This window comes from Papio anubis, chromosome X (assembly GCF_008728515.1).
Source record: "Papio anubis isolate 15944 chromosome X, Panubis1.0, whole genome shotgun sequence".
In the NCBI taxonomy this organism is placed as follows: Eukaryota; Metazoa; Chordata; class Mammalia; order Primates; family Cercopithecidae; genus Papio; species Papio anubis.
Window position 1 is genome coordinate 92,190,854 of NC_044996.1, and position 71,888 is coordinate 92,262,741.

The following is a 71,888-nucleotide window of genomic DNA, read 5'->3' on the forward strand; positions in this document are numbered from 1 at the left end:
TTATTATGCATTGCATGCCTGTGTCAAAACATCTCATGTATCCTATAAATGTATACACCTACTATGTACCCACAAAAATTAGAAATTAAAAAATTTTAAAAAGAAAAACAATTTAATAAAAGAAGATAAATTAACCATAAATGCATGAGTTTATTTCTATGTTTTCTATCCTGTTCTATTGGTCTATGTGTCTGTTTTTATGCCAGTAAGAACCCCATGCTGTTTTGATTACTATGGATTTATTATGTATTGATATTTTAGAGTCAGGTAGTGTGATGCTTCTAGCTTTGTTCTATTCGCTCAAGATTTCTATGGATGTTTGGTGTCACAAATTTGTGATTAGTTTTTCTTTTACTGTGAGAATTGTCCTTCAAATTTTGATAGGGACTGTGCTGAATCTGACATTTTAGATTTTGTTTTGAGACAGAGTCTGGAATTTTGATAGTGACTGTGTTGAATCTGACACACACACACACACACACACATATATATGTATGTATATACACACATATATTATTATTATTATTATTATTTTCTGAGACAAAGTCTCATGCTGTCGCCCAGGCTGGAATGCAGTGGCGTGATCTCTGCTCACTGCAACTTCCACCTCACAGGTTCAAGTGATTCTCCTGCATCAGCCTCCCAAGTAGGTGGAACTACAGGTGTGTGCCACCACACCTGGCTAATTTTTTGTATTTTTAGTAGAGACGGGGTTTCACCATGTTAGCCAGGATGGTCTCGATCTTCTGACCTCGTGATCGGCCCACCTCGGGCTCCCAAAGTGCTAGGATTACAGGTGTGAGCTTCTGCGCCTGGCCTGACATTTTAATATTTTTAATTCTTCCAATCCATGAACATGAAATATCTTTCAATTTATTTGTGCCTTCTTCTATTTGTTTCATCATTGTTTTATAGTTTTCAGGGTATAGATATTTCACCTACTTGGTTAAATTTATTCCTAAGTAATTTTGTTTTACAGCTATTGTAAATGAGATTGTTCTCTTGATTTCTCATTTTGGATAGTTTACTGTTAGCATATAGAGGAACTACTGATTTTTGTATGGTATTCCCGTCACTTTCAATCTATGTGTGTCCTTAAAATTGAAGTATCTGGTAGACAGCATATAGTTGAGCCTTCCTTTTTATCCATTATGCCCCTATTTCTTTTGATTTGAGAATACAGTCTATTCACAAAGTAATCATAGACATGTAACTTACTACTGCCATTTTGTTGATTGTTTTCTGATTGTTTTGTAGGTTCTTTTTTCCTTTCTTCCTCTCTTGCTACCTTCCTTTGTGGTTTGATGATTTTTTTGTTGTTGTAGTAGTATTCTTTGATTCCTTTCTCTGTTTTTTATATCTGCTACAGGCTTCTGATTTTTGGTTAACATGAGGCTTACATAAAACATCTGTTAGGTTGGTGCAAAAGTGATTGCTGTTTTTGCCATTACATTTTGCCATTAAGGCTTTTGTTTGCCATGAAATGGCAAAAAAAGCAATTGCTTTTGCACCAACCTAATACTTAAAAAAGACTGTTTTAAGCTGATAACAACTTAATCTTGATGGCATTAAAAAACTCTACACTTTTACTCATCCCTCCATTTTGTGTGTGTGTGTGTGTTGTTTGTTTGTTTGAGACAGGGTCTCTCTCTGTCACCCAGGCTGGAGCACTGGTGTGATCTCAGCTCACTGCAACCTCTGCCTCCCAAGTTCAGGTGATTCTCATGCCTCAACCTCCTGAGTAGCTGAGACTACAGGGGTGTGCCACCACACCCAGCTAATTTTTGTATTTATAGTAGAGACAGGGTTTCGTCATACTGGCCAGGCTGCTCTTGACCTCCTGTTCTCAAGTGATCCACCTGCCTTGGCCTCCCATAGTGCTGTGTTTACAGGCATGAGCCACTGTGCCTAGCCCATTTTGTGTCTTTCATGCCACAAGTTACTTCTTTTTATGTGTATCTTTTAACAAATTATTGTGATTATAGTTGTTTTTAATAGTTTTGATGTTAACCTCCATACTAGAGACATAATTGATTTACACACCACCATTACATTATTAGAGTATTCTGAATTTGACTGTGTACTTATTTTTACCAGTAAGTTTTATATATTTTCATGTTTCTAGTTAGCACCATTTTCTTTCTGCTTGAAGAACTCCCTTTAGCATTTCCTGTAAGGCGGGTCTAATGGTGATGGACTCCTTCAGCTTTTGTTTACCTGGGAAATTCTATATTTCTCCCTCATTTCTGAAGAACAACTTTTCTAGATAAAGTATTATTGGTTTACGTGTGGAGAGGGGGAGTTAACACTTTGAATATATTATCCCACTCTCACCTGGCCTGCAAGATTTCTACTGAGAAATCCACTGATAGTCACTGATGTGAAACCACAAAAGACCCCAAATAACCAAAGCACTCTTGAGAAAAAGAACAAAGCTCAAGGCATTATACTTCCCAATTTCAAACTGCAGTACAATGCTATGTTAGTAAAGACAGTATGGTACTTGCATAAAAACACACGTGGAACAATAAAACAGAATAGAGAACCCAGAAATAAATCTAGGCATATATATTAAACTAATTTTTGTTGTGGAAACCGAGAATACATGATAAGGAAAGGATTTTATCTTTAATAAATGGGGTTGAGAAAACTGGATATCCAAATTCCAAAGAATGATATTGGACCCTTATCTTATACCATACATAAAAATCAAATAAAAATGGATTAAAGACTTAATCATTAAGGCATGAAACAATACAACACCTTGAAGAAAACAAAGATAATAAACTCCTTGACATTGGCCTTTTCAGTAATTTTTGTATGTGCTATGAAAAACATAGGCAACAAAAGAAAACAATTTTAAAATGGGACTACACCAAACTAAAAAGCTTCTGTACAGTAATGGAAACAGTCAACAAAGTGAAAAAGCAGCCTACAGAATGAGATAAAATGCTGTAAACCATATGTCTGATAAGAAGTTAATATTCAAAATAGACAAGAAAATTACACAACTCAATAGCAAGAAAACAAGTAACCCTCTTTTTAAAAAGGGGCAATGGACCTGAATAGACATTTTCCCAAAGAAGACATACAAATGGCCAACAGTTATAGGAAAAACTGCCCAGTGGCACTAATCAGGGAAATGCAAATCAAAACCACAATGTGATATTCCCTCACATATGTTAGGATGGCTATAATCAAAAAGGCAAGAGATAGCAAGTGTTGTTGAGGATGTGGAGAAAAGCGGACCCATGTACACTGTTACTGGCAGTGTAAATTGGTAAAGCCATTATGGAAAATAATATAAAAGATCTTTAAACAATTAAATATAGAATTACCAAATATGGTCCAGATTATATGACTCTCCCAGTTATATATTCAAAGTTAATGAAATCAGTACCTTGAAGGGATATCTGCACTCACATGTTCATTACAGCATTATTCACAATATCCAAGATATGGAATAGACTGAAGTATCCATTGAGTGGATAAATAAATTGTGGAATGCATATACAATGAGATGTTATTCAGACTTAGAGAAGAAGGATATCCTTCCATTTGTGAAAATATGGATAAATCTAAAGGGTATTATGTAAAGTGAAACAAGCCCAACACAGAAAGAAAAATACTGCATCTTATATGTGTAATCCAAATAAGTTGAATGCATGGAAGCAGAGTAGAACAGTGATTACCTGCGGCTGGGAGGTGGGAGGAATATGGAGATGTTGGTCAAATGGTATGAAGTCACAGCTATATGGGATGAATAAGCCTAGAGCTATAATATATTGCATGAATACTGTTATGTACACTGAAAATTTGCTGACACTAGAAACACCCAAAAAGGTAACTACATGAGAAGATAGATGTGGCTGTTCACTTCACTATAGTAATCATTTCACTATGTATATCAAAACATCTAGTGCACATTAAATATATACAATTTTTATTTGAAAAATGAAAATAGGAAAAACAATAGAACAAGAATAACTAAAATGATCCTGAAGAATAATGTTGAAGAACTCATGCTACCTAATTTAAAGACTCAGCGTAAAACTACAGTAATCAAAATAGTGTAGTATTGGTTAAAAAAAAAAGGACCAGAAGAGAGTTCAGAAATAGACTCATACATATATGATCAACTGACTTTCAACAAAGATGCAAAAACAATTCAATGGAGAGAGATAATCTTTTTAACAAATAGCGTTTGGATAATTGGAGTCTAGAAGCAAAAACAATAAAACAAAAAATACAAAATGAACAAACAAAAAAAACCTTATTCTGGCTGGGGGAGGTGGCTCATGCCTGCAATCCCGGCACTTTGGGAGGATGAGGTGGGCAGATCACGAGGTCAGGAGATCGAGACCATCCTGGCTAACACGGTGAAATCCAGTCTCTACTAAACAAAATGCAAAAAATTAGCCGGGCATTGTGGCGGGCACCTGTAGTCCCAGCTACTCCAAAGGTTGAGGCAGGAGAACAGTGTGAACTCGGGAGGCAGAGCTTGCAGTGAGCCCAGATGCCGCCACTGCACTCCAGCCTGGGCCACAGAGGGAGACTCCATCTAAAAAACATGCCCAAGGTAATTTATAGATTCAATGCCATCCCCATTAAGCTACCAGTCACTTTCTTCACAGAATTGAAAAAAACTACTTTAAAGTTCATATGGAACCAAAAAAGAGCCTGCATTGCCAAGACAATCCTAAGTCAAAAGAACAAAGCTGGAGGCATCAGGCCACCTGACGTCAAACTATACTACAAGGCTGCAGTAACCAAAACAGCATGGTACTGGTACCAAAACAGAGATATAGACCAATGGAACAGGACAGAGCTCTCAGAAGTAATACCACACATCTACAGCCATCTGATCTTTGACAAACCTGACAAAAACAAGAAATGGGGAAAGGATTCCTTATTTAATAAATGGTGCTGGGAAAACTGGCTAGCCATAAGTAGATAGCTGAAACTGGATCCCTTCCTTACTCCTTGTACAAAAATTAATTCAAGATGGATTAGAGACTTAAATATTAGACCTAAAACCATAAAAACCCTAGAAGAAAACCTAGGTAATACCATTAGGACATAGGCATGGGCAAGGTCTTCATGTCTAAAACACCAAAAGCAATGGCAACAAAAGCCAAAATTGACAAACATTCTAACAACTAAAGGTTTCTGCACAGCAAAAGAAACTACCATCAGAGGAACAGGCAACCTACAGAAATGGGAGAAAAATTTTTGCAATCTACTCATCCTAATAAAGGGCTAGCTATCCAGAACCTGCAAAGAACTCAAACCAAATTTACAGAAAAACAAACAACCCCCATCAAAAAGTGGGACAAAGGATATGAACACACTTTCAAAAAGAAGACATTTATGCAGCCAACAGACACAAAATGCTCATCATCGCTGGCCATCAGAGAATGCAATCAAAACCACAACAATGAGATACCATTCACACCAATTAGAATGGCAATCATTAAAAAGTCAGGAAACAACAGGTGCTGGAGAAGATGTGGAGAAATAGGAACACTTTACGCTGTTGGTGGGACTGTAAACTAGTTCAAAATATCAGGAAGACAGTGTGTTGATTCTCAAGGATCTGAACTAGAAATACCATTTGACCCAGTCATCCCATTACTGGGTATATATCCAAAGGATTATAAATCATGCTGCTATAAAGACACATGCATATGTATGCTTATTGCACTATTCACAATAGTAAAGACTTGAATCCTCAACCCAAATGTCCATCAATGACAGACTGGATTAAGAAAATGTGGCACATATACACCATGGAATACTATGCAGCCATAAAAAAGGATGAGTTTGTGTCCTTTGTAGGGACATGGATGCAGCTGGAAGCCATCGTTCTCGGCAAACTATCACAAGAACACAAAACCAAACACTGCATGTTCTCACTCATAGGTGGGAATTGAACAATGAGATCACTTGGACACAGGAAGGGGAACATCACACACCAGGGCCTATTGTGGAGTGGGGGAGGGGGAAGGGGGAAGAGATAACATTAGTAGATATACCTAATGTAAATGATGAGTTAATGGGTGCAGCACACCAACATGGCACATGTATACATATGTAACAAACATGCACGTTGTGCACATGTACCCTAGAACATAAAGTATAATAATAAAAAAAAATAAAATAAAGGAGAAATGAAGGTTTTCTTAGAAAAAAAACCTTATTCCACATGCAATAGTTAACCCAGTGTATGTCATAGAGTTAATTATAACACCTAAAACTGGAAAACTTCTAGGGAAAAAAATAAATAGGAGAAGATATTTTTACCTTCTGTGAAGCAAAGATTTCTTGGATTAAAAAAGTCCATTAGAGAAAAACTGGGTACATTGTACTTCAAAACTAAAAACATCTTCTGCTCTTCAAAATACATGGTTAGGAGAAAGAAAAGATGAGGTACACATGGGGAGAAGATGTTTGCAAAACATCACATATGGGGAGAAAAATTTTGAAAAACACATCTCTAATGAAGTACTCATTTCCAGAATGTATAAAGTACCCTCAAATCTCATAAAGAAATGAAAATAACTCAGTTAAAAAATTGGCTAAAGATTTGAACAAGACACCACAAAGGAAGATATGGATGACTAATAGGTATATAAAAAGGTGCTCAGCATCATAAATTATTACGGAAATGCAAATCAATGCAATATTTTACTACTATGTACCTATGCCGGTAGCTGAAATGAAAAGAAATACTTTTTAAAACGAAAATAACACTGCCCATCTGGCAAATTTTAGTTTATAATTGCCATTCAGCCTTACATTAGTAGAAGCAAGTATATGAACCCAGTGATCGGTGGATATGGGAAGTCCAGTGTATCTCTTTCACTCTTAACAATGAGTCTTCTTTTTGTGCTTTTCTCCTGCTTTTAAGGAACCTCAGTCTCTTTTTTTTTTTTAAATTATACTTTAAGTTCTAGGTTACATGTGCACAACGTGCAGGTTTGTTACATATGTATACATGTGCCATATTGGTGTGCTGCACCCATTAATTCATCATTTACATTAGGTATATCTCCTAATGCTATCCATCCCCCCTACCCCCTCTCCACAATAGGACCCGGTGTGTGATGCTCCCCTTCCTGTGTCCAACTGATCTCATTGTTCAATTCCCACCTACGAGTGAGAACATGTGGTATTTGGTTTTCTGTTCTTGTGACAGTTTGCTGAGAATGATGGTTTCCAGCTGCATCCATGTCCCTACAAAGACATGAACTCATCCTTTTTTATGGCTGCATAGAATTCCATGGTGTATATGTGCCACATTTTCTTAATCCAGTCTCTCATTGATGGACATTTGGGTTGGTTCCAAGTCTTTGTATTGTGAATAGTGCCACAATGAACATACGTGTGCATGTGTCTTTATAGCAGCATGACTTATAATCCTTTGGGTATATCCCAAGTAATGGGATGGCTGGGTCATATGGTATTTCTAGTTCTAGATCCTTGAGGAATCGCCATACTGTTTTCCACAATGGTTGAAGTAGTTTACAGTTCCACCAATAGTGTAGAAGTGTTCCTATTTCTCCACATCCTCTCCAGCACCTGTTGTTTCCTGACTTTTTAATGATTGCCATTCTAATTGGTGTGAGATGGTATCTCATTGTGGTTTTGATTTGCATTTCTCTGATGGCAAGTGGTGGTGAGCATTTTTTCATCTGTCTGTTGGCTGTACGAATGTATTCTTTTGAGAAGTGTCTGTTCATATACTTTGCCCACTTTTTGATGGGGTTGTTTGTTTTATTCTTGTAAATTTGATTGAGTTATTTATAGGTTCTGGATATTAGCCCTTTGTCAGATGAGTAGATTGCAAAAATTTTTTCCCATTCTGTAGGTTGCCTGTTCACTCTGATGGTAGTTTCTTTTGCTGTGCAGAAGCTCTTTAGTTTAATTAGATCCCATTTGTCAATTTTGGCTTTTGTTGCCATTGCTTTTGGTGTTTTAGACATGAAGTCCTTACTCATGCCTATGTCCTGAATGGTATTGCCTACGTTTTCTTCTAGGGTTTTTATGGTTTTAGGTCTAATATTTAGGTCTATAATCCATCTTGAATTAATTTTTGTATAAGGCGTAAGGAAAGGATCCAGTTTCAGCTTTCTACTTATGGCTAGCCAATTTTTCCAGCACCATTTATTACATAGGGAATCCTTTCCCCATTTCTTGTTTTTCTGAGGTTTGTCAAAGATCAGATGGCTGTAGATGTGTGGTGTTATTTCTGAGGACTCTGTTCGGTTCCTTTGGTCTATATCTCTGTTTTGATACCAGTACCATGCTGTTTTGGTTACTGCAGCCTTGTAGTATAGTTTGAAGTCAGGTAGCCTGATGCCTCCAGCTTTGTTCTTTTGGCTTAGGATGGTCTTGGCAATGCGGGCTCTTTTTTGGTTCCATATGAACTTTAAAGCAGTTTTTTCCAATTCTGTGAAGAAAGTGACTGGTAGCTTAATGGGGATGGCATTGAATCTATAAATTACCTTGGGCAGTATGGCCATTTTCACCATATTAATTCTTCCTATCCAGGAACATGGTATGTTCTTCCATTTGTTTGCGTCCTCTTTTATTTCACTGAGCAGTGGTTTGTAGTTCTCCTTGAAGAGGTCCTTGGCATCCCTTGTAAGTTGGATTCCTAGGTATTTTATTCTCTTTGAAGCTATTGTGAATGGGAGTTCATTCATGATTTGGCTCTCTGTTTGTCTGTTACTGGTGTATAAGAATGCTTGTGATTTTTGCACATTAATTTTGTATCCTGAGACTTTGCTGAAGTTGCTTATCAGCTTAAGGAGATTTTGGGCTGAGACAATGGGGTTTTCTAAATAAACAATCATGTCATCTGCAATCAGGGACAATTTGACTTCTTCTTTTCCTAACTGAATACCCTTGATTTCTTACTCTTTCCTGATTGCCCTGGTCAGAACTTCCAACACTATGTTGAATAGGAGTGGTGAGAGACGGCATCCCTGTCTTGTGCCAGTTTTCAAAAGGAATGCCTCCAGTTTTTGCCCATTCAGTATGATATTGACTGTGGGTTTGTCATAAATAGCTCTTATCATTTTGAGATATGTTCCATCCATACCGAATTTATTGAGAGTTTTTAGCATGAAGGACTGTTGAATTTTGCCAAAGGCCTTTTCTGCATCTATTGAGATAATCATGTGGTTTTTGTCTTTGGTTCTGTTTATATGCTGGATTATGTTTATTGATTTGCGTATGTTGAACCAGCCTTGCATCTCTGGGATGAAGTCCACTTGATCATGGTGGATAAGCTTTTTGATGTGCTGCTGGATTCGGTTTGCCAGTATTTTAATGAGGATTTTGGCATCGATGTTCATCAGGGATATTGGTCTAAAATTCTGTTTCTTTCTTGTGTCTCTGTCAGGCTTTGGTATCAGGATGATGTTGGCCTCATAAAATAAGTTAGGGAGGATTCCCTCTTTCTCTATTGATTGGAATAGTTTCAGAAGGAATGGTACCAACTCCTCCTTCTACCTCTGGTAGAATTCAGCTGTGAATCCATCTGGTCCTGGACTTTTTTTGGTTGGTAGGCTATTAATTATTGCCTCAATTTCAGAGCCTGCTATTGGTCTATTCAGGGATTCAACTTCCTCCTGGTTTAGTCTTGGGAGAGTGTAAGTATCCAGGAAATTATCCGTTTCTTGTAGGTTTTCTAGTTTATTTGTGTAGAGGTGTTTATAGTATTCTCTGATGATAGTTTGTATTTCTGTGGGGTTAGTGGTGATATCCCCTTTATCATTTTTTATTGCATCTATTTGATTCTTCTCTCTTTTCTTCTTTATTAGTCTTGCTAGTAGTCTATCAATTTTGTTAATCTTTTCAAAAAACCAGCTCCTGGATTCATTGATTTTTTGGAGAGTTTTTTGTGTCTCTGTCTCCTTCAGTTCTGCTCGGATCTTAGTTATTTCTTGCCTTCTGCTAGCTTTTGAATGTGTTTGCTCTTGCTTCCATAGTTCTTATAATTGTGATGTTAGGGAGTCAATTTTAGATCTTTCCTGCTTTCTCTTGTGGGCATTTAGTGCTCTAAATTTCCCTCTACACACTGCTTTAAATGTGTCCCAGAGATTCTGGTATGTTGTATCTTGGTTCTCATTGGTTTCAAAGAACATCTTTATTTCTGCCTTCATTTCGTTATGTACCCAGTAGTCATTCAGGAGCAGGTTGTTCAGTTTCCATGTAGTTGAGTGGTTTTGATTGAGTTTCTTAGTCCTGAGTTCTATTTTAATTGCACTGTGGTCTGAGAGACAGTTTGTTATAATTTCTGTTCTTTTACATTTGCTGAGGAGTGCTTTACTTTCAATGTTGTGGCCAATTTTGGAATAAGTGTGATGTGGTGCTGAGAAGAATGTATATTCTATTGATTTAGGGTGGAGAGTTCTGTAGATGTCTATTAGGTCCGCTTGGTGCAGAGTTGAGTTCAATTCCTGGATATCCTTATTAACTTTCTGTCTCGTTGATCTGTCTAATGTTGACAGTGGGGTGTTGAAGTCTCCCATTATTATTGTATGGGAGTCTAAGTCTCTTTGTACATCTCTAATGACTTGCTTTATGAATCTGGGTGCTCCTTTATTGGGTGCATGTATATTTAGGACAGTTAGCTCTTACTGATGAATTGATCCCTTTACCATTATGTAATGGCCTTCTTTGTCTCTTTTTATCTTTGATGGTTTAAAGTCTGTTTTATCAGAGACTAGTATTGCAACCCCTGCTTTTTTTGTTTTCCATTTGCTTGGTAGATCATCCTCCATCACTTTATTTTGAGCCTATGTGTGTCTCTGCATGTGAGATGGGTCTCCTGAATACAGCAGACTGATGGGTCCTGACTCTTTATCCAATTTGCCAGTCTGTGTCTTTTAATTGGAGCATTTAGTCCATTTACATTTAAGGTTAATATTGTTATGTGTGAACTTGATCCTGTCATTATGATATTAGCTGGTTATTTTGCTCACTAGTTGATGCAGTTGCTTCCTAGCATTGATGGACTTTACATTTTGACATGTTTCTGCAATGGCTGGTACCTGTTCTTCCTTTCCATGTTTAGTGCTTCCTTCAGGATCTCTTGTAAGGCAGGCCTGGTGGTGACAAAATCTCTCAGCATTTGTTTGTCTGTGAAGGATTTTATTTCTCCTTCACTGATGAAACATAGTTTTGCTGGATATGAAATTCTGGGTTTAAAATTCTTTTGTTTAAGAATGTTAAATATTGGCCACCACTCTTTTCTGACTTGGAGTGTTTCTGCCGAGAGATCTGCTGTTAGTCTGATGGGCTTCCCTTTGTGTGTCACCCAACCTTTCTCTCTGGCTGCCCTTAACATTTATTCCTTCATTTCAACTTTGGTGAATCTGACAATTATGTGTCTTGGAGTTGCTCTTCTTGAGGAGTATCTTGGTTGCGTTCTCTGTATTTCCTGAATTTGGATGTTGGCTTGCCTTACTAGGTTGGGGAAGTTCTCCTGGATGATATCCTGTAGAGTGTTTTATAACTTGGTTCCGTTTTCCCCATCACTTTCACGCACACCAGTCAGACGTAGATTTGGTCTTTTCACATAATCCCATACTTGTTGGAGGCTTTGTTCATTTCTTTTTACTCTTTTTTCTCCACACTTCTCTTCTTGCTTCATTTCATTCATTTGATCGTCAATCGCTGATACTCTTTCTTCCAGTTGATCGAGTTGGTTACTGAAGCTTGTGCATTTGTCACGTATTTCTCATGTTATGGTTTTCATCTCTATCAATTCTTTTAAGGTCTTCTCTTCATTGATTATTCTAGTTATCCATTCGTCTATTATTTTTTCAAGGTTTTAGTTTCTTTGCGCTGGTTACATAGTTCCTCATTTAGCTCTGAGAAGTTTGATCGATTGAAGTCTTCTTCTCTCAGCTCGTCAAAGTCATTCTCTGTCCAGCTTTGTTCCTTTGCTGGCGATGAGCTGTGTTCCTTTGGAGGGGAGATGCACTCTGATTTTTTGAATTTCCAGCCATTCTGCACTGCTTTTTCCCCATCTTTGTGGTTTTATCTGTCTTTGGTCTTTGATGATGGTTATGTACTGATAGGGTTTTGGTGTGGGTGTCCTTTCTGTTTGTTAGTTTTCCTTCTAACAGTCAGGACCCTCAGCTGTAGGTCTGTTGGAGTTTGCTTGAGGTCCACTCCAGACCCTGTTTGCCTGAGTATCAGCAGTGGAGGCTGCAGAAGAAGATAGGATATTGCTGAACAGTGAGTGTTGCTGTCTGATTTTTGCTCTGGAAGCTTCGTCTCAGGGGTGTACCCCACAGTGTGAAGTGTGAGGTGTGAGGTGTCAGTCTGCACCTAGTGGGGGATGTCTTCCAGTTAGGTTACTGAGGGGTCAGGGACCCACTTGAGCAGGCAGTGTATCCGTTCTCAGATGTCAACCTCCGTGCTGGGAGATCCACTGCTCTCTTCAAAGCTTTCAGACAGGGGCATTTACCTCTGCAGAGGTTTCTGCTACTTTTTGTTTAGCTATGCCCTGCCCCCAGAGGAGGAGTCTACAGAGGCAGGCCATCCTCCTTGAGCTGCAGTGGGCGCCACCCAATTCGAGCTTTGTTTACCCACTTAAGCCTCAGCAATGGCGGGTGCCCCTCCCCCATCCTCGCTGCCACCTTGCAGTTAGAACTCAGACTGCTGTGCTAGCAATGAGGGAGGCTCCGTGGGCGTGGGACCCTCTGGGCGAGGTGTGGGATATAATCTCCTGGTATGCCATTTGCTTAGACCCTTGGTAAAGCACAGTATTAGGGTGGGAGTTACCCGATTTTCCAGGTGTTGTGAGTCTCAGTTTCCCTTGGCTAGGAAAATGGATTCCCTTCCCCCTTGAGCTTCCCAGGTGAGGCAATGCCTCGCCCTGCTTCAGCTCTCACTGGTCAGGCTGCACCAGCTCACCAGCACTGATTGTCCAGCACTCCCCAGTGAGGTGAACCCGGTACCTCAGTTGAAAATGCAGAAATCACCTGTCTTCTCTGTCACTCGCGCTGGGAGGTGGAAGCTGGAGCTGTTCCTATTCGGCCACCTTGGGTGTGCCACCCCCAGTCTCTTTTAAAATATTTATTTTTATTTTTGGCTGGATCTCTTGCCCCTGTTCATTCTTTGTGTTTCAACTGCTTTTGTGTTTATTTATGTCTGTCCCACGAGAATGTGATATCACCCATGGCAAGCACCACATTTTGTTGGTCTCTTCATTTCCAGCATTCCAGAAATTTCCTGAAGCATAGCCAGCGGCAAGCCATATTTATTGAATTAATCTTTTGTAATGACCCAGACAGGGAAAGCATCCCCTCCATTGTGGAACTAGTATTGGAAATGTTATGTTTGTAAACACTATACGTATAGTGTTTTGTTTTATGCCAGACACCAGGGGAATGGCTCAGCCTTGGTGCCTTGGTGACCCTGCCACAGGGAATTTTCTCACTTGCCTCCTATCTTGCTGGAGGCTGACATGAGATCATTACTCATCCATCTTCATAGTAGTTGAGCACAAGATGTTCCTTGTTGCCCCACGTTAGGGTACAGTTTTGGGTATAAAATTGTTTGCTGACTTTAAGTATGATTATGGACTTCTCAATGGCAGAGGACCCACCACCTGCACTGTTACCGAGCGCCTCTGATTCAATGTCAAACTGTGGGACTAGGGAAACAGAAAGCTGATACAATGCTTATCTTGCTTGTGCTGTCTGTAAGTAGTAAACTATTTGGATCTATTTGAACTCATTGTCTTCTTACTAGCTGACTCTATGAATGTGCAGCAAGCCAATCTAACAATTGCAGTGGTGATCCTTATGGCACTAGTTAGCCACCACAGGGCTGCTTAGGGACTGCTTGACCACTTGACAGACAGACTCTGATATTGAGTTGTGTGGTGTTGCATGACCAGAACATTGACTTCTTTTCAATGGCATCACATACAGCAAGGAGCAGTTTTCAGCACATAGGGTGACCTAAGGTGGCCTTTGTCAGGCCTCTGTCATTTACAAACCAACTTTAGATACAATGCCATGTCTGATACCAACTACACTGCTATTTAGTTAGTGTTTACTTAAATCAAATTAGTTTCTGAGCTCAGATTCATTCGGTTATATAACGTAATTACTTGAAATTCAAAATCAGTATCTCTTACTAGAGATATAATTATAAAAGTAAATGAAATAAAAAATCAATTTAAAAATGGGCTATAACTAGTGAACCAAATCCATTTATACTGTAATGCCTACTTCATATGTGCTATCTCACTCATTTATTTTTATTATTTTATTTTTAGTAGTGATGAGGTCTTGCTATGTTGCCCAGGCTAGTCTCAAACTCCTGGGCTCAAGCAATCCTTGGCCTTCCAAAGTGCTGAGGTTATAGGCATGAGCCACCATGCCTGGCTTTATCTCACTTATTAATCATAGTAATACTTTAATGTAAATATTGTAATTTATATTTTAGTAATGCAAAACAGTTCCAAAGGATGTAAGTATCTTTCTCACTATCACACAGCCAGTTTGTGTCACAGACAGGATGAAAACCCATGGCTATTTCATGCTACAGCCTATAAAAAGACAGTGTAGGTAGGACCCAAGACATTTTGCCTCAGCAACTACCCCTTTCATTCCTACCTAACTTTTAATCTTTGCAGTTAGCTCCTGCATCTAGGAACCTCTCACATATTTTGTGAAAATTGATATACCCTGCATTTTTCTCATTTTTAAATTTTAACCATAGATTATTAGTCTTTTTGGATCAAGAAAATATTTTTAACTTGCAAGTAGAAGAAATAGTTGCTATTTATAATCCTGTGTCTTTCCCTAAGCAAGGTGGATTTTAGGTAGGGTCTTTTCTTGTATAACTGTAAATGTGTGTGGATATGAATGGGGCTCAGAGATGCAACCTGCTGTCATTGTGTACAGTAATAAGGGTGTAAGGCTGGAATTAGGCAGCTTTGGAAGCTTCTTAGCGAGATATGGAGAATATCAGGCCAATAAAGAATTTTATAGAGGAAAAAAGAGATTTGTCACTGCTCCTTCTCAATCTCTAAATTAACTTTGAGAAAGAACAGAAGGGCATACAAGAGAAACTTTCCTTCAAGGAAAGAACAAGGTCTTTTATTTTATTTATTAATTTAATTTTTTTTTTTAACGTGCAGGTTTGTTACATATGTATACTTGTGCCATGTTGCTGTGCTGCACCCATCAACTCATCAGCACCCATCAACTCGTCATTTACATCAGGTATAACTCCCAATGCAATCCCTCCCCCCTCCCCCCTCCACATGATAGGCCCCGGTGTGTGATGTTCCCCTTCCCGAGTCCAAGTGATCTCATTGTTCAGTTCCCACCTATGAGTGAGAACATGTGGCGTTTGGTTTTCTGTTCTTGTGATAGTTTGCTAAGAATGATGGTTTCCAGCTGCATCCATGTCCCTACAAAGGACACAAACTCATCCTTTTTTATGGCTGCAGAGTATTCCATGGTGTATATGTGCCACATTTTCTTAATCCAGTCTGTCACTGATGGACATTTGGGTTGATTCCAAGTCTTTGCTATTGTGAATAGTGCCGCAATAAACATACGTGTGCATGTGTCTTTATAGCAGCATGATTTATAATCCTTTGGGTATATACCCAGTAATGGGATGGCTGGGTCATATGGTACCTCTAGTTCTAGATCCTTGAGGAATTGCCATACTGTTTTCCATAATGGTTGAACTAGTTTCCAATCCCACCAACAGTGTAAAAGTGTTCCTATTTCTCCACATCCTCTCCAGCACCTGTTGTTTCCTGACTTTTGAATGATTGCCATTCTAACTGGTGTGAGATGGTATCTCATTGTGGTTTTGATTTGCATTTCTCTGATGGCCAGTGATGATGAGCATTTTTTCATGTGTCTGTTGGCTGTATGAATGTCTTCTTTTGAGAAATGTCTGTTCATATCCTTTGCCCACTTTTTGATGGGGTTGTTTGTTTTTTTCTTGTAAATTTGTTTGAGTTCTTTGTAGGTTCTGGATATTAGCCCTTTGTCAGATGAGTGGATTGCAAAAATTTTCTCCCATTCTGTAGGTTGCCTGTTCACTCTGATGGTAGTTTCTTTTGCTGTGCAGAAGCTCTTTAGTTTAATGAGATCCCATTTGTCAGTTTTGGCTTTTGCTGCCATTGCTTTTGGTGTTTTAGACATGAAGTCTTTGCCCATGCCTATGTCCTGAATGGTACTACCTAGGTTTTCCTCTAGGGTTTTTATGGTATTAGGTCTAACATTTAAGTCTCTAATCCATCTTGAATTAATTTTCGTATGAGGAGTAAGGAAAGGATCCAGTTTCAGCTTTCTACTTATGGCTAGCCAATTTTCCCAGCACCATTTATTAAATAGGGAATCCTTTCCCCATTTCTTGTTTCTCTCAGGTTTATCAAAGATCAGATGGCTGTAGATGTGTGGTATTATTTCTGAGGACTCAGAACAAGGTTGTTTAAGTCAAACAATTTTATATTCACATGTTGATTAAATTTTTATGAAAGTATCCTATTACTGGCTAAGGTCATCATGTACAGTGTTAGTTCCTTATACAACACTTTCAGAAGCATATACTTTGATAAAAGTATCAGCATAAAAACATGAGCAGGTGGCTTTCAGAGTGATAGCATCATTAAAGGCATCTAAGCATTCAGAGAAGATGTGCCTCATAAGGTTTGAAGGGATGGGAACCTGGAGCTGCCCCTTCTGTCACTGCCTTTGAAGTCCTAAAATGTAAAATTGTAAGAGACAGAAGCCATACAGAAACAGATGAGCGTAGGAAAGCCTAGCCCTTCATAACTCACAATTTGTGGAGACTTTATTTTTAGAGAATGGAAAAAGAAGTTTTACATCCCAATTCACATTAAAAAGCTAGCATAATCTTGATACCAAAGTCAAAGATTGTACAAGAAATCAGTGTGAGTTAATCTCACTCATAATATATATATACATATACCCTAAATAAAATATTAGGACATAGATTATTGAAAAAGGATAACATTTCAAGAACCAATTGTGTTTATCCTACCAATGCAAAGTTAGTTAAATGTACTTAGTGTATTCACCACAGTAATAAATTAATAGAGGAACAAATCCTATGATAATCACAGTCGATGAAGTACAACTCTTTGGGGAAAGTCAACATATATCCAAGAGGAATACTCTCAGGAAACTAGAAGTAGAAGGAACTTCTGATAAAGCACATCTACAGATAAAATCTACACCAAATCATGGTAAAATGTTGAATATTTTCCATTTCTTATCAGGAATAAGATGAGAGTGTCCACTATCACCAGTTGAATTCCACATTGTACTGGATGGGTCTGTCCAATGCCATAAAATGAATTAAGGAAATAAAGAGTAAAATACTTTAAAAGGCAGACTGAAAAGTATTATTACTCACAGATGGTATGATTGTATATGTTGACAATCAAAAAGACCTAGAGACAAACTTTTGGAATTAATAAGCATATTTAGCAAGGTTTCTGGAGAGAAAAATCAATACGTAAAATTATCTCTCTATACACCAGCTGAAACAGAATATAAATTTTCAAAAAACAAGCATGAAACACCTAATTATTCCTAGTTTAACATAAGCTGCACAAGACTTCTTTGCAGACAATTGTGAAACTTTATTGAGAGAATTTCAATGGTCAAGTTTCCAACGTAAAGACTGCATGTATGGTTTCAGCTTGTCTTCATTTAAACCGATGGTGGCCCTTCACCTACAAGATAAACATAACAGTTGAGAGTATTTTTTAGCAGAACTTTTTTTGATGACACTACGGGTTGAAAAAAGACATAGTTTTGGTTTTATGAAATGAACTATAACAAGGTAACCCTCTGGCTTATATCCAGTTAAACCTCTATAGAGACTTCGAAGGTAGGCTTTCAGGTGTATTAACAATATTTTAAAATCCCACTCATTTTTCTAGTGTATGAGAAAGAGTTGGAGTTCAAAATGATTTGATCAAATGAACCTATTTAAAGAAAGCTTTAACTAGAAACTAAAAACTGCGTGTAATTTTAGAAAAAAATCCAACTAGCCAAACATAAACATAAAACTTAGGAAACAAAAGAAATTTGAAATAATGTTTTGAATATAGGATAGCTCAAACAGTAACGCTACATTTGAAAGTGCTTAAGTGACATAAATAGAAAGGCTAGTATTATATTTGTTTTGTTTCTGTTGTGGGAAAACGCTAAAATGTTTTTGATGAGTTTACTCCTTATATGGTTGTTTTAAGTAGGTTAACCATTTGTCCCTATTTTCACCTGTGGTTCTAGTATAATTATCAATAATGCCTCTTTGCACATTTAAAAATATTCCAGTTTGTCCAATAAATTATATCGTCACACTGGTTGCAAACCATTATCATTATAGATGAAGTGTTGAAAAGAAATAGTAATGATTCTCACAATTTGGCAAAAGGGGGAGCAGAAGGAGAGGAAGAGGAGGAGAGAGAGAAAGAGAAGAGACTGAGGAATCTAGAAAAGCCAAATACAAATAAATAAACAATAGCTTATTTTTTTGTTGTTTTTAAATGATAAATAATTTTGATGGAAAATTCTGGCAAGTTTTAAAAGTTCATCCATGTTATCATGTTTAAATATTCAGTACTACTGTGGTATAGTAAATAATTTTATGTTTTGCTAGCATATCAAACATTGCATCAAATTGTGAAAATTGTTTAGAGCTCAAGAATGCATCCACTTTTAATTATATTACACATTCAATATCTGTCCTGTCTTGTTCCTATTTTTTATTGTGTATACTTGGGCTTTGTCCATTTTCTTCAAGATTATGCAAACTAGGGGATCCTCTATTCATAGATATGTTGAAAATCTCTTTTATTTACTAGCTGAATTATTTCCCTTAATGACTTATACCTATCTTTTATTAAGTATATATTTTTCCCTTATGTTTATTTTGTGCCTGTTTCTTATTTTTTTATATTGAATGCTCATATAATTTTATATTTTTATCTTTTAATAACATGTATTTAAGGCAATGATCTTCTTATGAGTATATGTTCAATAGGTTCCTGAACATAGCCCGAAAAATACTTTTAATCTAAATATTCTAATGGAATGGATCAGGAATGTAGAGCAAAAGCAGTAGACTAATGCAAGATAATTTCTTCCCTAAACCCTAAGTGTTTATATTAAATTCAGAAGCTCATATAATTAATGCCTAGAAGTTTGGAAAAAGAATGTATAAAACATACTTAAGTTGATTACTCAAATTTTAATATATTTGATTTTGACCCATTTTTGTAAGAGCAAATATGGGTTTAGAAGATAAGGAATTTGCCCAAAGTCAGTGAAATTTTGTTAGAGCTTGGACTAAAGCCTACTTAATTGCCTCAGCATGTTTCATACAATGAATATCTGTTACAAATTCATTAGGTATTTATTAAAAGCAGACCTTTATAAAAGTATCTGATATTATTAGCTGTTGGTTTAGGAACTTATACTAAAAAGTAAGAAAGTACCTTCACATTTTATAATTGAATGTGACTTTGACCCAATGTGGTAGAATCTATGATTCTGTTTGTTTATAAGTCAGGCTTTTGGGGACTGAACTATCTTTCAAAGAATCTTTATATACGAACTCTGTTAAATTATATTAGCAGTAGTGGTACCTCTGTATTATAAAATGTATAGTATTTTTGAAAACAGAAACCCCATAATTTGCATTTTTAATGAATAACTTACCTGCTTCTGGTATTTTAACAGGCTCGAGATTTGGCAGAAATTCTCCCTTGACATTAGGACCATCTCCACGTTCACCCCCAGTCTTTGACCGAGTCAGTTCCCAGAGATAGGCTGCCAGGTCTAGCATGTAAAAATAAAAAAGGTTACCAATTTAAGTTGTAAAACGTAAAATATAAATAAAAGAATGATAATATTCACTCCCTCAATGTTATGAAATAAAAGCCTATAGGCTAGTGTGGTAATACATGCAATGCATAAGAATTTCAAGAACATTATTTCAGGAGTCTTATCAGAAAAAGAAAACAAAGTTTTCCAAATGTTATCACCCTTTTCTTTTCCCACAACTGCCCCCAGACAGCTTAGTTGAACCCTCTGTAGGTATATGTTATTGTACTTATCATTTTAAGTTAGTGCTTCATTTGAGTCTGTCTAACTAGATTATGAGCTCAAGGCTGAAATCATCTCTCTCATTATATTTACATCCCTAAAACCTACATATTGCATGGCATGAGTCACTGTGAATAAATGTTGAGTGAAAAAAAAAGTATTTAAAAATACAGCCCATACTGGTGAACACTCTGCAAAGCAACTGGTCCATTCTCTTAAAAAATACCAGTGTCCTGAAAGACGAAGAAAGAGTGAAGAACTGGTCCAGATTAAAAGAGATTAAATAGGATTGACAACTATATGTAATGCATGATCTTGGAATCAGAAAAAAAAAATCTATAAGGGAAATTATTGGGACAACTGGGGAAATTTGAATATAAGCTATATATTAAACAACTGCATTTTTCATTGTTGAATTCCCCAAATGTAATAAAAATACAGGGGTTATCCAAGAGAATATGGCTATATAAGAGAATAGTGGGTATGAAATCAATGTGGCAAAGCTGTAAACATTAGTTAATCTCGGTGAAAAGCATATGAGCTGATTATAATAGTCTTGCAACTTTTCTGTAAATTTTATATTTTTTCAAAACATAAATTAAAAATAAAAAAGAATAAATGACAACTGTGTTGGAGTTCAGGAAGACAAGAGTTAGTTTTGACAACATTAACAACAACTAGGATTGGACTTCAGACAAGATTGAGTGGATTCAGGGTGGTATGGCTGTGGATGGATTGGATTTCATATATTTGTTTTCCTGCATTACAAAAACCTCCATTTTAAATGACATTGTAAGAACAAAGCACAAAATGTGCTGTCCTTATACTTTACCACAGCGCAATCAGGGAATAAACATCAATTATCCAGGAAATCAGAAATTTACACCATGGATAAGATTTAAATTACATTTAAATTATAATTTTATGAAGAATTAGCTGAATGGATTTGTAAGCATATGACATATTTTATAGTCATGACACCCATAACCCATAACCTGTGGAGGTAACAAGAAACTTACTTTGTTAAAATAAAGTTACTTTTCGGTCCAAAGGTCTTATATGTTACTTTCCATAAATGAATTCCATATACAACGAAGTTCTTAAAACAACAGCAAAATTATTTGTGAATACAGCAAAATCATTGACTTCCAGCAAGAATAATGGGAAGTGGAATGGAAAGAATTTAGTGGGTACTATTGTCATCATAATTCTAGGACTCTTTCAACAGTGAATTGCTAAAATAATCTACAGCTTGAGCTATGTAAACATTTTGCTCCAAAATGCCATACCTGGAAGAACTAATTGTTTCATGATAATTGTAGGTACTTAACCTTTTGATGTTTCTAGCCATAAGAGGATTTAACCACCTTTTAAAAGCCACTTAAAAATTATACTGAACCAGCTACCTATATGCCAATATCCTGAATTGTTCAGCTATTAACTAAACTTTCCATACACAAATTTCAATCAAAGTAAACAGTGGCTATCATTCATTGAGTCATTCTCTGGAATCACATTCTGTTCCACTGAATTGGGTCTATTCCTATGCCAGTACTAAGCTATCTCATAGTATAGACATTTTAGTATTAAACAGTTTGAGCAAAATCATTCACTTTTTCTTACAGCAACCTAGATGGTAAGAAGCATACATACTTTGGAATAAAATACAAATTATTTCTCCACCAGTGAAGTGCCCTTTGGTAAGATACAATCTCTGAGTTTCAGTTTTCTTACTTATCAAATGGGATTTATATTTCTATGCAAGCTAGTTTAACCCAAGGTGTTATATATGATATACATATGTGATGTGTATATCACATATCATGCATAGATTTATATCTCGATGCAAGCTAGTTTAATCCAAGGTGTGAATTAGTGTGGATATGAGATATATATATGATATATATATTCATATATGTGATCTATAGTATATATATATAATGCCTTAACACTCTACACATGCTATTACAAGTTGCTTAAACTTTTAATATAATCACTAAAAAGGACAGACAATATTCTAAGATCAAATTTAACTAGTGAAATAGTATACAATTCTGACTAAAATTAAACATAGTTTCCCTGGATTTGCTAATGAAGCGCTCTGGCAAGCATAACAAGTAAGTCTTGGAGGTCGAATGCATTATACTAAGGGACTGCCCCCGGCTGCAAACTATGCCTTCTTCACTTTTCCAGCCAATTTTCAGGCAATGTTTGAGATCTCTTTCTATTGCTTTTTTCCCTCCTTTTACTTCCATATCATAATACATGATATATACATACACCTCCTCCATTCATAGGCATTCTTTCTTTCCCACCCTTCACCTTGGAACTCCAGTGCTCCCTCGTCTCTCTCTTGACCAGGTGTATAATCCTGACTTTCAATTAGTGGTTCCTGTTGTTGAAGTTGGTCATCACTGGGTGGCTCCTGGGCCTAGGAATATGAGTGCATGTGCAAATAAAAACCTCTGTTATTAATAATGCATGTTAATAACATACATATACTCAATATACAAATACATCTTACTATAAATAAGCCTAAAGACATTTTTTTATCCTACACAATTCTATATACTTATTCTTAATAGTTACTACAAGAAAAGAGTTACCCTTAAAAACTTGGGAAGCTATTTTAATCCACGCTGGAATGGATGTATACAATGTGTTATGAATAAGCAGAAGGAAGCCATAGAGAATATTTCTGGGGAATATAAAAACATAACCATCCAGGCAACATTAGAATGCAAACATCCAAATCTATGTTTACTTCACGAGATTCAATTATTACCATTTATAAGCATGGAAAACCTTATTAATATATCAATATTAGTTCAACAACATTTTCACAAAAATAAGTTTCTAATAGAAAATATCAAATGTTAAAATACTCACAACCACAGCCCCTATTGGATGATTAGAGTCTTGATCATCTCTTCTTTCTCTAGATCTGGATCTTGTTCTTTGATGTCCACTCATGTTTCACTCTGAAAGTGGCATACTGTGATTCAGAAAATGTACGTAAGAGTGTATCATTTGACCACTTCCATGGCTAAACTGGAAAGCATGCAAGCTCACAATTACCCTGGGACTTAATTTTAAGATATTTTCAAAATTTTTCAGGTATCATCTAATTTAGCCAAATATGGCTGCTTGCGAAGTCATTAATGTTATGGCTCTGGTAGCAGGCAAGGCTCACGGCAAGACAGAGGACTTCTCTGTGAGTTTTGGTTTTACAATTAGACTCTCCATCATGAAGACATCTAGGAAAATACAGGTGGAGAATTGGAACCGGAGTGACTACCTTTTGCCCCACTCTCATTTACTAGGCCCATTTCCCCCCTAAAATCAAGTTAAGTTGGAACGCACAGCCTCTCCCATTCCTTCCCGAGATGTCATTGGCGGAGGTGTGAAGTTGCGAAGCAGAGTGAAGGGCGTGCTCCTCACTCTCTACCGCCGTGGGGCACTCTGCAGACCTCGGGGCCGCGGTTATCAGGCGGCAGTGTTCCTAGTTTCCAGGCCCCTTCCTTACCGCCCACCTCGCCAGGCCACTGCCCAGGTGAGAACTGGGGAATCTGCCCTCCCTCGGAGAGTTCCAGGCGTTTCAGCACTCAGATTCCTCCATCAGCACACCCAGCACTCGCCCCATCTTCACGTGATTCCTCCCCTCTTCGGCCCACGTTCCTCCCTCTTCCTAGCCCAGCCACGACGACAAAGGCCCATGCGGCGTAGCGACCTGGGAGGAGCCGGACGTCGACCGCGAGGCCCTTTTCCCTCAGAAGCCAGGGACTGTGGCTTCTGTGCCGCAGGACCTGTCCAAAGCCCGCTGGCGGCCCCTCACATTCACTCACAACTAAATTCCCAGGAGGACTGATCTGCGGACCTACCAGCTGAGTCCCAGTCAGTGAGAAAGAATGAAGAGGACAGGAGGACCACCTCCCAGGGCACAGCTCTGAGCGCAGACAGCAGACAGCAAGGCACTTGCGCAATAATGGACACACCCAGCAACGGACATGCATACGGATGCAGCTTGTGTTACGTAGACTGAGGCTTTCCTGCCTCTGTTGACTGGGAGCCACAAGATTTCTTGAGTATTGAAAGGGGCTTGCACAGCTCTTTTACTTTTCCTTCCTAAACTTTTTGACGTCTTAAGTAAGGGTCCTTGAGGCTCGAGGTCAAATTAACTATCATACCTAATACAACTCTCATACTTCCCTCATAAATAGAGGGAAGAGGGATCATAAATATATGATATTTAACTGCACCCCAGCCCCAGCCCAAGAACAGCCTTACACAGGATGGCAAATGACCAAGAGGGCACCTGTACCTGTTGATCCTTTTTCCTGAGGTCTAATTTGTATTAATTAACTCTTGCCTTTTGAAAAACAAACACTGTTATCTGAAGTTTAATGTGAACCTTTAAAGATGCATTGTTTTTTAGTCAAAAAGGACATATTTGATATGGGCCACTAGGGTTACCACAAAATACATAGTTGTTGATGAAATGTAATTTACATCTTTAATGTAATGAGCAAGAACAGCATTTTAAAGAAACACAATAAAATAAAATAGAAACTATCAGAACTGCATTTAGGATATACACATAGCATACACACACACGTACATACATGTTTACACACATATGTTTATGTTCAGTCCACATCTCCTGCCCTCAAACTGGGATTTACACCATCTGCTTCCCTAGTTCTCAGGCCTTTGGATCTGGATTGAAGTACATCACTGGTTTCTGGTCTCCTTCGTGCTTGTAAATGGCAGACTGTGGGACTCAGCCTTCATAATTGTGTGAATCAATTTTTCACACAATTTTATATATATATAAAATACACACACACACACACACACATAAGGAAAAGGGCCAGGATATCAGTCCTACTCACTTCTCTTCAGCACTGTCCTGGTGAATCTAGTTAGTGCAATGAGACAAGAAATGAAATAAAAGGCATTCAGATTGAAAAGGAAGAAGTAAAACTGTATGATTCATAGATAACATAATCTTTCACGTAGAAAATCTGATAGACTCTATAAAACAATAAGTGAGTTGCAGAATTAAAAATCGATATAAAAATTTAATTGTATTTCTGTGTATCATCAATACAAACTTGGATTGGCATTTTTAATGGTATGTATTATAGTATTGAAGAATATTAACTGCAAAGGGAAGAATCTGAATAAGGAAGTTCAAGACCTATAACACATTGAAAAGTACAAAAGATGGCTGAGAGAAAATTTAAGACTGAAATAAAATTAAGAGATATATCTTGTTCGTGAATCAAAAGAGTCAATATGCTTAAGATACAGTTTCCCCAAACTGAGCTATAGATTCAAAGCAATTCCAATCAAAATCCCAGAGGGTGTTCTTTTCGGAGAAATTGATAAACTGATCTAAAATAAAGAGAAAGTTTTTAGGCAGAATCAGACAAGTGCAGAAACAGCAGAAACATATATACATGAGTACAACCACTAATCAGACAAGTGCAGCTGCTCTGTCTGTGGAGTAGCCATTATTTTATTCCTTTACTTTCTTAATAAACTTGCTTTCACTTTGCACTGCAGACTCACCCTGAATTCTTTCTTGAGTGAGATCCAAGAACCCTCTCTTGGGACATGAGGTCAGGATCCCTTTCCTGTAACATATTTCTGGCGACCACAGAAGGGACTATAGTGCAGAAACCCTGACCCAACGGCTACCTTTGGGTAAGTGTTGGGGTCCTGTAACATCTCTCTGGTGACCACGGAAGTGATTATACTGCAGACACCCCCAACCAAAAGGCTAACTTTGGGTAAGTGGTGGGGTCCGGTAACATCTTTCTCGTGAACCACAACAGGACAATACTGAAGAAACCTCCCCAACCCAAAGGAAATAGACTGCAGCACTGATTGGACGACTTTGGGTAAGTAGCAGGGTATCAGGCTAAAGGATGGGATTGGGTTAGAGGCCCAACTTAGGGGAGTTAAAGTCTCTCCTAAGAGAGAGTAGATTAGAGGCCCCTCTTCATAAAAGGCAAGGACACTTGACTGACCTTGGGTTACAGGCCCAACTTAGGAGTGTTAGAGTCCCTTCTAAGATTTAGGGGGTTAGAGGCCCCTCTCGGTAAAGTCCCTCTCAGCTAAGAACAGGTTCGGCACTATGGGATGTTAACTGCTATTCTCTTTGAATTAATCTGGCTTGCACTCTTTGCTGATGGCTGTGGGTGACAGGATTAGGCACGTGCAGGATCGAGGGACATGGGGAGCATTTTCCTCCTCCAAAAGGGGAAACTTGAGAGCTGATGGGACTGCTTGAAAAAGATCCCTGCCAGACGACAGTAGCCGCCTGAACTTTTCAATGTCGCTGCAATGGGTGGGTCTTTCTCTGGCCTCCCTGATCATTTTGCTTTCCCTACCCTGCCACAGGCAATACTTTCCTTCTCTACTTTTTGTTTCTCTTTCTTATTTTTATTTTATTAATTTGTTTATTAGTTAATTTATTTATTTGACAAAGTCTTGCTCTGTTGCCAGGCTGGAGTACAGTGGCGTGATCTTGGCTCACTGCAACCTCCACCTCCCAGGTTCAAGTGATTCTCCTGCCTCAGCCTCCCTAGTAGCTGGGACTACAGATGTGTGCCACTACGCCCAGCTAAGTTTTTGTTTGTTTGTTTGTTTTTTAGTAAAGACGGAGGTTTCACCATGTTGGCCAGACAGTCTCCATCTCTTGACCTTGTCATCTGCTCACCTCAGCCTCCCAATGTGCTGGGATTACTGGCATGAGCCACCGCGCCCAGCCCCCTTTCTTATCTTTTCTATTATTCAGGGCGACCCTCTTGCCCAGAGACCATGTGTTGAAACTCTAAGTCGGAGGTTGGATTAAAGATGACAGGGCCCATCTGGGGGCAAATTTAAGCCTTGCTAGTTTGATATTGGGTGCTAAGCAGAGTGGCTAATGTCTATGTTTTATCACACGTAGTTTGCTCCAGCCAGAACAAAAAAAAAAATAATTTTCCTTTATGATGCAGCTTGGCCCCCAGGGTGATGGTGCTGCAAACCAGATCACTAGGGCTGCTCAAGGAAAGAGAACCCAAAAGCCTGGCATGCTGACAAAAGGGTAAGAATTTCTTACCAGTCAGATTTCTGGCTTATCTCTCTCTCTGTAAACGATCGAATGAATTGAAAAAAAATCAGTGTTTATCTCCTTTGTAAAGTTTTGATTAATGCGAAAAAGAATTAGTTCTAAGACTAGTCTTAAGCTGGTGTATTTTGTTCTATGAATTCATTTTTCTGTGTTGAGGGGTACTTCAGCGTAAAACATGGGCTTAGAACACTTGTAAGCCCGCTTTTCAAGACGACCCAGCAAGCTGGTCAGTAACTACTTTGGCTGCAGGTCCCTGAAACAAACAAACAAACAAAAACGGATTAAGTATCCACATCGTTTTACATCCTTGGGAGTTTGACCTTTTAACCACGTGGCCGTACTTTCTTTCAGTCTCTGCCTTCAGGGAACAGGAATTTTAGGGTTCATGTCATAGTTAGTTCTAAAACTCATACTGAATAGTTAAAAGCCTTTGCAAGCTCAAAATTAACTACTCTAGACTCCTTCTGGGAAAGAAGCTGAAGACTGCTGCGGGCTGTAGCTCACTAGCTAAGGTATGGGACTTTTGCAGTGGTGGTCTGAGTTCATATTCCTCACCTAGGAAGTAAGTCGTTTCTGGTTTAATGTTGCGTAACTTTGTCAATTATCTTCTTCTCCACAGACTGTTTTAAATTTTCCTTTCTCTAAACGCCTGAGAGGCTAACTTTAGTAAAGTTCAAAAGCCAGAAATATCGGCCGTTTGGCATAAGAAATACTAAAAGGACTTTATTAAAACATGCTAAAAGCAGATGTTCAAGCTCTAATAGCCAGGACTCCTTGGGAAAAACAGGAGGCACCAGAGACCCCTTTCCTGGCCCTGTTCTTCCAAGGGCTCCACCCTAAAGCCAGTAATCCAATTAAGAAACTTAAAAACTGGCAAATGAAAAATCTTACAACTACTGTAGTAATCATCTTCTGTCTTTCTGTGTAGCTATATATGTGTTGCGTGTAACATTTATATAAAAGAGCTCTAATTAATTGGCTTAACAATAAGCATTTAAATCAAATATTTTAAAAGCAAAATAAAAAGTGTAATGCCTTTTAGTTTATGTAACTTTAGTAACCTTTGGGAAATAAAAGCAGTTTTAAAAATTACTGATAAAAACATTTAGTCTAAATTATGCAGGTCAGATATTAAGTTTGTTAAATGCTTTAAAGTCATAAACTGCTTCTTTAACATTTAATAATTGTTCAATTTACCTACCTCAAAGCCATTAGATTCTAGATGAGGTCTCAGGACATGTGGAATTAGCCATGCCCTCTAGCTATACAAAGAAGATTATAAAGAAAGTTATTTTATATGCAAAAGGATCTTGTATGATAAATTCTTGTCCTAAAGTAAAATGACTGGTTGTTTAAAAGGAGGGATGTTTTTATTTTATACTTTTATTTTATAAAAATGTTTTTATTTTATATTCATACAGGAAGCATTATCAAATGTGAAAAAGTGTTTTGCTTTCTTTGGACTAAATTTGCATAAATATGTTATTGGTATATGTTCCAAAGTTATGGGAAACCCCTATAATTCTAATATGACTTAATGTATGTTATTAATAATTATAATTGTTACATAAATCATTGTATACCACAGAGGTAACAAATTTCCTTATCAATTGTGGCTTTACTAGTGGCTGCCCTAAAACTTTATTATCCACAGAAAATTGTTGTCTTGTTTTAATTTTCTTTAGAAGGTGGTTTATAATCCACTATAGAACTCTAGCAAGGATTCTTAAATGCAGCTTTCTGATAACTTTGGAAATTGTAGCATTAAAATACGGGAAACAACTTTCAGAACTCTCATGAAGAGCTAAAATGTTCATGAATATCAAGCAAAACCAAAACAGGAGTTAACTAAATTCACTGAACCAATGAAAAACTGAAGTAATATTTTAACTTTGCTTAAAATGCTGCTGATCCTTTGTTTTGTTTTTCAGAGTCAAGGAAACTTTTCTTTTGCGCTATTCACGGCTTTTAGAAGTTGAGTAAAATATATTCCTGTGAACAAAATTTGTAGCATATTTGTTTCTGTCTGCCCGATTTTGCCAGAATTTGGAAACTAGTCGTGAGTGTTCTTAACTTATGGCAATATTGTTATTTGCATAAGTGCAGTAAGAATCTGTTTTCTTTTGTAACAGGAAACAGTTGGAGAAATTGATTATTTTACCAAGGTTTTGACTAGAATGGTGTGTTTTCCTTTAGGGAATTAAACTTGACTTATAGAGCCAATAAAAGCCCTGTGGGGAACTGGCCTCATACCTTGCCTACAACAGTCCCTGTGCAGGGTTTCTGACCGGTAGTGAGTAAAGAGTGTCACTTTCTGACAGGTCCAGAAGCCCCAAGTTATCTTGGGACCTCGAGAGGAAAAAATTACCCAACTCATAGGTATTTAAGGGTACAAACCCATGGTTGGGCTCGGCTTTAAAAAAGTCTTATCTGAAATTCCTTCTATGGAACAGAGTTCCATCAATGCCAATTTAAAAAGAGCTTAAGTGAAAAATAATTATTTTTGCTGCACTTTATACAAATAATCATGCCAAGTATAATAAAGCAAATCTGTCTTACCATGATTTGTCTTTAGTAAAAATGGGAAACTGGAGAGGAAATATTATGTTTCAAAAGCTATGGTATACTTGTTAGATTCTAGTCTCATCAGTTGTTTTTAAGTTTATTTCTGCAATTTAGGGTAGCCCTGCTTATTCTTGTGAACCAAACCAGTGGTCTCTGACTGTTGCTCAGCAGAAACAAGAGGGATGGGTAATATAAAAATCTGGATCAGTATTCTAATCAGTAATTAGAATACTGGATCAGTATTCTAATTACACATTGTAATCAGCTAACAACTCCACACCAGCTTAGTTCCAACAGTTGCCCAGTTCATGAAAAGCCTTCTAATTTAGTTTATTTGGAATAACTGTACTTATTTTGCTTCACTCTTGTGGAATATATTGCTGTTATATTCTTTGTGTAGGAATATAGGACAAGCTTACTGAATGTTTTCTTAAACACCTATTAATCTTCCAGATATCACCTTTTGTTGAAACTCAAGAGTTATGAGTGGACCTTACTATACTGGTGCTTTCTGACTGAGCTCCTCTCTACCTTGAATGCAAGAAACCCTCACGGTTAGGCAGGAATATCATAGGCCTTATTCAGTCTGAGGAAGTTACAGAAGATGGATCTTCATCAGCGGTGTGTGAACCAGAGCAACTCCATTTTAAATAGGAGCTGGGTGAAATGAGACTTAAACTTACTAGGCTGCATTCCCAGACAGTTAAGGCATTCTAAGTCACGGGAAGAGATAGGAAGTCAGCACAAAATACAAGTCATAAAGACCTTGCTGATAAAACAGGTTGCAGTTAAGGAGCGAGCCAAAACCCACCAATACCAAAATGGCAATGAGAATGACCTCTGGTCATCCTCACTGCTTCATTCCCATCGGCACTATGATAGTTTACAAATGCCATGGCACTGTCAGGAAGTTACTCTATATGGTCTAAAAAGGAGGGGGGGGCATGAATAATCCACCCCTTGTTTAGCATATCAACAAGAAATAACCATAAAAGTGGGCAACAGCACCCCTTGAGGCTGCGCTATCTATGGAGTAGCCATTCTTTCATTCCTTTACTTTGTTAATCAACTTATCAACTTGCTTTCACTTTGGGAAAAAAAAAAAAAAAAAAAAACCAAGTGCAGAAACATCCATACGTGAGTACAACCCTTAATTAGAAGAAAATAATCTTACATACTAAACATTATTACCATTTTTGGTGCTCTTAATTCCTTTGTTTAGATCAAAATTTCTACCTGTTTTTATTTTCCTTCTATAAGAAAGATGTCTCTTAACATTTCTTGTAATGTGATATACTGGGCACTGTTCTTTTTTGTTTTTCTTTTTTATTGTACTTTAAGTTCTGGCATACATGTGCAAAATATGCAGGTTTGTTACATGGGTATACATATGCCATGGTAGTTTGCTGCACCTATCAACCCATCATCTCAGCTTTAAGCTCCACATGCATTATGTATTTGTCCTAATGCTCTCCCTCCCCTTGGATGTGGTTTTTGTGTAGTGGTCCTTTATGTTGGTGTTGATGTTATTGCTTTCTCTTTGTTACCTTTTCTTCTAACAGTCAGGCCCCTCTTCTGTAGATCTGCTGCAGTTTTCTGGAGGTCTGCTGAAGACTCTATTTGCCTGGGTATCACCAGTAGAGGCTGCAGAACAGCAAAGATTGCTGCCTGCTCCTTCTTCTGGAAGCTTTGTCCCAGAGGAGCAGCGGCCTGATGCCAGCCAGAACTCTCCTGTATGAAATGTCGATCGACCCCTGCTGGGAGGTCTCTGCCAGTCAGGAGGCAGGGGGGTCAGGGATCCACTTGAGGAGGCAGTCTGTCCCTTAGCAGAGCTCGAGCGCTGTGCTGCAAAACCTTTTCAGTATGCACTGCTCTCTTCAGAGCTGGCAGGCAAGAACATTTAAGTCCACTGAAGCTGTGCCCACAGCTGCCCCTTCCCTGAGGTGCTCTGTCCCAGGGAGATGAGAGTTTTATCTATAAGACCCTGACTGGGGCTGTTAACTTTCTTTCACAGATGCCCTCCCTGCCCAGTGAGGAAAAATCTAGAGAGGCAGTCTGGCCACAGCCACTTTGCTGCCCTGTAGTGAGTTACACCCAGTCTGAACTTCCCAGCTTCCTTAACACTGTCAGGGGAAAATTGCCTACTCAAGCCTCAGTAATGGTGGATGCCCCTTGCCCCACCAAGCTCCATCGTCCCAGGTTGACTTCAGACTGCTGTGCTGGCAGTGACACATTCAAGCCAGTGTTTCATAGCTTCTTGGGCTCCATGGGAGTGGGACCCACTGAGTGACACTACCTGGCTCCCTGGCTTCAGACTCCTTTCCAGGGGAGTGAAGGGTTCTGTCACGCTGAGGTTCCAGGTGCCACTGGGGTATGAAATAAAATAAATAAATAAATAAATAAATAAATAAATAAATAAAACTCCTGCAGCTAGCTCAGTGTCTGCCCAAACAGCTGCTCAGTTTCGTGTTTGAAACCCAGGGCACTGATGGTGTTAGCACGTGAGGGAATCTCCTGGTCTGTGGACTGCAAAAACCGTGGGAGAAACATAGTATCTGGGCAGTACAGCACAGTCCCTCATGGCTTCCCTTGGCTGGGAGAGGGAGAACCCTCGCTCCTTGCACTTCCCAGGTGGAGCAATGCCCCACCCTGCTTCTGTTCGCCCTCCAGGGGCTGCACCCACTGCCTAACCAGTCTCAGTGAGATGAACTCAGTACCTCAGATGGAAATGCAGAAGTCCCCCGCCTTCTGTGTTGGTCTTGCTGGGAGCTGCAGACTGCAGCTGTTCCTATTTGGCCATCTTGCCAGATCCCCCCCAACCATCCCATATAAATTTGAAAATAGTTTTTTTTTTTTTTTTTTTCTAAATCTGTGAAGAATGTCATTGGTGGTTTAGGAGGAATATCATTGAGTGTATAAATTGCTTTGGTCAGTTTGGCCATTTTGACAATATTGTTTTTCCTGTTCATGAGCATGGAATGTTTTTCCATTTGTTTGTGTCATCTCTGATTTCTTTGAGTAGTGTTTTGTAGTTCTCACAGAAGAGATTTTTCTCCTTCCTAGCTAGCTGTATTTGTAGGTATTTTATTCTTTTTGTGGCATTTGTGAATGGGATTGTGTTTCTGAATTGACTTTGAGCTTAGAAGGTTGTTGGTATATAGAAATACTCCTGGGTTTTGTACATTCATTTTGTATCCTGAAACTTTCTTGAGGTTGTTTATTAGATCAAGGAGCTTTTGGGCAGAGAGTCTAGGATTGTCTAGGTATAGAATCATATTGTTTGCAAACAGAGATTGTTTGACTTCTGTGAAAAACATAGTGGGGTGAAAGCAATCACCTGTCAGCAATGGAATGGAACAATAAAAGTGCCCAAGAATAAATTTAATGTGAATGTGAAGAACGAATATGAAGTAAATAACAATCATTGCGAGGGATACGTAAAAAGACTTGAGGAATTGAGTAGTGGCTTTTTCTTGGATAGAGAGATTCTAAAATAGAAAGATAGTTATTGTCCCTAAGATGTAATTTAAAAATAATAGCTAGTATCTCAACAGGAATATTTTAGCACCTGATCAAATGGTTCTGAAGTTCATCTGAAAGACAAATGTGTCAGAATAGATAGAAAAAGAGAAAGGAATGAGGGAGGGCAAGCATTATTTGACATTTCAAATATAATCAAGCTACAGCAATTAAAAAATATAGTAGTGGTGCAGTTATAAACAACTCAATAGAAGAAAATTAAAAGTAGAGAGTTACACACCAAATTGAGTGGGGATGTAGGTGACGATAAAAGAGCCATTTCAAAACACTGAGTGAAACAGGGATTCAATAAAAATGTTGAGTCCCTATCACATTAATTTTGTTCAGATGGATCAATGATTTTGAATGTACAATAATGCAACCAAAAACTATGAATGTCTTATCGTATTGGAGTGGGTAAGTTCATTGCAAACATGACAGCAGACTCATGAAGGAGGCAAGAAAATGATTTATGATAGCAGATATAAAATAGGTATTAAAATATTTAATATTTATTTCTATGATGGTGAATTTTTCTGAAACACATTTTTCCCTTAGAGTAACCTGGGGCTCATATTCTCCAAAGCCATTGTAAGTGAAAGAAAGGTTGGGCAGGGGGAAAAAGAAAAATGTTTTGTAAGTTCAATTTTGGTGTCAGGAGAGCTTGTAGTCTAGGTTCTCCACAGAGGCAGGAAAACTTCAGTCACGTGGTAAATGCCTCACTCAGTGCACACGCTACACAGATCTGTTGCTGTGGATTTCTGTTGCTACGCATGACTGTTGTTACGCATGCGCCTTGTTGCCTACCTGCTGTCCACGCAGAGCTTTGCGAGGAGAGGCTGTGTTTTCTTTCTTTCCGCCATTTTGATTGTTTCTCACTGACTGGGGCTCAGCAGGTAGGTCCTCAGAGCGGTCTTCCTGGGAATTTAGTTGTGAGTGAATGTGAGGAGGAGCCAGCGGGCTTTGAACAGGTCCTGCGGCACAGTCTGTGGCTTCTGAGTGAAAGGGGACTCGCGGTCGTCATCCGGTTCCTCCCAAGTCGCGATGCTGCTATGGGTCTTGACATAGTGGCTGGGCTGGAAGGAGGGATGAAGGTGGGCCGTGGAGGGGAGGGATCATGTGAAGGTGGGGCGAGTGCTGGGGGTGCTGTTAGAGGTATCTGAGTCCCTAAAACTGGAACCATCGGAGAGAGGACAGTTTCCAGACTCCTCGGTAGGGATGAGGGAAGGACGGCGTGGTCCGTAAGGAAGGGGCGCGGTGGCTCAAGCCTGTAATCCCAGCACTTTGGGAGGCCGAGACGGGCGGATCACGAGGTCAGGAGATCGAGACTAGCCTGGCTAACCCGGTGAAACCCCGTCTCTACTAAAAATACAAAAAATTAGCCGGGCGTGGTGGCGGGCGCCTGTAGTCCCAGCTACTCGGGAGGCTGAGGCAGGAGAATGGCGTAAACCCGGGAGGCGGAGCTTGCAGTGAGCTGAGATCCGGCCACTGTACTCCAGCCTGGGTGACAGAGCGAGACTCCGTCTCAAAAAAAAAAAAAAAAAAAAAAGGAAGGGGAGGGGCCTGGGAACTGGGAACGCTGTGGGCTGGTGACTGCGGCCTGAGGTCTGTAGAGTGCCTGGCAGAGGTGTCCATTGAGGAGCATAACATTCACTCTGTTTAACGATTTCTCACCTCCGCCGTGGACGTCATGGGAAGGAATGGGTGAGGCTGTGCGTTCCAACAAAACTTGATTTTGGTAGGGGGTATGTAGGGGGGTAAATGCGCCTAGTAAATCAAAGTGGGACGAAAGCAGTAGTCATTTCGGTTTGAATTCTCTGTCCGTTTTTTCCTAAATGTCTTCATGATGGAGAGTCTCATTGTGAAACCAAAACTCAGAATCTAAGTCCTCTGTGTTTTGCTATGGCGTTAAGGTGATTTCTGTGCTTCTTCGACTATGACACAAACAAATCTGTCCGTAGTTTGATTGGAAAACATGCGTACTTATCATTGCTCTGTGAATTATTTTGAAAATATTTTCAAAATTAAAAAAGTACAAATCACCATTTTGCCATGGAATATTTATATATATAGCTAAGCTACACACTTTTTTCAAATAACAATATTCTATTTTCAGTGGGAAATATGAGTGAGCATGTAAGAACAAGATCCCAATCCTCAGAAAGAGGAAATGACCGAGAGTCTTCCCAGCCGGTTGAATCTGTGATTGTGAGTCCTTTAACATTTGATGTTTTCTATTAACACAGTTTATTTTTAAAAATGTTTTTGAGCTAGTGTACATGCACTGATACAGATGTTCCATGCTGATAAAAAATGATGATGGCATCTCATGAAGGAAACTTTGGTTCAGGAATATTATATTCTGGTGTTACCTGTATGGATATGGATATTTCTCTCTCTTCCTCTCTCTCTCTCTCTCTCTCTCTCTCTCTCTCTCTCTCTATATATATATATATATATATATATATATATGCCTTTAGATTTATGATTCGATGCACATATGCACTTGTGTATTTATGTTATTGACTTTTTATTCGCACACACACTTACACCCTTAGGTCCAGCAGCCCGCTGAGGAAAAACGTCAAGAAGAGGAACCACCAAATGAAAATCAGGGTATTGCACCTAGTGGGGAGATTGAAAATGAAGGAACACCTGCTGTTCAAGGTGAAGGGAGAGTGGAGAATAATGCTTATGGGTGGTGGAGGTATATTTATGCCTTATATTTTATGACATACCAGTAACAGGAGGACAGAAAACATTAGGAAGGGATCCTAAACATTTCCTGCTGCTGCTGTGGGGAGGGGTGGGACAAGGATACATAAAATGTCACAAAACTTTCCTACCATTTTGATAGAGGCTTTTTATTGATTGGGTATTTGCATGGTTGCTGTAAATCTTTGAGTGTTTTCCGGAGCTCCTGTATGGTTTGTTCAGCCATATTCTGTTTTTTGTTTAGCTTTGTTTTGTTTTATGTTTCTGTGGAAGAATGTCAGCTTGCAGCTTCCTAGTCTGCCATCTGCGGACATCTCATGTATTTTTTAAGAAACTGTTTAACGCAGATTTATTAATGCTTTCTCATGCTGCGTAATATACTAAGTGCTGGAGATGTCAGTGCCAAATTTTTGCCTAAAGCTCATAGTCTAGTCAGACTGACTCAAACAAATCACTGATTTAATGTGATAAGAATAAGAGCAAATGAGTACAAAAGGGGCAAGTTGTCTAGGGCCAGCCTTGGGAAAGGAAAGGGCAATGTTTGAACATCACTGCTTTCCTGTTTTCCTGGCAACAGACTCCTTAAATGATTAACCTACAGGTTTTTATTTCATAATGATGAGGGAATAAACATTATCATTTCCTTGTTCATAGTTCATGTTTTAATTTGTAAACTGATGACCTTTTTATCTTTTAAGGGCCTGACGTGGAAGCTTTTCAACAGGAATTGGCTCTGCTTAAGATAGAGGATGAGCCTGGAGATGGTCCTGATGTCAGGGAGGGGACTCTGCCCACTTTTGATCCCACTAAAGTGCTGGAAGCAGGTATGTTGTTCAATTAAGATGCTAACTATAGGGTGTCTGTTTTCACAATATTATATTTTTGTGACACAGAGGTAAAATTACTGCTACTTTAATATCATACTTCACGTCTAAAGATTCTTTGAAGGTAGTTCAGATCTCAGATGGCTGCCTTACACACTATCAGAGAGAGAGGGTCAGGTATGCTGGCTCATGTTTTTAATTCCAGCACTTTGAAGGCCAAGGCAGAAGGATCACTTGAGGCCAGGACTTCAAGAGATGGAGAAAAATTGGGTCAAAGCTAATTGGATTACGATATGAAAGATATGAAACATGCTAAGAGAGGATATCGAGTGTCTTCACAGCTATGTGAAGTAATGCAGATATTAATTAGCTTGATATAGCCATTTCACAATGTGTATGTATATTTTAAAGCATCATGTTATGCATGATAAATATATATGATTTTATGTGTCATTTTTAAAAAAAGATATGAAAACGTGTTCTGACTTTTGAATGTAAGTCATTTAACCAACAGCCAATCATTTTCAGATATTTTTATAGCGGCCTGTTTTTAACAAATATGTAAGATGTTTATAATAAGCATCATATATATATATATAAATATTATATATATAATAAGCATCAATATAATATTGCAGTGTTAACTGTGATGGTAACGCCTTAAAGCTAGCGCGGGTGTTCAGTTTACTGTATAAACTGAACTGCTTTTAGGCATGTAAAGAGGCAAGAATTCTGGTGAAAATAGTGACAAATGTTCGCCCTACTTAAAGCAAGTACATAATGGCTAAACTAGTCCAAAGTAACGTTTTTACACTTTTTCATAAGAGACACAAAACAAATGTAATACTATTCTATTTCCTTCACTTACGGAGTTCTGAGCATGTTCTATATTCAGAGTGTTATTTCATATCAAAATATTTGAATGATAATTTGAAAATATCTTTTTCCCTTAGGATTTTGTTTCGTTGAATTTTCATTGAAAGTATATGCGCTTTTTTTTTTTTTTTTGCTTTCCACTTATATATACAAAACAGACTCACTTGATTTAATTCATTCTGAACTTGAACAGTCTCTTTGTTTCCTTATTCTACTAGAAAAAGTGGCATGAATTAAAAATATTGTTAATATGCCTGGAAGTCTACCTTCAGAGTTTATTCAGAGGCTAACTGGATGTAAGCTAAAGGGTCACCCTCAGGGTTATGATATTAGTTCATCAACACAGTAGTTGTATGCCTCTAGTGTCATATGAATAAAAATCTCCTGAGTAACGGGCCCTAGTTTTATATTTATGTTATAGGTGATGCGCAACCATAGGTTTACACCAAGACAAATGAAGACTGAAACCAAGAATGTTATTCTTAATCTGGAAATTTGACTGATAACATTCTCTTAATAAAGTTTTACAGTTTTCTGCAAAGAATCCTTGCATGTTTTTGTTAAATTTATTTCTGGATCTTTAATACTCTTGAGAATTTTATCTTTTTTGAAAATTTAAATCCTGTGTTTGAGATGGTACATGGAGATAAAATGTTGGTACATTGATTTTCTATCATAGATAGATAGGAAGCTGGAAGCTTTCATAGTGGGATGCCAACAGCTGCACAGATAGAAAAGGAGTAGCTCAAGCTGAGGACTTGCCTGCATAATAAAAGATTAGGGTGGGGCCTGGGAGAGATTCACGCCCTATGTAGATGGTACACGTGGTCCTAACTGGTTGTTTGTACCCTATGTAGATGATCAGATACTGCCTCCCCACTAGTTCATCCATAAAACCCCCTGCATTTCACTGCAGGATGGCAAACGTTTTTTTCTGGGACCCCTGTCTGTAGTAGAAAGCTGTTCTCTTTGTTTCTTCTATTAACTTTCTGCTCTAAACCTCACTTTTGTTGTGCCCATGTCCTTGATTTCCTTGTCTGTGAGACCAAGAACTCCAGGTGTTACCCCAGACAACGAGGCCACTTCAATACTAGCTGTGGGTCTGTGGTATATGGCTTTTATTACATTGAAGTATGTTCCTTCTTTCCCCGGTGTTTTGAGGGTTTGTATCATGATGACATACTGAGTTTTATTACATGCTTTTCAGCATCAATTGAAATGATTATATGGTTTGTAACCTTCTTTCCGTTGATATGATTTATCACATCAGTTGATTTGTGTATGTTGAACCATCCTTCCATCCCAGAGATAAATCTCACTTGGTCATGATGATGATTCTTTCTAATGTATTGTTGAATTTGATTGCTACTAGTCTGTTGAGAATTTCTGCATCAATATTCATCAGCGGTTTTGCCCTGTAGTTTTCTTTTTTTGATGTGTCTTTGTCTGATTTTGGTATCAGGGTAATACTGGCCTCATAGAATGAGTTTGGAACTATTCCCTCCTCCTCTATTTTTCAAAATAGTTTGAGTAGGATTGGTATTAGTCCTTTTTTAAATGTTGGGTAGAATTCAATAGTGAAGCCATCAGTTCTGGGTGTTCTTTACTGGAAGACTTTTAATATGGCTTTGATCTCGTTGCTTGTTATTGGTCTGTTCGGGTTATGGATTCATGATTCAATCTTGGGAGGTTGTATGTGTCTAGGAATTAGTCCATTTTTTTCTAGATTTTCCAATTCATAGGCATGGAGTTTCTCATAGGAGCCAGTTATGATCCTTTGAATTTTTGCAGCATCAGTTTTGTAATGTCTCCTTTTTCATTTCTTTCTTTTTTTTCTCTTCTTTTCCTTTTTTTTTTTTTTTTTCCTCGAGACAGAGTCTCCTTTTGTTGTCAGGCTGGAGTGCAGTGGCACAGTCTCAACTCACTAGAACCTCCACCTCCAGGGTTCAAGCAATTCTCTTGCCTCAGCCACCCTAGTAGATGGTATTACAGGTGCCTACCACCACGCCTGGTTAATTTTTGTATTTTTAGTAGAGATGGAGTTTTGCCATGTTGGCCAGGTTGGTCTTGAGGTCCTGGCCTCAGGTGGTCCACCTGCCTCAGCCTCCCAAATCCTTTTTCATTTCTGATTTATTTATTTGGGTTTCTCTCTTTTTTTCTTAGTTTGGCTAAAGGTTTGTCAATTTTGGTTAACTTATTAAAAAAGGAAACTTTTGCATTATTGCTCTTTTGTAGGGTTTTTTCTTTTTTTTTTTCATAATTGAGATTTTATTGGTTGAGGATCAGTACAGACATTTCAATCTGTAGACAATTCTTAACATATGTAACGAAATTCTAAAAAGCCACGTGTTGTAATTCTTTTTTAAAGTTATTCCAGTGACTTTCCAGCTTAAAATTTGGAAGCAAATTTTCCTTAAGAGGCTATCAAATACCAGTATCTTCACATGTTGGTCAGCTGTTACATATGGCCCACCAGTTCACAACTGAATAGCATGTGCACTACATATTCAAATCTGTAATCTTTCACAGCACAGCAACAAAGTTATTAGAAAAACAGGACTACCACAACCAAAGATGTTACAGAGTGCACACAATTCTGACAGGGAGCGCCATGAACAAGGAGTGGTTTTCTTTAGGAAACAATTCTACTAAAAAACATGAGAATGGAAGTAAAATAAAATGTTCAAGACATTAAATGCAGGACTGACTCCATATTGCCATTTAATGTGCTTTGTATTATAGGACATAAAAACTAACCCCCCATCTATGGAATGTTAAGCCGACACCCGAGACAGTCAAAGCCTCCCATAATTCAATATCCTACGCTATTTTCTGGTTGTACCAAAAAATAAACAACCAGCAAATGATTTCACCTCTTAAAAAAAAGCATTTACACTTAAAAAAAATGGGATGAGGTGGTATTCTCTCCTTCTTAAAAAATGTTTCTACAGCTACTAAAAGACTTGCATTTACAAAATAGTTGATAAAAATTTTCCTCTGGATTGTACAAGAAGGGAGACAGGGACCACTGGTAAGACGTGGTACATACGTCTTGGCTTCTTTCTCTCCTGCTTCATCAGAGGCTGGACTCTCCTCAGTTTTCGTTTCCCCGTTTTCTGCAGGTAAATCTTCTTTAGTTTCTTGGTTAGCCACTTTGGCCTGTTTTCCCTTTGCTCCCCTTTTCCCTTTTGTTTGCACTTTTTTGTCTGAAGATTTATCAGCTGACAACCGCGCTGATCTCCTCTTGGGCTCTTCCTTGGCGGCCCCTTCAGCGGAGCTGACCTTCCTCTTGGGCATCCTGGCGGCGGGGAAGGCGCGTGCCAGGTGCCTGTGGGCCACGGCGCGCCTAGAGCCTTCGCGAAACTGGGCTGCCTGGCCGCTGCCACTCCTCCCGCCACCCGAGCTGCTGACTGTAGGGTTTTTTCATTTCAATTTTGTTTATTTCTATTGGGATCTTTATTATTTCTTTTCTTCTAATTTTTGGTTTGGTTTGCTCTTTCTTTGCAGCTCTTTAAGATGCATCATTAGATTGTTTATTTGAAGTTTTTAACCTGTTTTGTTGTAGGCACTTAATAGCTATAAACCTCTTTCTGAGTACTGCTTTTGCTGTATCTCATCGGTTTTGGTATGTTGTGTTTCCATTATCATTTGTTTCAATAAATTTTTAAATTTCCTTCTTAGCTTCTTCATTGACCCATTATTCATTCAGGAGCAGATTATTTAGTTTTCATGTATTTGTATAGTTTCCAAAATTCCTCTTGTTATTAATTTCTAGTTTTATGCCACTGTGGTCTGACAAGATCCATGATATTATTTCAGGTTTTTTTAATGTTTTGAGACCTAACATATGGTCTTGTCCTTGAGAATGATCCATGTGCTGAGGAAAAGAATGTGTATTCTGTGGCCGTTGGATGAAATGTTCTGTAAATATCTATTAGATCCATGTGTCTGTAGTGCTGATTAAATCTGTTTTGTTGTTGTTGTTGTTGTTGTTGAGTTTCTGTTTGGCAGATCTGTCCAATACTGAATATGGGATGCTGAAGTCTCCATCTATTATTTTATTAGGACCTATCTCTCTTTTTAGCTCTAATAGCTTTTGTTTTATATATCTGGGTGCTCAAGTGTTGGGTGCATATATATTTAAAATTGTTAATATCCTCTTGATGAATTGACTGCTTTATTATTACATAGTGACCTTTTAGTCTCTTCTCAAAGTTTTGCTTTGAAATCTTTTTTTTCTTATTTTTGTATCTTTTAAGTTCAGGCATACATGTGGTGCAGGTTTGTTATACAGGTGAACTTGTGTTAGAGATTATTTTGTTACCCAGGCATTAAACCTGGTACTCATGAGCTATTTTTCCTGATCCTCTCTCTCCTTCCATCCTCTGTTCTTCGGTAGGCCCCAATGTCTGTTGTTCTCCTCTGTGTGTTGATTTTTTTCTCATTTTTAGCTCCCACTTATAAGTGACAACATGCAATATTTAGTTTTCTGTTCCTGCATTACTTTGCTAAGTATAATGACCTCCAGCTCCATCCATGTTCTGGCCACAGAGATAATGTTATTCGTTTTTATGGTTGTATGCTATTTCATGGTATATATGTACTACATTTTCTTTATCCAGTCTACCATTGATAGGCTTTTTGGTTGATTCCATGTCTTTGGTATTGTGAATAGTGCTGCAGTGAACATATGCGTACATGTGTCTTTATGATAGAACAGTTTATATCCCTTTGGCTGTCTACCCAGTAATGGGATTGCTGGATCGAATGGTGGTTCTGTTTTTAGGTCTCTGGGGAATGAGCACACTGTTTCCCACAATGGTTGAACTAATGTACACTTCCACCAACAGTGAATAAGTGTTTCTTTTTTCTCAACAACGTCACCAGCATCTGTTATTTTATTTTATTTTATTTTTTACTTTTTAATAATAGCCATTCTGACTGGTGTGAGGCGATATCTCATTGTGGTTTGAATTGCACTTCTCCAATTATCAGTGGCTTTGAGTTTTATTTCATATGCTTGTTGGCCACATGCATGTCCTCTTTTGAAAGTGTTTCTTCATGTCCTTGGGCCACTTTTTAATGGTATTATTTTTTGTTTTGTTTTATTTTCTGAGACAGAGTCTTAGTCTGTTGCCCAGGCTGGAGTGCAGTTGCACGGTTTCTGCTCACTGCAACCTCTGCCCCCCAGTTTGCAGTGATTCTCCTGCCTCAGCCACCCTAGTATCTGGGATTACAGGCATGCACCACCATACCAAGCTAATTTGTATTTTGTTGGTTTAAAGCCTGTTTTGTCCAAGAGTAGGATTGCAACCCCTGCTTTTTTATTTTTTTGCTTTCCATTTTCTTGGTCAATATTCCTCCATCCCTTTATTTTGAGATTTTGAGCCTGTGTGTTCTTTGTACGTGAGATGGGTCTTCTGCATCTATCACACTAATGAGTCTTGACTTTTTATCTAGTGTATCTGTCTCTGTGTTTTTATTTGGTTGAATTTTTACTGAAGGTATATGCGTTTTTTGCTTTCCTCTTATACATATAAAATAGATTTACTTGATTTCATTCATTCTGAACTCGGTCTTTTTCTTTCCTTTTTGTACTAGAAAATGTGGCGTGAATTAAAAATGTTAACTACCTTCAGAGTTTATTCAGAGGCTAACTGGATGTAAGCTAAAGGGTCACCCTTAGGGTTCTGATTTTACAGTATTTGTATACCTCTCGTGTCATCTAAATAAAAATCTGCTGAGTAACGTGTTCTAATTTTATATTTATATTATAGGTGATGGGCAACCTTAGGTTTAAACCAAGACAAATGAAGACTGAAACCAAGAATGTTGTTCTTATGCTGGAAATTTGACTGCTAACATTCTCTTAATAAAGTTTTACAGTTTTCTGCAAATAATTCTTTCACATTATTGTTAAATTTACTTCTAGATTTTTAATACTCCTGATAACTGTATATTTTATGAAAGTTTAAATCCTGTGCTTGAGATAGTATATAAAGATAAAATGTTGGTACATTGATTTTCTATCATACATAGATAGGAAGCTGGAAACCTTCATAGGGGGATGCCAGCAGCTGCACAGATAGAAAAGGCCACATGGGGCCAGGCATGTCCACCATGAGGGTTCCACTTCCCTTTTTTTAGCACATGCACAGTAAGAAAGAAATGAGCAACATGGAGTAACTCAGGCTGAGGACCTGCCTGTATAATAAAAGTTTAGGGTGGGGGCTGCCAGAGATTCATGCCCTATGCAGATGGTACACCTGGTCCTATCCGGTTGTTTGTACCCTATGTATCAGATACTGTCTCCCTACTAGCTTATCTATAAAAACCCCTGCATTTCACTGCAGGATGGCAACCCTTTTTTCGGGACCCCTCTCTGTAGCAGAAAGTTGTTTTCTTTCTTTCTCCTAATAAATTTCTGCTCTAAACCTCATTCTTTGTGTGTCCGTGTCCTTGATTTCCTTGTCTGTGAGATCAAGAACTCTCAGTGTTACCCCAGACCATGTGGCCATTTCAGTGCTAGCTGTGGATCTGTTGTATGTGACTTTTACTACAGTGAAGCATGTTCTTTCTATCGCCAGTGTTTTGAGGGTTTATATCATGATGACAATGTTGAGTTTTATTAAATGCTTTTTCAGCATCAATTGAAATGATCATATGTTTTTTTATTCTTCATTCTGTTGATATGATTTATCACATACATTAATTTGTGTATGTTGACTCATCCTTGTATCCCAGGGATAAATCTCACTTGGTCATGATGAATATTCTTTCTAATATATTGTTGAATTTGATTTGCTGGTATTTTGTTGAGGATTTCTGCATCATTGTTCATCAGTGATTTTTGGCCTGTAGCTTTCTTTTTTTGATGTGTCTTTGTCTGGTTTTGGTATGAGGGCAATACTGGCCTCATAGAATTAGTTTGAAAATATTCCATCTTCTTCTATTTTTCAAAATAGTTTGAGTAGGATTGGTATTGGTTTTTCTTTTAATGTTGGGTAGAATTCAGCAGTGAAGCCAGTGAATTCAGCAGTGAAGAAAAGTCCCAGGCTTTTCTTTACTAGAAGACCTTTATTATGGCTTTGATGTTGTTACTTGTTATTGGTCTGTTCAGGTTATGGTTTCTTCCTGCTTCAGTCTTGAGAGGTTGTAGGTATCTAGGAATTAGTCCATTTGGTCTAGATTTTTCAATTTATAGGCATATATTTGCTCATAGGAGCCAGTAATGATCCTTTGACTTTCTGCAGCATCAGTTTTAACGTCTCCTTGTTCATTTCTTTTTTCTTTTTTTTTTTTTTTGTCTTCACAGAATTGCGCTCTGTCGCCTAGGCTGGAGTGCAGTGGTGCAGTCTTAAGCTCACTAGAACCTCCATTTCCTGGGATCAAGCAATTTTCTTGCCTCAGCCACCCTAGTAGCTGGGCTTACATGCACCTGCCACCACGCCTGGCTAATTTTTGTATTTTTAGTAGAGATGGGATTTTGTCATGTTGACCAGCCTGGTCTTGAGCTCCTGGCCTCAAGTGATCTGCCTGCCTCAGCCTCCCAAATAGTTTTTTTATTTCTGATTTTATTTATTAGGATTTTCTCTTTTTTTCTTAGTCTGGCTAATGGTTTGTCAATTTTGGTTATTAAAAAACAACTTTTGTTTTATTGCTCTTTTCTAGTTTTTTTTTTTTTCATTTCAATTTCTTTTATTTCTGCTCTGCTCTTTATTCTTCTACTAATTTTTGGTTTGGTTTCCTCTTTCTTTGCAGCTCTTTAAGATGCATAATTAGATTATTTGAAGTTTTTACTTTTTTTGATGTTGGCACTTATAGCTATAAACCTCTTTCTTAGTACTGCTTTTGCTGTATCCCATAGGTTTTGGTATGTTGTGTTTCCATTATCATTTGTTTCAATAAATTTTTAAATTTCCTTCTTAACTTCTTCATTGACCCATTAATCATTCAGAAGCAGACTGTTGAGTTTTCATGTATGTGTATAGTTTCCAAAATTTCTCTTGTTACTCATTTCTAGTTTTATTCCATTGTGGTCTGACAAGAAGCTTGATATTATTTCAATTTTTAAAATGTTTTGTCACCTAACATATGGTCTGTTCCTGAGAATGATCCATGTGCTGAGGAAAAGAATGTGTATTCTGTAACTGTTGGATGAAATGTTCTGTAAATATCTGTTAGATCCATGTGGTCTATGGTGCAGATTAAGTCTGGTTTTTTGTTGTCGTTGTTGAGTTTCTGTCTGGAAGATCTGTCCAATGCTGAATGTGGGGTGCTGAAGTCTCTATTATTGTATTGCAGCCTATCTCTCTCTTTAGCTCTAATAGTATTTGTTTTATATATCTGGGTGCTCCAGTGTTGGGTGCATATATATTTAAAATTGTTACATTCCTTTGATGAATTGACTCCTTTATTATTATATATAGTGACCTTTTGCCTCCTCTCAAAGTTTTCGTTTTGAAATCTATTTTTTTCTTTATTCTTTTTTTATCTTTTATATTAAGTTCAGGCATACATACATTAAGTTCAGATGCAGGTTTGTTATACAGGTGAACTTGTGTCATGGGTTTGTTGTACAGGTTATTTTGTCACCTAGGTATTAAGCCTGGCACTCGTGAGCTATTTTTCCTGATCCTCTCCTTCCTCCCATCCTCCACTCTTTGGTAGGCCTCAGTGCCTGTCATTCTCCTCTGTGTGTCCATTTTTTCTCATTTTTAGCTCCCACTTATAAGTGAGAACATGCAATATTTAGTCTTCTGTTCCTGCATTACTTTGCTAAGTATAATGACCTCCGACTCCATCCATGTTCCATCAATAGATATAATGTCATTCATTTTTATGGCTGCATACTATTCAGTGGTATATGTGTGCTATATTTTTTTTTATCCAGTCTACCATTGATGAGCTTTTAGGTTGATTCCATGTTTTTGGTATTGTTAATAGTGCTGCAGTGAAAACACATGTGCATGTGTCTTTATGATAGAACAATTTATATTCCTTTGGCTATAATGGGATTGCTGGATCGAATGGTAGTTCTGTTTTCAGGTCTTTGGGGAATTACCACACTGTCTCCCACCATGGTTGAACTAATTCCACTTCCACCAACAGTGAATAAGTGTTTCTTTTTCTCCATAACATCACCAGCATCTGTTATTTTTTTTTTTCTTTTTTACTTTTTAACGATAGCCATTCTGACTCATGTGAGATGATATCTCACTGTGGTTTGAATTGCATTTCTCTAATGATCAGTGATGTTGAGTTTTATTTCACATGCTTGTTGGCTGCATGTATGTCTTCTTTTGAAAGTGTCTGTTCATATCCTTGGCCCACTTTTTAAACGTATTGTTTGTTTGTGGTTTTTTTTTGCTTTGTTTTTTGAGACAGAATCTCAGACTGTTGCCCAGGTTGGAGTGCAGTGGTGCGATCTCCACTCACTGCAACCTCTGCCTCCCATGTTCAAGCGATTCTACTGCCTCAGCCCCCCTAGTAGCTGGGATTACAGGTGTGCACCAGCACACCCATCTGATTTTTGTGGTTTTGGGAGAGACGAGGTTCTGCCACGTTGGCCAGGCTGGTCTCGAACTCCTGGCCTTAAGTAGATCTGCCCGCCTCGGCCTTCCAAAGTGTGAACCACTGCGCCTGGCCTGTCGTTTTTGTTTGTTTGTTTGTAAATTTGTTTAAGTTCCTTATAGAGGCTGGATACTAGACTTTAAACAGATGCACAGTTTGCCATAATTTTCTCCCATTCTATGTGTTGTGTGTTCACTCTCTGGATAGTTTCTTTGTTGTGCAGAAGCTCTTTAGTTTTATTAGATCCTATTTGTCAATATTTGCTTTTATTGCAATTGATTTTGGCATCTTTGGTATGAAATCTTTGTCCTTTCCTGTGTCCAGAATGATACTGCCTAGGTCATCTTCCAGGATTTTTATAGTTTTGGGTTTTACATTTAAGTTCTTAATCCATCTTTGACTAATTTTTGTATAAGAAGTGGTCCAGTTTCAATCTTTTGCATATAGTTAGCCAGTTATCCCAGCACCATTTGTTGAATAGGGAGTCCTTTCTACATTGCTTGTTTTTGTCAACTTTGTTGAAGATCAGATGATAATAGGTGTGAAGTGTGCAGCATTATTTCTGGACTGTGTATTCTATTTCATTGGTCTATGTGTCTGTTTTGCCATCAGTACCATGCGGTTTTGCTTATTGTAGCCTTATAGTGTAATATAAAATGAGGTAATATGATGCCTCTGGCTTCGTTCATTTTGCTTAGGATTGCCTTGGCTATTCAGGCTCTTTTTTGATTCCATATGAATTTTTTCTTTTAGTTTTTTTTCTTTTCTTTTTTAAAATTTTACTTTAAGTTCTGGGATAAATGTGCAGAACCTGCAGGTTTGTTATATAGGAATACATGTGCCATGGTGATTTGCTACATGTATCAACCCGTCATCTAGGTTTTAAGCCCTGCATACACTAGGTATTTGTCCTAATGCTCTCCCTCCCCTTGCCCCCCACCTCCTGACAGGCATGGGTGTGTGATGTTCCCCTCCCTGTCTCCATGTTTTCTCATTGTTCAACTCCCACTTATGAGAATATGCGGTGTTTGGTTTTCTGTTCCTGTGTTAGTTTGCTGAGAATGATGGTTTCCAGCTTCATCCATGTTCCTGCAAAAGACATGAACTCATTCTTTTTTATTGCTGCATAGTATTCCATGGTGTATATGTGCCACATTTTCTTTATGCAGTCTATCATTGATGGGCATTTGGGTTGGTTCTAAGTCTTTTCTATTGTAAATAGTGCTGCATCAAACATACGTGTGCATGAGTCTTTATAGTAGAATGATTTATAATACTTTAGGTATATACCCAGTAATGGGATGGCTGGGTCAAATGGTATTTCTGGTTCTACTTCCTTGAGGAATTGCCATACTGTCTTCCACAATGGTTGAACTAATTTACACTCCCACCAACAGTGTAAAAGCATTCCTATTTCTCCACATCCTCTCCAGCATCTGTTGTTTCCTGACTTTTTAATGATTGCCATTTTAATTGGCGTGAAATGGTATCGCATTGTGGTTTTGATTTACATTTCTCTAATGACCAGTGATGATGAGCTTTTTTTCATATGTTTGTTGGCCGCATAAATGTCTTCTTTTGAGAAGCGTGTGTTCATATCCTTCACCCACTTTTTGATGGGGTTGTTTGTTTTTTTCTTGTAAATTTATGTTCCTTTTAGATTCTGAATATTAGATCTTTGTCAGATGGCTACATTGCAAAAAATTTCTCCCATTCTGTAGGTTGCATGTTCACTCTGATGATAGTTTCTTTTGCCATGCAGAAGCTCTTTAGTTAGATCCCATTTGTCAATTTTGGCTTTTGTTGCAATTGCTTGTTATTTTAGTCACAAAGTCTTTGCCCATGCCTGTGTCCTGAATGGTATTGCCTAGGTTTTCTTCCAGGGTTTTTGGTTTTACGTTTAAGTCATTAATCCATCTTGAGTTAATTTTTGAATAAGGCATAAGGGAGGAGTCCAGTTTCTGTTTTCTGCATATGGCTAGACAGTTTTCTCAACACCATTTATTAAATAGGGAATCCTCTCATTGCTTGTTTTTGTCAGGTTTGTTGAAGATCAGATGGTTGTAGATGTGTGGTGTTATTTCTGAGGCCTCTGTTCTGTTCCATTGATCTATATATCTGTTTTGGTACCAGTGCCATGCTGTTTTGGTTTCTGTAGCTTTGTAGTATAGTTTCAAGTCAAGTAGTGTGATGCCTCCAGCTTTGTTCTTTTTGCCTTGGATTGTCTTGGCTCTACGAGCTCTTTTTTGGTTCTATGTGAAATTTAAAATAGTTTTTTTTTCTGGTTCTGTGAAGAAAGCCAATGGTAGCTTGATGGGAATAGCATTGAATCTATAAATTTCTTTGGGCAGGATGGCCATTTTCACGATATTATTTCTTTCTATCCATTAGCATTGAGTGTTTTTCCATTTGGTTGTGTCCTCTCTCATTTCCTTAAGCAGTGGTTTGTAGTTCTCCTTTAAGAGGTCCTTCATGTCCCTTGTAAGTTGTATTCCTAGGTATTTTATTATCTTTGTAGTGATTGTGAATGGGAGTTCACTCATGATTTGGCTCTCTGCTTGTCTATTATTGGTGGATAGCAATGCTTGTGATTTAAGCACATGGATGTTGTATCCTGAGGCTTTGCTGAAGTTGCTTATCAGCTTGAGGAGTTTGGGGGTGAGACGATGGGGTTTTCTAAATATACAATCATGTCATCTGCAACAAGAGACAATTTGATCTCCTCCCTTCCTATTTGAATACCCATTTTCTTGCCCGATTGCCCTAGCCAGAACTTCCAATACTATGTTGAATAGGAGTGGTGAGAGAGGGCTTCCTTGTGCTGGTTTTCAAAGGGAATGCTTCCAGCATTTGCCCATTCACTATGATATTGGCTATGCATTTGAAATAAATAGCTCTTATTATTTTGAGATGTGTTCCATCAATACGTAGTTTATTGAGAGTTTTTGGCATGAAGGGCTGTTGAATTTTATTGTAGGCCTTTACTGCATCTATTTAGATAATCACGTGGTGGTTGTCATTGGTTCTATTTGTGTGATGGATTACATTTATTGATTTTTTATGTTGAACCAGCCTTGCTTCCCAGGGATGAAGGGGACTTGATCATGTTGGATAAGCTTTCTGATGTGCTGGTGGATTCGGTTTGCCGGTATTTTATTGAGGATTTTTGCATTGGTGTTCATCAGGGATATTGGTCTGAAATTTTCTTTTTTTGCTATGTGTCTGCCAGGTTTTGGTATCAGGATGATGTTGGCCTCACAAAATGAGTTAGGGAGTAGTCCCTCTTTTTCTATTGTTTGGAATAGTTTCAGAAGGACTGGTACCAGCTCCTCTTTGTAGAATTCGGCTGTGAATCTATCTAGTCCTGGGCTTTTTTTGGTTGGTAGGCTATTAATTGCTGCCTCATTTTCAGAACTTGTTATTGGTTTATTCAGGGATTCAACTTCTTCCTGGTTTAGTCTTGGGAGGGTGTATGTGTCCAAGAATTTATCCATTCTAGATTTTGTAATTTATTTGCGTAGAGGTATTTATAGTATTCTCTGATGGTAGTTTATATTTTTGTGGGATCAGTGGTGATATCCCCTTTATAATTTTTTATTGTGTGTATTTGATTCTTCTCTCTTCTTTATTAGTCTGGCTAGCGGTCTATTTTGTTAATCATTTCAAAAAAACCAGCTCCTGGATTCATTTACTTTTTGAAGGGTTTTTCGTGTCTCTGTCTCCTTCAGTTCTGCTCTGATTTTAGTTATTTCTTGTCTTCTGCTGGCTTTTGAATTTGTTTGCTCTTGCTTCTTGAGTTCTTTTAATTATGATGTTAGGGTGTCAATTTTAGATCTTTCCCGCTTTCTGATGTGGGCATTTAGTGCTATAAATTTCTCTCTTAACACTGCTTTAGCTGTGTCCCAGGGATTCTGGTATGTTTTCTCTTTGTTCTCATTGGTTTCAAAGAACTTCGTTATTTCTGCCTTGATTTCATTATTTACACAGTAGTCATTCAGGAGCAAGTTGGTCAGTTTCCATGTTGTTGTGCAGTTTTGAGGGAGTTTCTTAAACCTGAGTTGTAATTTGATTGCACTGTGGTCTGAGAGACTGTTTGTTACAATTTCCGTTCTTTTGCATTTGCTGAGCCGTGTTTTACTTCCAACTATATGGTCGATTTTAGAATAAGTGCTGTGTGGTGCTGAGAAGAATGTATATTCTGTTGATTTGGGTGGAAAGTTCAGTAGATGTCTGTTAGATCGGCTTGATCCAGAGCTGAGTTCAAGTCCTGAATATCCTTGTTAATTTTCTTTCTCATTGATCTGTCTAATATTGGCAGTGGGGTGTTAAAAGTCTCCCACTATTATTGTTTGGGAGTCTAAGTCTCCTTGTAGGTCTGTAAGAACTTGTTTTATGAATCTGGTTGCTCCTGTATTTGGGTGCATATATATTTAGGATAGTTAGCACTTCTTGTTGCATTGATCCCTTTACCATTATGTAATGCCCTTCTTTGTCTTTTTTTTATCTTTGTTGGTTTAAAGTCTGTTTTATCAGAGACTAGCATTGCAACCCCTGCTCTTTTTTTGCTTTCTATTTGTTTGATGGATATTCCTCCATTCCTTTATTTTGAGGCTATGTGTGTCTTTGCACATGAGATGAGTCTCCTGAGTACAGCACACCAATAAGTCTTGACTCTTTATCCAATTTGCCAGTCTGTGTCTTTGAATTGGGGCATTTTGCCCATTTACGTTTAAGGTTAATATTGTTATGTGTGAATTTGATCCTGTCATCATGATGCTAGCTGGTTATTTTGCACATTAGTCGATGCAGTTTCTTCATAGTGTCTTTGGTCTTTATATTTTGGTGTGTTTTTGCAGTGGTGGTACCGGTTTTTCCTTTCCATAAGGCCAGCCTGGTGGTAACAATATCCCTCAGCATTTGCCTGTCTGGAATGGATTTTATTTCTCTTTTGCTTATGAAGCTTAGTTTGGCTGGTTATGAAATTCTGGGTTGAAAATTCTTTTCTTTAAGAATGTTTAATATTGGCCCCTACTCTCTTCTGGCTTGTAGGGCTTCTGCAGAGAGATTCACTGTTAGTCTGATGGGCTTCCCTTTGTAGGTAGCCTGACCTTTCTCTCCAACTGCCCTTAACATTTTTGCCTTCATATCCACCTTGGAGAATCTAACGATTATGTGTCTTGGGGTTGGTCTTCTTGAGGAGTATCTTTGTGTTGTTCTCTGTATTTCCTGAATTTGAATGTTGGCCTATCTTGCTAGGTTGGGGAAGTTCTCCTGAATAATATCCCGAAGTGTGTTTTCCAACTTGCTTCCATTCTCCTTGTCACTTTCAGGTACAACAATCAATCAGGTTTGGTCTTTTCACATGGTCTCATATTTCTTGGGAGCTTTGTTCATTCCTTTTCATTCTTTTTTCTCTAATCTTGTCTTCATGCCTTATTTCAGTAAGTTGATCTTCAATCTCTGATATCCTTTCTTCTGCTTGATTGATTTGACTATTGATACTTGTGTATGCTTCACGACATTTTCATTCTGTGTTTTTCAGCTGCGTCAGGTCTTTTATATTCCTCTCTAAGCTGATTATTCTAGTTAGCAGTTCCTGTAACCTTTTATCAAGTTCTTAGCTTCCTTGCATTGGGTTAGAACATGCTCCTTCAGCTCAGAGGTGTTTTTTATTACCCACCTTCTTAAGCCTACTTCTGTCAATTCATCAATCTCATTCTGTCTAGTTTTGTGTCTTTGCTGGAGAGGAGTTGCGATCATTTGCAGGAGAAGAGGCACTTTGGTTTTTGGAATTTTCAGCATTTTTGCACTGTTTTTTCCTCATCTTCGTGAATTTACCTACCTTAGTCTTTGAGCCTGATGACTTTTGGATGGGGTTTTTGTGTGGGCGTCCTTTTTGTTGATGTTGATGTTGTTGCTTTCTGTTTTTTAGTTTTTCTCCTAACAGTCAAGTCCCTCTTCTGTATGTCTGCTGGAATTTGCTGGAGGTCCACTCCAGACTCTGTTCACCTTGTTATCACCTGTGAAGGCTGCAGAACAGCAAAGATTGCTGCCTGTTCCTTCCTCTAGAAGCTTCATCTCAGAGGGGCACTGGCCTGATGTCAGCTGGAGCTCTCCCGTGTGAGGTGCCTGTTGACCCTTGTTGGGAGGTCTCTCCTAGTCAGGAGGCATGGGGGTCAGGGACCCACTTGAAGAGGTAGTCTTTCCCTTAGCAAAGCTGGTGTGCTGTGCTGGGAGAACTCCTCATGTCAAGATCAGCTGCTCTCTTCAGAGCCAGCAAGAAAAGATTGAATCCACTGAAGCTGCCCCCACAGCCGCGACTTCCCCCAAGTGCTCTGCAGTGATATGGTAGTTTTATCTGTAAGCCCTTGACTGGGGCTGCTGCATTTCCTTCAGAGATGCCCTGCCCAGTGAGGAGGAATCTAGAGAAGCAGTCTGGCCATAGCCGCTTTGCTCTGCTCTGGTGAATTCTGCCCAGTCCAAACCTCCCAGCCTCCTTAGCACTATCAAGAGAAAACCACCTACTAAAGCCTCAGTAATGGCATATACCCCTCCCCAACAAAACTTGATCATCCCAGGTCGACTTCATACTGCTGTGCTAGCAGTGAAAATTTCAAGCCAGTGGTTCTTAGCTTGCTGCGCTCCGTGGGAGTGGTACCCACTGAGCGAGACCACTTGGCTCCCTGGCCTCAGCCCCCTTTCTAGGGGAGTGAGTGGTTCCATCTCTCTGGGGTTCCAGATGCCACTGGGGTAAGAAAAAATCTCCTACAACTAGCTCAGTGTCTGCTCAAACAACTGCCCAGTTTTGTGCTTGAAACCCAGGTCCCTAGTGGTTTGGGCACACGAGGAAACCTTCTTATCTGTGGATTGCAAAAATCATGGGAAAAACATATTATCCAGTAGCTCAGTCCCTCATGGCTTCCCTTGGCTGGGAGAGGGAGGTCCCCTGGCTCCTTGCACTTCCCAAGTGAGGCAACGTCCCCTTGCCGCCCTGCTTTTTCTAGCCCGTCTCGGGCTGCACCCACTGCCTGACCAGGCCCAATGAGATCAGCCAGGTACCTCAGTTGGAAATGCAGAAATCCCCGCCTTCTGTGTTGGTCTCACTGGGAGCTGCAGACTGGAGCTGTTTCTATTCGGCCATCTTGGCTGCTCCGTCAATTTTATATTTAGTACTCCCTTAAGGATCTCTTGTCAGGGTTGTCTAGTCGTAATGAATTCCCTTTGCACTTGCTTGTCTGGAAATGATTTTTTTTCCCTGCTTTCCTTATGAAGCTTAGTTTGGTGGCATATGAAATTCTTGGTTGAATTTTCTTTTCTTTAAGAATGCTGAAAATAAAGCCCCAGTCTCTCCTGGCTTGTAAAGTTTCTGCTGAGAAACCCACTGTTAACCTGATGGGGTTTCCTTTGTATGTGATCTGACTTTTTTCTGTAGCTGCCTTTAGGACTTTTTTTTTAGCATTGACTTTTGACAGTCTGGTGACTACGTGCCTTGATGATGTCCATGTTGTGTAGTATCTTGCAGGTGTTCTCTGGATTTCTTGTATCTGGATGTCTATCTCTAGCAAGAATAAGAAAGTTTTCTTGAATTATTTCCTCAAGTATGCTTTCCAAATTGTTTTCTTTTTCTCATTCTCTCTCAGAAATGCCAATAATTCATCAATAATTCATAGGTTTCATTGCTTCACACAATGCCATATTTCTTGAAGACTTTGCTCATTTTTTAAAATTATTTTTTCTTTATTTTCATCTGACTGAGTTACTTTGAAAGACCAGTCTTCAAGCTCTGAATTCTTTCTCTGCTTTGTCCAGTCTATTGGGAAATCTTTCAGTTGTATTTTTTAAATCCGTAGGTGAGTTTTTCAATTGCTTTAGGAGTTTCTTTGTGTGGATTTTCCACCTTGTCTTGGATCTCATTGAACTTCCATGCAATCCATGCTTTGAGTTCTTTATGTGTCATTTCTGAGTTTTCATTTGGGTTAGGGACTATTTCCAGAGAGCTAGAGCAATCTTTTGGTGGTATCACTACATTCAGATTTTTTATGGTGCCAGAATTCTTACACTGGTTCCCTCTCATCTGGAGGTGCTGACACATCAGATTTTTGTAATTATTTTTGTGCAGGTAGAATTTTTCCTTTTTCTTTCTTGCTCTATAATATGTTTTATTATTTTTCTTTCTCTTTCCCCCTTTCCGAAGTTATGTGACTATAGAGAATGTTCGATAGGGTCTTTTGGCTTTGCTTCTATATCTCTATGCAATTGTTTCAGCAGATTTTATATTGGCATGTGCAGTTCAATCTGTGAGACAGTAGATGACACATATAGGTAAGAGCCAACTGTGGCCAACATGGCTGAGTATATACTCCTTCTTTGTTTATGGAGAGGAGCTCTCAGTTGCTTCAGGCAGTGGGTTGATTCGTGGAATGCCCGTTGGTCTGAGCTTTCTGCTTAGCCTCGGGAGAGTGGGGGCCATGAAGGGGAGAACCAGATCAGGCAGGCCCACCTACAGGTCCCCCAGTGGCAAGTACAAGCACCAGTGGCTAGGGAAAATCCAGTGAATGGCCATCAAGCACCCAAAAGCTTGCCTAGGCATGGAGCTGGGAAACCTTTTTGGCCCCAGGTTCTCTGCATGGGGATTGGGAGTGGCCTAAGCTCTAAGTCCAGGGGAGTGGGTGTTCCAGATGCCTGGAGATGTACCTGGGCATGTAGTGGAGAACCCCCTACACTGCACCAAGATTTCTGCATAGGAGGGGTGGGACGACTGAGGCTGCTGCTTCAGGTGAGCAGATGCTCTCTGAATGCCTGGAGATCTGCCTGAGTGTGGAGCAGAGAGAGCCTTCTATATTCAGGAAGGGTGGGGTGGCTCAGGCTGCTGAACTAGATGAATGCTTCCTATTTTCAATTGCTGCTTTCATTCATTTATCTGTAAAATTTATGGGAATACCCCCTGCAAACCCACTCACTTTACCACAATATCTGCCCCAACCTACATTTGCAGTTTCATCATTCTCTAATCCCTGCACCAGGATTTCTCCAAATGTGGTTCTGAGACCACTTGTATTTGACTGCCTTCAGGAGACCTTGTTAAAATGCACCCTTCTGGGGTCACACTTCTGATCTGTTGGGCCACAGTCTCTTGACAATTTTGGAATGGTTCAAGACCTGATCTTGCACACGTCTTGGAGGCCAGTTCTATTCCCTTCACAGGCCATATGAATCCTGTCCTTTCTGCTTCAAAATGCCCATCCAGAGCCTCTACATTGATTAGCTTTTCCCTCTCTTCTAGAAAAGTTCAAAGGCTACCTCCTCCTTGAAGCCTTCACAAATACCTTAATCTAACTGTTTATAATCCGCTGCCATCTTAGCACTGTGGAAAATACAAAAACTTGGAGTTAGAACATCATCAGTTTTAATGTAAGCACCATCCTTTCTAGCTGTATGGCCCTCCTGAGCCTTACTTCTTACATCTTTAAAATGGAACCAGCTCAACAAGCATAAGGATGTAGCAAGAATCAAGACGCTGTACATGCAGCACCTGGCCGGTGGTAAGAGCTTGGTTATCACAAGTTATCTTCACCCTCTACCTTGTGTGGCACTATTTCTTCTATGACCTTGACTGCTCTCTGCACTGATCTGGGAGTTCCCTGGGAAAAGGTGTCTCCTTTTTTATTACCTCCCAGGAGCACCATGAGTGATGCTCTACTTGTAGTATACCCTGAAATGATTATTCTTAAAGACTAGCTCTCCTGACTTGAGAGTTTGCTCTGTGTTAGGTACCATTGTAACACTGGATGTTGACTATGTATGTTATTTAATACTTCCATCAACCCCATAATGTAGGGAGAATCATTATGCCCGTTTTAAAGATGAGAAATTGAGGCACAAAGCAGCTAAGGGAAATTGTCCAAAATCTCACTGCTGGGTGGTATTGCAAGTATGTAAATATAGATAGCTCGATGCTACAGCTAACTTATTCTTAGCCAGTGCATTATATTCCTTTCCAAGAGAGAGTGGACTGCCCTACTGGCATTATGCAGAGGTCAGTAGTTGGGCAGAGATAGGAGAACAGCTCTCTGCAGATCCAGAGTCTGCACTTTTTCCATGGTTCCACGCTGGATCTGCTCAGTCCCTCTCTTGATCATGCTCAATTCTGTTGTGCCAGTTTTTTAGTTAAACAGTGTTTTATTTAGCTTCTTCCAGTGCCACTCAGGAGCTGACAGGCCTAGTGGTACAGTTTCTGTCCTTAAGTTTCTTTCTGAGGAAAAGTAAATAAGCAGCATAAATCAAACAACTGGAGCCTGCAGTTACCGCCAGCTCTGTCTAGGGCTGGTAATAGGAGGAACAGAGTGAAATACACCTGAGCTATTGTGGCAATCAAGGCTGTTGAATGTCAACATCAATTTGCCTCTGATGATACCATCAGCCAATAGCGGAGGGTTTTCCAATCCACATGATATGGAAATCAATGGTCATGACAGAGGCAGTGGGATCTCTTGGAAAGGAGAAAGGTGAAGGGCACCAAAGGCAAAAAGCCTAGCTTCCTGAGTCAGCCCTGCCAACAACCCAGGCCTCCATCTCCTTATCTATAAAATAGAAACATTGAAACCATCTAACCCCCTGGCAGCCTCAAATAAAATCCAAGGGTAAACTTGGGATAAGAAAGAAGCTAGGCCTAGGATCTGTGCCTTTGGGGTCTTCTCCTGGTCTTGTGGCCCCAACTTGCTTTGAGAACTTGAGCAAGCTGTTCCTGTGTCCCTGAGATCACTTCCAATTCTAATCCTCCTGGACTCCAGGATCTTTTGCAATGTCCTTTCAACTTTCATTTCAATTAAAATGAAAACCCTACATCCACTTCATTTTGACTTTCTTCACCCTAAGTCTTCATAGATAGAGTGCAGATCACAATCCCAACCCAGTATGTCTCACACGGTCCCTGGTTATGTGACAAAGACAGCCAAAGAAAAAATGACACTAACAATGAGAATATTAATAGCTAGAATTTTCTGAGTATTGACTAGGTATCAGTCAACATGCAGTGTCCCAGTTAATCCTCACAACAATCTGAGATACTCTCATTATTCACATTTTACACCTGGAGAGACTGATGTCCAGGAAAGTCAGAATCTTACAAAGAATGAGTAAGTTTGATTTAAAACCAAAACAAAACAAAATCATCTAATCCTATTCCTAGAGCCTGTGCTTTGCTGTGTTCTTACACAAGCTGGGCTATGAAGAGCTGCCATGGCAGGCTTCCCTGTAGGGAATTCAAAGGAGCGTCAGTGACTTGTGCACATCTCTGCATGTTCTCTCTCTCTCTCTATCTCCCGCGCCCCCCGCATTTCTGCTTATCTCTGCCTTAGTTTTTGTGTTGGCCTCATTATCTGTACAGAACTTTTTCATAAGCAGGAAACAAGGCATCACTCAACTCTTATTGTAGAAATTTCTGCAAAAAGCAGAGACTTTTTTCCTCCCCATGTCTAAATCTCAGTCCCCAAAAAGGGTTCTGATTGGCTCTGCCAGGACTACCTGCCTGGTAAATCAATCCCTTACACCTAACAGTGGGGTCCTGTGGTAGCTTAGGCCTCAGCATGTGCCAATGCTGGAGGCCAGAAGAATATGCCTATGAGCTGAATGAGGCATTTAGGAGGCAAGAAAGCCACTGTGCAGAACCTTGGCCATTTAATTCACAGTCTAAATGATGCATCAATTCCAAGCGTTCAATAGAACAGAAAATCAAGATGCAGTAAATAGGAGGCAGTCTGGAGAGTACTGACAAAAGTTCTGGCCCAATGCAGAGGGACACATACCCATAGTCTCGAGGGCAGGAGGGAAGTCATGACCTCCAGCATGGGCAGTCCAACTCACTTAATTCACCTGCAGCATATGAAGGGACTGGGTGTTCTTGAGCTCCATCTATCTATCTGCCCTCCTCCACCAGCATTGCATACAATAAAACTCAAGATGATAAACAAAATTAATTGTCTATTGATTATAGTGTGTAGGACCATCTCCAGTCCTTTGAAAGATCCTTTCCATGACACTAATTGCTGGGGGTTGGCATATTTTAACATGGGACTTGGAGCACAGGGTCCCTTCCTGGTAAAATGCCACCCGGGTCAGAGAATGGCTTGACAAATGGTGACAAACTGTGTTGTCAGCAACTGCACTGAATTAAATAGTAATGACAGAGGGGACCACTGAAGACAGCATATGCAATTGTGAGGAACATTTCAGAACATAGACAAAAGTGCCACTCAAACTTGAAGAAAATAACTTCATTTAATTCTGCTTCAGTCAGCTGAAACATCCCATCAAAATCTGAGTTACTTTGCCAAACAAGTGAAATGTCCCTTCATTTTCCAGGAGACAAGCTTTTCCCTTCATGAGTCCAGCCAGAGCTGGCTTAGAGCCAGAACTAGTTTTATTAATCCTACATATCATTCAACTTTGAGCTCTACAGGGAACAGAAAAACAAAGTTTACCTCACCCCTGGGGCTAGCAAAACAGTTGATGAAACAAACAAACAAAAAACCTTTACAAATAGAAATGATTTTTTGCCCCAGTCATCTCAGCATCCAGTAGCCTGCCCTTGCAAGGGGCCAGAAGTCACCAGAAGGGACAAAGGCTGAGGTCTGCTCCAAGTTCTTAAGAGTAACTAACCTGTGGAAAAGGACTACTCCTTGGAGCAGGAGCTAGTTCCCTCTCTTCTGGGGACCATAGCTGCCCTAAAGAAGAGGTAAGTGGCATTCTCTGAACCATGACAATCAGTCTCATCACATCCAGGCTCCTTTCTGAATCTAGACCTGGTAGAGAGGCCTGATGAACAGATTAGAGGCCCTGACAGCTACAGAGTTTCAGGAGTGGTCTGTGTGGCTGGAGGCTTCTGACACATAGCTTCTAGGTCCAGGTCTGCCTCTCACAGCTTCCCTTCTCTAGCTTTCAGCTTTCTCACATATTCAACAAAAAGGACAGGCTAAATTATGTCCAGAAACAACATTCTAAGATTTTAATCCTACATCCAACAGTGTTAATAGCTTAGATTCCAAAAAATTCAAGGGCCAAGGCCCAAAAAGAAGTGAGGTGGAGAAAGAATATAGCACACAGTTTCTCCATAATATGCCATGGAGGGGTGAAGGTAACAGTATGACCCTGGATGGTTCCCACTCTCTCCACCAAGCATTCCCTGCAAGTAGCGCTGTGGGCTGGAGCTGGAGTTCAAGGCCTGCCGGTCTCTTTCTCACTCCGTGATCTCAAGCTGACCTGGTTTTTGTATTTGGGCAATAGGCACAGTAGACTTAGCTCCAGAGTCTTTGTGAGGGTAAATGTGAGGGTCTAGCCTGGATCGGAGTTCAATGTGTATTAGTCAGGGTTCCCCAGAGGAAAAAAACCTGAGGTTTGTTTATAAAAGCATATATCCTCTCAAGAAAGAGTAAGTGAGCATCTTTTTTCATATGAACAAATGAGGAACGGAATAAAATGTGATACACTAATGCACACACATTTGTCATAAATATATTATCTCAAACACACATGCTAACAAACATGGACATGCTCACCCACGCCTTTGGAGAGACACATTCACACACTCATGAAGCCATCACGCGTGTGGAGGATTTATTAATGGAAATGTATCTCTCCCCTTTACTTGATTTATTTAGTCAAAGTACACATGAGATAATAATTATGGAGTTTCATAGGGGCTTCACTTATGTAGTGTCTAAACTTCACTTTTTCCCAAACCAGAACATTTTTATAAGTAATGAAAATGGCTCTGCTTCAGGATTCATGATCTTCCATATGTACCAAGATGGGAGATGCCCTAGGGGTAAGCTCTCTGCACGATACTGAGTCATGTCCAGACCAAGAATCCAGCCTGGCAGTATCACAGTCAGTGGGGCCTTTTAGGATAGTGCCTGGACAGAGGAAAAGAGGGTGCTCATCCAGGGTGAGGGTCAGGATGATGCTCAGGGTCCTCATAAGGTTAGGAGATAGAATAATACTGAGGACTCAGTTACAAATAGCTTATTCAAGGTAGAAAAGCCCTGGAGAACTAGGGAGTCAGCAAGGCTTGGCCTTGGAGCCCTGCCCCTGTAACTAGGGCCAGACTCTCCTTTAGCTCTTCCCTTCTATAACTGTAGGCTTTCAGTCTGCCTCCTCTTCTACCTTACCACCCATCAATGCTTCCCCTCATCTCCTTTGCAGGGATGTTATGGGAATCAAAGAAATTCGTAAGAAACACAGGACAGTGCCATCATGTGGCTGCAACATGATAAACGGCCATAACTTTTATCATTTAAACTAGGTTTTTGGTGCCCATTCATACATGTCACAAATTTTGGTAGTTACAGCTTGCAACCGCCTGTCCTCAAACGGTTCTCCCTGCTGTATCCCTTACTGATCCATTTCCTGTCACCAAATTAGGCAACTTCCTGTTATGTGGACAGGACCCCAACATCCCAACTGAAGCCCTTATTCAGGTACTGTTCCCCATATCTGAGACCCCCTCCCTGCAAACTTATTCCATAGCACCCTGTCTCTGTGTATTGACATCCTACTTGTGGTGGACAGACTCCAGGGTGACTCCCATGATCTTGGCCTCTTGATATTTACGACCTTGTATAATCCTCTCCCCTTGGGTGTGGGCAGGACATATGACTTGCTTGTTTAAAAAGTATTTTAATTAATTTATGTTTTGAGATAATTGAAGATTCACATGCAGAGAGATCCCTATACTCTTCACCCATTTTCCCTCAATGGTAATATCTTGCAAAACTGTAGTACATTATTACAGTCATGGTATTAATATTGATACATTCAAAATGCAAAACATTTTATTTTTATTTATTTTATTTGTATTTTGTTATTTCAATAGACTTTTGGGGAATAGGTGGTGTCTGGTTACAAGGATAAGTGCTTTAGTGGTGATTTCTGAGATTTTGGTGCACCCATCACTTGGAGCAGTGTATACAGTAACCAATGTGTAGTCTTTTATCCCTTAAACCCCCTTTCACTCTTTTCCTTGAGTCCTCAAAGTCCATTGTATCATTCTTATGCCTGTACATCCTTAGCTCCCGCTTATGAGTGAGAACACACAAATGTTTGGTTTTCCATTTGTGAATTACCTCACTTAGAATAATGGTCTCCAATCCATTCAGGTTACTGCAAATGCCATTATTTCATTCCTTTTGATGGCTGAGTAGTATTCCATGGTGTATTTATACATTTGCTTTATCCACTCTTTGGTTGATGGGCATTTGGGCTGATTCCATATTTTTGCAATTGTGAACTGTGCTGCTATAAACATGCATGAGCTACTATCTTTTTCATATAATGACTTCTTTTCCTCTAGGTAGATACCCTGTAGTGGGATTGCTGGATCAAATAGTAGATCACTTTTAGTTCTTTAAGAAATCTCCACACTGTTTTCCATAGTGGTTATACCAGTTTACATTCCCACCAGCAGTGTAAGAGTGTTCTGTTTTCACTACGTCAACGCCAACATCTATTATTTTTTGATTTTTTTGATTATGGCCATTCTTGCAGGAGTAAGGTTGTGTCTCACTGTGGTTTTGATTTGCATTTCCCTGATAATTAGTGATGTGGAGCATTTTTTCATATGTTTGTTGGCCATTTGTATATCTTCCTTTGAGAATTGTCTATTCATGTCCTTAGCGCACTTTTTGATGGGATTTTTTTCTTGCTGATTTGTTTGAGTTCCTTGTAGATTCTAGATGTTAGTCCTTTGTCAGAGGTATAGATTGCAAAGATTTTCTTCCACTCTGTGGGTTGCCTGTTTACTCTGCTGATTAGTTCTTTTGCTGTGCAAAAGGTTTTTAATTTAATTAAGTCCCATCTATTTATCTTTGTTTTTGTTGCATTTGCTTTCGGGTTCTTGGTCATGAAGTCTTTGCCTAAGCCAAATGCCTAGAAGGATTTTTCTGATGTTATATGCTGGAATTATTATGGTTTCAGGTTTTAGGTTTAAGTCTTTGATTCATCTTGAGTTGATTTTTGTATGAGGTGAGAGATGAGGATCCAGTTTTATTCTTCTATATGTGACTTGCCAATTATCCCAGCACCATTTGTTGAAGTGGGTGTCCTTTCCCCACTTTGTGTTCTTGTTTGCTTTGCTAAAGATCAGTTGGCTGTAAGTATTTGGCTTTATTTCTGGGTTCTCATTTCTGTTCCATTGGTCTATGTGCCTATTTTTATACCAGAACCATGCTGTTTTGGTGAGTATGACCTTATAGTATAGTTTGAAGTCAGGTAATGTGATGCTTCTAGATTTATTCTTTCTGCTTAGTCTTGCTTTGGCTATGTGAGCTCTATTTTGGTTTTGTATGAATGTTAGAATTGTTTTTTCTAGTTCTGGGAAAAATGATAATGGTATTTTGATGGGAATTGCATTGAATTTGTAGATCACTTTTGGCAGTATGGTCATTTTCACAATATTGATTCTACCCATCTGTGATCATGGGATGTGTTTTCAATTGTTTGTGTCACATATGATGTCTTTCAGCAGGGTTTTGCAGTTTTTCCTGTAAAGGTGTTTTACCTCCTTGGTTAGGTATATTCTTAAGTATTTTATTTTTTTGTAGCTATTGTAAGAAGTGTTGAGTCTTTGATTTGATTCTCAGCTTGGTTGCCATTGGTACGTAGCAGAGCTACTGACTTGTGTACAGTAGTTTTGTATACTGAAACTTTGCTGAATTCATTTATCAAATCTAGGAGCTTTTCATATAAGTCTTTAGGGTTTTTAGTTATATGATCATGTCATTGGCAAACAGTGACAGTTTGACTTCCTCTTCACTGATTTGGATGCACTTTCTTTCTTTCTCTTGTCTGATTGTTCTGGCTAAGACTTCCAATAGTATGTTGAATAGAAGTGGTGAAAGTGGGCATCTTTGTCTTATTTCAGTTCTCAGGGGGAACGCTTTCAGCTTTTCCCCATTCAGTATAATGTTGGCTGTGGGTTTGTCATAGATGGCTTTTATTACCTTAAGGTATGTCCCTTTTGTTGAGCGTTTTAACCATAAAGGGATGCGGGACTTTGTCAAATGCTTTTTCTGCGTCTATTGAGATAATTATGTGATTTTTGTTTTTAATTCTGCTTGATTCTGTTTTGTTTTTAATTCTGTTTATTGACTTGCAGATGTTAAACCATCCCTGTATCCTTGGTATGAAGCCCACTTGATCATGGCGGATTATCTTTTTTGATATGCTTTTGGATTCAGTTTGCAGTATTTTATTGAGGATTTTTGCACCTATGCTCATCAGGGATATTGGTCTGTAGTTTTATTTTTTTGTTATGTCTTCCTGGTTTTGGTACTAGGGTGATACTGGCTTCATAGAATGACTTCAGGAGAATTTTCTGTTTCTCTGTCTTTTGGAGTAGTGTCAATAGGATTAGTACCAATTCTTTTTTTGAATGTCTGATAGAATTCAGCTGTGAATCCGTCTAGTCGTGGGCTTTTTTGTTGGCAATTTTTGAATTATCTTTTCAGTCTCGCTGCTTGTTATTAGTCTGTTCAGAATTTCTATTTCTTCCTTGTTCAATCTAGGAAGGTTGTATATTTCCAGGAGTTTATCCACGTTCTCTAGGTTTTCTAGTTTGTGCATATAAAGGTGTTCATAGTAGCCTTGAATGATCTTTTGTATTTCTGTGGTATTGGTTGTAATATCTCCTGTTTTGTTTCTAATTGAGCTTATTTGGATATTCTGTTTTCTTTTCTTGTTTAATCTTGCTAATGGCCTACCAATTTTATTTATTCAAGATGTAAAACATTTGTATCACCACAAGGATCTATTAATGCTTTCCTTTTATAGGCACACTCACTTCCCTTCCACACTCACTCCTTCCTTAAATCCTGGAAACCACTAGTCCATTCTCCATTTCTACAATTTTGTCATTTCATAAGTGTTATATAAATGGAATTATACAACATAAAATAGTCATTTTCACTCAGCATTATCCTCTAGAGATTCATCCCAGTTGTTGTGTTTTTATCAATAACATTTTCCCTTGTTATTGCTGAGTTGTATTACCTAGCATGGATGTGTCAGTTTTTTGTTTTTTTGTTTTTTTTTTTAATCAGTCACCCATTGAAGCACATCTGGGTTGTTTCCAGTTTTGGGCTATTATTAATAAAGTTGCTGTAAACATTTGTGTGTGAGTTTTTGTGAGAACGTAAGTCTTTGTTTCTCTGGGGCAAATGCCTAGGAGTGTAATTTCTGGGTTACATGGTAGTTGCATGTTTAGTTTTCTAAGGAACTACTAAACTGTTTAAAGAGTTCTCATTGGCAATGTTTGAGTGATCCAGTTTCTCTGCATCTCACCATCATTTGTTGTTGCCAATTTTGTTTTTTTTAGCCAATCTGATAGGTACAGTGATCTTTCATTGTTGTTTTAATGTGCATTTCCGTAGTGGCTAAAGACGTTAAACGTATTTTTGCATGCTTATTTACCATCATGAAGTATATCCTCTTCAGTGAGATGCTTGCTTATGTCCTTTGCCTGTATTCTAATTGGATTGTTTGCTTTTTATGGTTGAGTTTTGACAGTTTTTCTATATTTTAAATATCAGTGATTTGTCAGATATGGTCTTCACATTTCTTTCTCCCAGTCAATAGCTTGACTTTTTAGCCTCTTAACAGAACTTTTCACAGAGCAGTTCCTATTTTGATGAAGCCTAACTGATCAATTTTTTATTTTACAGATCATGCTTTTTGTTACTATGCTAAAATTGTTTCCTAGTTCAAGATCCTAAATGTTTCCTCTTATTTTTTTCCTAAAAGTTTTTTTTATATATACTTTAAGTTCTAGGGTACATGTGCACAACGTGCAGGTTTGTTACATATGTATACATGTGCCATGTTGGTGTGCTGCACCCATTAACTCATCATTTACATTAGGTATATTCCTAATGCTATCCCTCCCCCCTCCCCCCACTCCAGGACAGGTCCTGGTGTGTGATGTTCCCCACCCTGTGTCCAAGTGTTCTCATTGTTCAGTTTCCACCTATGAGTGAGAACATGTGGTATTTGGTTTTCTGTCCCTGCGATAGTTTGCTGAGAATGATGGTTTCCAGCTGCATCCATGTCCCTATAAAGGGCATGAACTCATCCGTTTTTATGGCTGCATAGTATTCCATGGTGTATATGTGCCACATTTTCTTAATCCAGTCTCTCATTGATGGACATTTGGGTTGGTTCCAAGAATTTGCTATTGTGAATAGTGCCACAGTAAACATATATGTGCATGTGGCTTTATAGCAGCATGATTTATAATCCTTTGGGTATATACCCAGTAATGGGATGGCTGGCTCAAATGATATTTCTAGTTCTAGATACTTGAGGAATTGCCACACTGTCTTCCACAATGGTTGAACTAGTTTACAGTCCCACCAACAGTGTAAAAGTGTTCCTATTTCTCCACATCCTCTCCAGCACCTGTTGTTTCCTGACTTTTGAATGATTGCCATTCTAACTGGTGTGAGATGGTATCTCATTGTGGTTTTGATTTGCATTTCTCTGATGGCCAGTGATGATGAGCATTTTTTTCATGTGTCTGTTGGCTGCATAAATGTCTTCTTTTGAGAAGTGTCTGTTCATGTCCTTTGCCCACTTTTTGATGGGGTTGTTTGATTTTGCTTGTAAATTTGTTTAAGTTCTTTGTAAATTCTGGATATTAGCCCTTTGTCAGATGGGTAGATTGTAAAAATTTTCTCCCATTCTGTAGGTTGCCTGTTCACTCTGATGGTAGTGTCTTTTGCTGTGCAGAAACTCTTTAGTTTAATTAGATCCCATTTGTCAATTTTGGCTTTTGTTGCCATTGCTTTTGGTGTTTTAGTCATGATGTCCTTGCCCATACCTGTGTCCTGAATGGTATTGCCTAGGTTTTCTTCTAGGGTTTTTATGGTTTCAAGTCTAAGATTTAAGTGTTTAATCCAGCTTGAATTAATTTTTGTATAAGGTGAAAGGGATCCAGTTTCAGCTTTCTACACATGGGTATCCAGTTTTCCCAGCACCATTTATTAAATAGGAAATCCTTTCCCCATTTCTTGTTTTTGTCAGGTTTGTCAAAGATCAGATGGTTGTAGATATGTGGTATTATTTCTGAGGGCTCTGTTCTGTTCCATTGGTCTATATCTCTGTTTTGGTACCAGTACCATGCTGTTTTGGTTACTGTAGCCTTGTAGTATAGTTTGAAGTCAGGTAGCGTGATGCCTCCAGCTTTGTTCTTTTGACTTAGGATTGTCTTGGCAGTGTGGGCTCTTTTTTCGCTCCATATGAACTTTAAAGTATTTTTTTTTTCCAATTCTGTGAAGAAAGTCATTGGTAGCTTGATGGGGATGGCATTGAATGTATAAATTACCTTGGGCAGTATGGCCATTTTCACAATATTGATTCTTCCTGTCCATGAGCATGGAATGTTCTTCCATTTGTTTGTGTCCTCTTTTATTTTGTTGACCAGTGGTTTGTAGTTCTTGAAGAGGTTGTTCACATCCCTGGATTCCAGGATATTTTATTCTCCTTGAAGCAATTGTGAATGGAATTTCATTCATGATTTGGCTCTCTGTTTGTCTGTTATTGATGTATAGGAATGCTTGTGATTTTTGCACATTGATTTTGTATCCTGAGATTTTGCTGAAGTTTCTTATCAGCTTAAGGAGATTTTGGGCTGAGACAGTGGGGTTTTCTAAATATACAATCATGTCATCTGCAAACAGGGACAATTTGACTTCTTCTTTTCCTAACTGAATACCCTTGATTTCTTTCTCTTGCCTGATTGCCCTAGCCAGAACTTCCAACACTATGTTGAATAGGAGTGGTGAGAGAGGGCATCCCTGTCTTGTGCCAGTTTTCAAAGGGAATTTTTCCAGTTTTTGCCCATTCAGTATGATATTGGCTGTGGGTTTCTCATAAATAGCTCTTATTATTTTGAGATACGTTCCATCAATACCTAGTTTATTGAGAGTTTTTAGCATGAAGGGCTGTTGAATTTTGTCAAAGACCTTTTCTGCATCTATTGAGATAATCATGTGGTTTTTGTCTTTGATTCTGTATATGCTGGATTACGTTTATTGATTTGTGTATGTTGAACCAGCCTTGCATCCCAGGGATGAAGCCAACTTGACCGTGGTGGATAAGCTGTTTTGATGTACTGCTGGATTTGGTTTGCCAGTATTTTGCTGAGGATTTTTGCATTGATGTTCATCAGTAATATTGGTCTAAAATTCTCTTTTTTTGTTTTGTCTTTGCCAGGCTTTGGTATCAGGATGATGCTGGCCTCATAAAATGAGTTAGAGAGGATTCTGTCTTTTTCTGGTGATTGGAATAGTTTCCGAAGCAATGATACCAGCTCCTCTTTGTACCTCTGGTAGAATTTGGCTGTGAATCCGTCTGGTCCTTTACTTTTCTTGATTGCTAGGCTATTAATTATTGCCTCAATTTCAGAGCCTGTTATTTGTCTATTCAGGGATTCAACTTCTTCCTGTGTTAGTCTTGGGAGGGTGTATGTGTCCAGGAGTTCATCCATTTCTTCTAAATTTTCTAGTTTATTTGCGTAGAGGTGTTTATAGTATTCTCTGATGGTAGTTTGTATTTCTGTGGGATCAGTGGTGGTACCCCCTTTATCTTTTTTATTGCATCTATTTGATTCTTCTCTCTTTTCTTCTTTATTAGTCTTGCTAGTGGTCTATCAATTTTGTTCATCTTTTCAAAAAACCAGCTCCTGGATTCATTGATTTTTTGTGTCTCTATCTCCTTCAGTTTTGCTCTGATCTTAGTTATTTCTTGCCTTCTGCTACCTTCTGAATGTGTTTGCTCTTGCTTCTCTAGTTCTTTTAATTGTGATGTTAGGGTGTCAATTTTAGATCTTTCCTGCTTTCTCTTGTGGGCATTTAGTGCTCTAAATTTCCCTCTAGACACTGCTTTAAATGTGTCCCAGAGATTCTGGTATGTTGTATCTTTGTTCTCATTGATTTCAAAGAACATCTTTTTTTCTGCCTTCTTTTCATTATGTACCCAGTAGACGTTCAGGAGCAGGTTTTTCAGTTTCCATGTAGTTGAGCAGTTTTGCGTGAGTTTCTTTGTCCTGAGTTCTAGTTTGATTGCACTGTGATCTGAGAGACAGTTTGTTATAATTTCTGTTCTTTTACATTTGCTGAGGAGTGCTTTACTTTCAATTATGTAGTCAATTTTGGAATAAGTGCGATGTGTTGCTGAGAAGGATGTATATTCTGTTGATTTGAGGTGGAGAGTTCTGTAGATGTCTATTAGGTCTGCTTGGTGCAGAGCTGAGTTCGATTCCTGGATATCCTTGTTAACTTTTTGTCTCACTGATCTGTCTAATATTGACAGTGGGGTGTTAAATTCTCCCATTATTATTGTGTGAGAGTCTAAGTCTCTTTGTAGGTCTTTAAGGACTTGCTTCATGAATCTGGGTGCTCCTTTATTGGGTGCATATATATTTAGGATAGTTAGCTCTTCCTGATGAATTGATCCCTTTACCATTATGTAATGGCCTTCTTTGTCTCTTTTGATCTTTGTTGGTTTAAAGTCTGTTTTATCAGAGATTAGCATTGCAACCCCTGCTTTTTTTTGTTTTCCATTTGCTTGGTGGATCTTCTTCCATCCCTTTATTTCGAGCCTCTGTGTGTCTCTGCTCGTGAGATGGGTCTCCTGAATACAGCACACTGATGGGTCTTAACTCTATCCAATTTGCCAGTCTTGTGTCTTTTTACTGGGGCATTTTGCCCATTTACACTTAAGTTTAATATTGTTATGTGTGGATTTTATCCTGTCATTATGATGTTTGGTGGTTATTTTGCTTGTTACTTGATGCAGTTTCTTCCCTAGCATCTGTAGTCTTTACAATTTGGCATGTTTTTGGAGTGGCTGGTACCAGTTTTTCCTTTCCATGTTTAGTGCTTCCTTCAGGGGCTTTTGTAAGGCAGGCCTGGTGGTGCCAAAATCTCTCAGCATTTGTTTGTCTGTAAAGGATTTTATTTCTCCTTCACTTATGAAGCTTAGTTTGGCTGGATATGAAATTCTGGGTCTGGGGGCAGGGCATAGCTGAACAAAAGGTGGCAGAAAGTTCTGCAAACTTAAACATCCCTGTCTGACAGCTTTGAAGAGAGTAGTGGTTCTCCTAAAAGTTTTATAGTTTTACATTTTATGTTCAAGTATGTGATCTTTTTTTTTGTTTTTGTTTTTTGTTTGTTTTGTTTTTTTTGAGATGGAGTCTCACTCTGTCACCCAAGCTGTAGTGCAGAGGTGTGATCTTGGCTCAGTGCAACCTCCTAGTTTCTTCAAAACTGTTTAACCTATTTTAGACCTTTTGCTTTCTCATATATAATTTAGAATAATCTTATCTATATCTGCAAAAAATCTTGTTGATAATTTGAGAGGGATTGCATTAAAACTGTGTTTATATTTAGGAGGATTGACATCTTCACTATGTTAAGATTTTAAATCCATGAACATGGTATGCCTCTCCATTACTTAGATAGTCTTTGATTTTTAACAGAGTTCTATATATGTTTTGTTAAATTTACCCCTAAGCGTTTGATTGTTTGAAGGGATTGTAAATGGTATTGTATTTTTAATTTATGTGTCCATAAGTTCATTGCTGGTATATGTAAATACAATTGATATTTGGATATTGGTCTTGTAGCCTGTCACCTTTTCTGAACTCATTTATTAGTTGTAGGGGATTTTTTATAGATTCCTTGGGATACTCTAGATAGCTAATTATGACATCTGCAAATAGGGACAATTTTATTTCTTCCTTTCTGTTCTGTATCACTTTAATTTTCTATTCTCACATTATTGCACTAAATAGAACTTTCAGGACTATGTTGGATAAGAGTGATAAGGGTATCCTTGCTTTGTTCTCAATATTAGGGGGAAAATTCAGTCTTTTGCCATTAAGAAGCTGGGTTTTCTGGAGCCTGAAGCCATGAGGATTTGCCTGGAGCCTGCCTCCCCGGGGGCTGATTTAGCAGTGAGGTCTTGGGATGGGCCTACACCCTGGGTCTTCTGGAAGGCTAGCAGAAGCTAGCTTGGATAGTGGAGCTGTGGGGACCAGCCTGACATTGGGCAAGCCCTGAATACAGGGCTGCTGGATCTGGGTTGGTCCTGGGGAAGGCTTGGATCCTGAGTCTATGGGGACTGACCTGGTGCTGGGGCAATCCTGAAACCCCAGTTCACTGGAGCTGACCTGATGCTGGGGAAGATCTGGAGCCTGGGCCCACTGGGGTCAGTTTAGTGCTATGGCAGGCCCAGAGATCGAGTCTGTGAGGCAGGTCTGGAGGCTGGGGCTGTGGGATCACACCTGTCTTGGAATCCCTGCCTGTGGGTACTGGCTTGGCATCTGGGGCCAGAGGGCTGGCCTGGTGCTGGTTGGGCCTGGAGTCTGTGTCTGCAGGGGCCAGCCTGATGACTGGGGCTGTGGCAGTTGGCCTGGCAGAGGGGTGGGCCTGTAGCCTGGTGCCACTGGGGCCATCATGTGCTGGTCGTGGGGGTGAACTGTTTCCTGTAGCTGCTGGTGCC

At 38.9% G+C, this 71,888-nt stretch overlaps 2 protein-coding genes and 1 pseudogene across 5 annotated transcripts; 1 reads left to right on the plus strand and 2 right to left on the minus strand.

Moving 5' to 3' along the window:
- Positions 1-17,647: 17,647 nt before the first annotated feature.
- On the minus strand, positions 17,648-24,123 carry PAGE3 (PAGE family member 3). 3 transcript variants are annotated; one of them, XM_021932735.1, is made up of 5 exons: positions 24,023-24,123; positions 23,031-23,122; positions 22,464-22,572; positions 19,755-19,874; positions 17,648-17,761 (listed from the first exon to the last, which is right to left on the minus strand). In XM_021932735.1, exons 2-5 carry the CDS (start codon positions 23,112-23,114, stop codon positions 17,739-17,741), a joined length of 336 nt encoding a protein of 111 aa, XP_021788427.1. In that variant the 5' UTR covers positions 23,115-23,122; positions 24,023-24,123; the 3' UTR covers positions 17,648-17,738. The 3 variants fall into 3 exon arrangements, with proteins under 3 accessions (XP_021788427.1, XP_021788428.1, XP_021788429.1); XM_021932736.2 differs by having other exon boundaries at positions 23,031-23,136; positions 24,023-24,120; XM_021932737.2 differs by lacking the exon at positions 24,023-24,123 and adding an exon at positions 23,505-23,529.
- A 9,827-nt stretch (positions 24,124-33,950) lies between these two features.
- Positions 33,951-43,660, plus strand: LOC101023876 (putative G antigen family E member 3). 2 transcript variants are annotated; one of them, XM_009197703.3, is made up of 5 exons: positions 33,951-34,244; positions 35,465-35,556; positions 35,907-36,015; positions 36,762-36,887; positions 43,541-43,660. In XM_009197703.3, exons 2-5 carry the CDS (start codon positions 35,473-35,475, stop codon positions 43,555-43,557), a joined length of 336 nt encoding a protein of 111 aa, XP_009195967.2. In that variant the 5' UTR covers positions 33,951-34,244; positions 35,465-35,472; the 3' UTR covers positions 43,558-43,660. The 2 variants fall into 2 exon arrangements, with proteins under 2 accessions (XP_009195967.2, XP_003917830.2); XM_003917781.4 differs by lacking the exon at positions 43,541-43,660 and adding an exon at positions 38,185-38,307 and having other exon boundaries at positions 33,955-34,244.
- On the minus strand, positions 39,933-41,083 carry LOC110742138 (annotated as a pseudogene).
- Positions 43,661-71,888: the final 28,228 nt, after the last annotated feature.

Coding starts and splice junctions, on each gene's coding strand:
- PAGE3 (XM_021932735.1), bottom strand. CDS start 23,114: ATGAGTGGACATCAAAGAACAAGATCCAGATCTAGAGAAAGAAGAGAT. Junction 19,875..22,463: donor GGGAGCACTGGAGTTCCAAG/GTGAAGGGTGGG, acceptor TTTACATGCTAG/ACCTGGCAGCCTATCTCTGG. Junction 17,762..19,754: donor TGTTAAAATACCAGAAGCAG/GTAAGTTATTCA, acceptor TTTATCTTGTAG/GTGAAGGGCCACCATCGGTT.
- LOC101023876 (XM_009197703.3), top strand. CDS start 35,473: ATGAGTGAGCATGTAAGAACAAGATCCCAATCCTCAGAAAGAGGAAAT. Junction 35,557..35,906: donor AGCCGGTTGAATCTGTGATT/GTGAGTCCTTTA, acceptor TTACACCCTTAG/GTCCAGCAGCCCGCTGAGGA. Junction 36,016..36,761: donor AGGAACACCTGCTGTTCAAG/GTGAAGGGAGAG, acceptor TTATCTTTTAAG/GGCCTGACGTGGAAGCTTTT.